This window comes from Dendropsophus ebraccatus, chromosome 5 (genome assembly GCF_027789765.1).
Source record: "Dendropsophus ebraccatus isolate aDenEbr1 chromosome 5, aDenEbr1.pat, whole genome shotgun sequence".
NCBI lineage: Eukaryota > Metazoa > Chordata > Amphibia > Anura > Hylidae > Dendropsophus > Dendropsophus ebraccatus.
The window spans coordinates 69,552,650-69,624,738 of NC_091458.1; the positions used below are offsets into that span (position 1 = coordinate 69,552,650).

The 72,089-nt window shown below is 42.0% G+C and overlaps 1 protein-coding gene, 1 long non-coding RNA gene and 1 other non-coding gene across 3 annotated transcripts; 2 read left to right on the top strand and 1 right to left on the bottom strand.

Moving 5' to 3' along the window:
- The first annotated feature begins 3,333 nt into the window (after window positions 1-3,333).
- On the top strand, window positions 3,334-44,768 carry LOC138793641 (uncharacterized). The gene is made up of 4 exons (XR_011363309.1): window positions 3,334-3,418; window positions 40,897-40,932; window positions 43,648-43,718; window positions 44,702-44,768. It is a non-coding gene; the product is annotated as an uncharacterized lncRNA (long non-coding RNA).
- TNFSF11 (TNF superfamily member 11) lies at window positions 10,282-36,476 on the bottom strand. The gene is made up of 5 exons (XM_069972310.1): window positions 36,274-36,476; window positions 19,598-19,750; window positions 15,911-15,956; window positions 15,743-15,829; window positions 10,282-11,626 (listed from the first exon to the last, which is right to left on the bottom strand). The coding sequence occupies exons 1-5, from the start codon at window positions 36,439-36,441 to the stop codon at window positions 11,199-11,201; spliced, it is 882 nt and encodes a 293-aa protein (XP_069828411.1). The 5' UTR covers window positions 36,442-36,476; the 3' UTR covers window positions 10,282-11,198.
- On the top strand, window positions 39,236-39,426 carry LOC138794255 (U2 spliceosomal RNA). The gene has a single exon (XR_011363410.1). It is a non-coding gene; the product is annotated as a U2 spliceosomal RNA (small nuclear RNA).
- Window positions 44,769-72,089: the final 27,321 nt, after the last annotated feature.

Below are 72,089 nucleotides of genomic sequence, written 5' to 3' on the forward strand. Positions count from 1 at the left end.
GAGGACCGTGACGACCGTAATAGGTAATGTATACATTCTTTAACTTCCGGGGTGGGGGGTCGGGGGTCGGAAAGTGGGGGAAGGGGGCCAGACCGGGTATTTAACCACATTACAAAGTTATATAACTTTGTAATGTGTGTTAAATAAGCCAAAAAATTTTTTCGCCGGAGTTGTCCTTTAAACAATATATTTTTATATATTTTTTGGCATCATGACTTCAAGAACATCAAGATATCAGTGACGCTTAATATTTTAATTATCTCAACTCTAATTAGTTTTATTATATAAAATGCAATCAGTAAGTGATACGGTATTCATATAAGAACATATGTTATGGATTTTCAATGTATATACCACACACAGGTAGAGTTCCTATGGAACAAGGTACTTGCACTGACCTCAAATAAGAGCCATAGAACGAGGGACTTTGAAGTGATCAGTCTTCTGTTGACAACTGGGAAAGTGTTATAAAGTCCCAAAGCTGGGGCTTATCCTGATGCTATCTGGCAATATTACAGGTAAAACATGGACCAACTTACATCCACCAATTGGATCAACTTTTCAGCCTTGGCGCAGGAATAGGGACTCTTGTTGCTAATAAAAGCACCACTTTATTGCACACTCCGATAACATGTACATTAGAAAAGAGTGATGCGTTTCAACGCCGATCTGCCTTCTTTATCAAGCTCATATCATTGGTATAAAGCACTGCCCCCTTTCTCCTGCGCGGATTTACTAAGAGGTGCACTAAGAGGTGTATCTTGATTTATGCCTGTAAGAAGTTTTAAATCCTCTCTCCGCCTTGCCACACCCCCTTCCCCCCACCCGCCCATCAGATGACCTGAGGATGTGGCAGGCATATGCCAGGGAGAGGGGCCGAATCTGCATAGTGATAGTAAAAGTCCCCCAAAATGTTCAGTATCCTTATTTGTGAATATCTAAATAAAAACAAAATAATCTTTAAAAATACATTTAATAATTCAAGCATGATACATTAAACAATCATATCGGTAAGTTTACTTATGCGTTGCGAAAATAGGAATTGAGTAAAAATTAGAGATGCGGGTTAATCATTTTTTATTGCTCCTGATAATTAGGGCAAGTGAATCACAAAAATGCCTTAGGCATATTTATACCGTCTATAAAATCCAGAAATACCCAGCTGAGTCATTTTATGGGAGACGGTCTAAAACCCTATAAAATATGGAATCATACCTATATAAATAAGGGGGGAAAAAACAAGTTCATAGGCAATTTTGTGAAAATTATGAAGCAGTTAAACACGAGAATCACTAACTGCCGTAACCATGAAAACCTTCCACTTTTATACGTTTATTCAGTATACAGACAAAAAGTAAATGATTCAAAGAAAAGGCCTGTTAACTATAGACAGGAAAATTTAAAGGGAACTTGTGATTATTTTCACGGTTCCCGAACCACAGGCTGCATGCAACTCTATCATAATGATGGAGGCCTCCCTATCATAATACACCGTGCATTCTGAACCGCTGCGCAATCGACCAACCGTGATTGACAGGTCTCTCTGTATAAGCAAAGAGATCTATAAAACTGCCCTGTATCTTTGGGCATGCCCCATTCCTGGGCAAAGATACAACTGTGATTTTTCTGAAATGGCACAGCAGTTTAGAATTAATTTGATATCATTGTAATAGGGAAACATAATGCATTTCCACAGCCTTAATAAAGTGTACCTGTCACAATCGGACCTTCCCGATCAGAGGCGAGATCCTCTGCTAATCCAGAAGGTCGGGTCTCCATGGATACAGAGACGCAATCAGTCACTGATTGGCTGAGCTGTGATAGTCAAGAAAGATAGAAGACCAGAGGGGTAAGAATATTTTTTCATTTAGGGAACACCCTGTCACCTTCAGATTACCCAGGAACCCTCCGTCCTGCCGAGTGCAGGGCAAGTAGTCAAATACTCAAGTTTACCATAGTTTGTAATGGGGCCTGTTAATTGAGCCAAGCATTTCAGTGCTCGCTCATCTCTACTGCTCACAGGTTTCATTTAACATCACAGTCGGGGCCTGGATAAACTTGCTAAAAGCTAAAAGGGGAAACAAATGTTGGATGAAGTTCAATGATGACAAATGTAAAGCTATATTTTTTAGAGCAAAACATATAAATGTTTTTGAATGGATCACTATTGGGTGAGATTACATGGGGAAGGATTTGGATGTAATTATGGATAACTCATTATAACAATCAATGGCTTGCTTCTGCATCAAAAACTAACAAAATATTGTCTAGTATAAAAGATCTGGCTTTTTAATATATTTTTATTAAGCATTGGTGTGGCTGCCTTTGAATATGCAGTAACCTTGGGGCATCCATACCTAATAAAAAGATATCAGAAGGATAAAGTGAAATACCAGAGATAATAAGAGACATGTGAACGTCAGTAATGTGAAAACATTGTCAAAACACAATTACCCTTGACAAATCATTTCTTTATTGGGATTTATGGGGGTACTTCAGAGAAAAAAAGAATTTTCAAACCGAGAAAGTTATGCAGATTTATATAAGTGTATATTTGTATTTGTTACGTATCAGGAACTATCCAGCAAAATTGCAAATCCCCATAGGAAATGTTTTTCTCAGGAGTACCCCTTCAAGAAAAAGGTTAGACAACATAACCTTTGTGAGACCCTGTGAATAGCTGACATTAAATTGTTTAATGCTATGTTTTTAAATACTGTATATTGTAATCATGTTGCCAATGATGTATTTATGTGCACTAAAACTATTATGATATTCCTTTGTAGTAATTGGTGATTCACAGATTTATTTTTTTTTAAAATTTTTTGAAAATTGGATCCACTCTATTTTGAATACAGGATAAAGCAAACTAGTTTAAACAGTTAACATTTTATTCCGAGTGGACAGTAGATGTAGGCAATTGGTTTAGATTGGTGACAAATCATCCTTAAGTATATTATTTTAGCTCATGGTTTGCATGCTCACTGTGACCCATGGGAACGTGTGGGAGTCTAGTTTGTGGTTCCTCGAGTGCATTCCCTTGTGCTGAAGCCAGAAACACCCAAACCTCCAGACAAAGCAAGAAACTGTGGTTGAGAGGTCTACGTCAGCCATAAATACAACTCAGTCCAGATACATAACAAAGCCATGTATCCCTGTATGACCGACCTGGGTCACTCTCTTCAATTTCAAGAAAAATAAAGTTAATTTATAATTATAAATTTTGTAAACTAGACAAGTCTTTGATTGATATAACTTGACTGTCAAACAACAAATGAATTTAAATACTATACAATTTTAATTTATCTCTTTTACATGATAGGGTGACATGATGCGCTAAGCATCTAGGGCACATGCCTCAAGATACAGATACAGATGCAAGCATGGAGCAAGCCATTACCTATCAGGGGGCTCAAAGGTGAGAATTTTTACTGTGTGGGGTACATGTTACATGTACTGTACATGTTAGATCCCATAGAGGGCATTATTATCTTTTAGGTGGGACACATTACTTTAAGGGGGGACTAGGAATCATGTGAAATTTATGTTCTCCTCTTTTCAATATATGGGATGAAAATGTTCTTTTTTGCCTGTCACTTTAAATGGACTAGAAAGTTATGTGAGCCTTTGCTTAACTATATATTTATTATTTACCTATACATACTATATACAATATGTTATATGTATCTTATGTTGTTATGTTACCTTTCTCCTGGACGGCAGGATGTGATACTTGGCAAGGCCGATTATTGTAGCTGGCTGAGAGAATGATAGTCTTTTTGGCTGTCAGCTACAGGGGAACGACTAACTGACAGGTAAAAAGGTTAGAGGTTTGGCACCAAGAGTTAATAGTGGGGATGGTCCACAGAGTTGCTGTTCATCTAGAAGAGAAGTTAGGCCTGGGCCTGTCAACTGGGTAAAATGCGTCCACTGCAGGAGATGTGGATTGAAGGCCGGAAGAATCAGTGATGTATTGGGGATTGGGATGGTTTTAGAAATGTATGGTAGGCTGAGAAATGCGACATAGGATCTGAGGAGTGCCCTGGAGAAGATCACCTCATATCCATACCAAGTTTCCTTTTGAATCCCTTCTTTGGACCCAAGCAGTCTACTCTGTCAGTGACAGCAACACACAGAGTAATTATTAAGTCCAAGTAATTTATTGTATGTGACATTGCAGCTGTGTAATGGCCTTTATAAAGAATTAAGTATATGTGATAAAGGCTGTTACACATACTGTACAAAGCATCGCATTTGTCAGCACAAAAAACGACTTGGACTAAAACCTCTCTCTATGTGGTGCTGATACTGACATAGACCAGGCCCCCCTAGGCAATGTGCTCCAGGATTCTCCACGAGGGATGTAGCTTCCTCTTCTGCATGCTCAAATATCTTTATTTTGAATTGGGAAATAGATTTGCAATAACACATTTACACAAAGGAACATTACTACTATGAAGGGTAGTAAGGAGCCACTAATATTGAGTAGGGTGCTTTGGGGGAAACCAATTATAATCGGGGCTGGCCTTAGGAGTGCAACGCCTGGGTGACCACACAGGGCAAACTGCCCCATCAAACAAAAGGGGGTACCAGCTGGGTGCAGCACTAACTCCTTTAACTATAAGCATGTCATGCTTATAATTAAATAGGGTGTCCTGATTGACAGCGTGGATGTCATCAGCTCCTCACGTTGTCAATCATTCTTGTGACCGCAGACAGCGTTATGCCTGTGGTCACAAGAGGCTGCTCTGTACCCTTGCTCCAGCGCAATGTGGTGACATGGCGATCTCACTGCACCTCAGAGCAGAGGTACAGAGCAGGAAAGAAGATAGGACATCATCCCCAGCTCCATTAGGTGCCATCTTAGATAAGGGCAACCATCTGCTCTGTACAGCAATGGTAAAAGTGAATGACCAGTGAATCACAGGTAAGTATGGGCAAATAAATATTACTCAATGTAGCTAAGAGATTTTGCTCCAACATAGGACATTGAAAAGCCAGATAAGCATACATACATACATAAAATGTTCCTTAGGAAGCCTGGTAGTCAACAGATGGGGTAGGACCTTTTTTCGTCTTCTTTGATTGACACTATTCGTTGGGGACTCGTCATCTTCTCAGCATTGTTGTTTTGTGATTAGGGACGGTATATGGCTTGGCTTTTATCTGCTGTTTTGTTTGTACTTGGCATGATATTTTTGTATACATATCTACCTCTTGATATTGTATGTGTATTCCTCAATAAAGTACTTGTTGATTTGCAGCCACTTTTGTGCATGTACTTTTCTTTATTTTTAACTGTAGACATTTCTTCAACAAATCTCGAGTGTGTGCTATATCCTGCACAGCCTTAATAATGGAGAATAACTTTAGAGAGTCAGTGGGGCTGATTTCTTGTTTTCACCATATTTAATAGCATGTCCACAAAAATCTCAGTCAGTCGTCCTTTTGTGCTTTAAAACCAAAAAGTGGACATGTCCTTTAAAACGTGCCATAACCAACATATTTATTAAGCAAAATGTAATTGTTTTAATGTATTTTTTATTCTAAAAAACAGCCACTTCTAGTGTGGTAGGATGGTCATGTTTAGGTTGTGTCATGTGAAAACAACCCACCAGATATACGAAGGGCAATCAGACACAATAATAAATTTGACGATTTGTGTAACTAAAGCCCTTGGGTTTGGTGTTCTTGAAAACCAGACAATTTTAGTTAATCAGGACCAATATATCCATAGCTGACACAGGAGGCGCTGAATGGAGTGAAACGTTATGCAAATGCTTAATAATTGTGAATGCATGCTTTGTTTTTTATAGGTTTATGGGGTTTTTTTGTAATTTATAAACATCAATTTGTATTTGATTGTTTAACAGAAAACAACTTACTATGCTCTGTGTGACCATGGTGTGCAACCACATAAAAAAGACATTTCTAAGAAAGAGGCCCCATCAGAAAAAAAGATTCTTTGAATTCTTGAGAGAAACAGGTGCACTTTTTCCTTTGACTAGTCTTTTGCTGTTCAGGATCAGCTAACAGAGTGCTAACTTAACAATGATGCAAAGGGCTTGGTGTCTTAAATGCATTCCATGAGTTGGCTTTACCGTTATCTCTAGGAACCAAAAAGTTTGTAATGACTTTGCGAAAATACCCAGGCAGAGTTTTAGACAAGAATAAACTCACATTACTGAAAGTTTGCCAAAAACAGTAAGAAAATATTAACTTGCATTGTGTTGTGTAATAATACTGGTGCTTACATGAATGCAAAAAAGAAAGAGCTATTGTGTAATGATTTCTGCTAAAATGTCACTTGAATTCTCCACTACAATACAGTAAACCTGTGACTTTACTGATACAGCAAGTATGCTGTATGTTTCATGTGGCTAAAAATAATATTGCTACGTAAATCCATTTGGAGTTTCTTGGTTACAACACTGAAAATACAATCAAGCCTTCTGTAATTACGTTTTCTTTATTTAGAAAGAATACTTCAGGTTTGGAGATACGTTATAAGTTATTACATCATATATAATAAGCAGACTCACATTAACAAAATATATTAATTTTAATACAAAAATGTTTTAGCTGCAAGTACCAAAAACATATGTACAGTGAGCACAAGTTAAATATATGTACAAATGAAAAACAGCAACACTATACAATACAAAACTTAAATATCTGATATAAAATACAAAAAGACTGTTTACACATATCTAATAAGTATTTGGTAACACTGTATTCATTTGTTAAAAAATATTTTTATATGATAATAAAACTGATGTGCATATAAGCTAAATACTGATATGTACAAACTATTATAAATGCACTTAAAACCCTATTATTATTGCCAAAAATAATGTTGAAGATGCAGGCCTAATAGCTGTTGTATGTGGGAATAGACTAAGGCTATGTTCACACAATGTTTTTTCAGCTCCGTTTAAAATTACGTATGTTATTTTGAGAGTAAAATAACGGACGTCATTTAGCTGTCTGGTGCAATGACTGGTGTTTGCACATTATTTTAGTTTGGGGTTACGAATTGCCCTTTGGGTGTGGCTTAATTAACCATTGTCCATTGAATTTAATAGTAAAAAAGGAGAAAAAACGGTGGGAAAAGAAAAAAACTGTGTATGAGCTACTAATAAAAAATGTCCGCTGTTTGCAAAAGACATCTGAAAATAATGATCACGTTAATTATTTTGACGCCCGCGGCAAAAAACGTCCATTATTCAATACACTGTGTGCATTGGACGTCCATCTTCCAAATGACTTCAATGCATTGCAGTTATTTTAAAATATGAAAATCGTCTGCCTTTTTAATATTTTTGACGTTGTGTGAACATAACCAAATTGTGGGAATAGAGAATATGGAAAGGAAATCATTATTCGTTTACCAATAAATAGCTATGACAAATACAGATAGTACCTCAGAATTAGTGAGAGTGTCTAGATACATAGAGTACATATATATATATATATATATATATATATATATATGAGAGTACTCAGTACTCACTAACTACCATATGGATCTTCCCACTAAAATGTCATACTGTACTGTATACAGGGTTGCTACAGCATAAAAAAAAGAAAGTATGGTTTGCATATAGGGTTGACGTCAGCCCCTGTGACAACGGTAACCGATAAGGTCACAGCTAGGAGTTAAGGCCCATTTTTTTCACCCTAACAAGATGGCAGCCATAGCTACATATAAGTTTGCTGTTCTTGGTAGATCTGTGCCAGCAGATCATAACATGAATCAAATGAAGGGCCAGTAAAGTCATTAAAAGTCCTATGACATAGAGCCATAATTGGCCAAAACAGGCTGCCCTTGCCCCATAAAATAGGCCCAGCGATCAGCTGATTACCCTTTTAAAGCTGTTTAAATCAATTGTTAATTGACCCCACATAACTGCTTATATCAAAGGAGAAATGTTACCAACAATGATAAGAATAAAGGGCCACTAAACTATCCAGCCATACCTGCACAATAATCAAGCTATATAATAGGATCCTTAAACACTGATCCGCATGACTGGCGCTCCTCAGGCACTGGCTTGCCCAATGTATTCTACCCTTCTTCGTTCATGCTCTCTGCTGGGCCAGCACATTAGTGTGCTATAAGAACAGCCCATTGATTCCATTGTTTTAAAATGAAAAAAGGCATAATCTTTAAATTCTAGAATTTTATAGACAGACTTTGACTCCTTAATTGTAATACTAGAAGAACTAAGGATTCTTAAGGCTGATCTACTATGTATAGATTCAGGCACATTTGTTAAACAAATGTTGCAGGATATCTATCCTAAACACATTTTCATTGTGAATTCAAATAGAGAAAAAACTCTTCCTGTCACAACTCCCACACACACTTGAAAAAAGTTTATCAAGTAAAGCTGAATAGAACAGCTGAAGTTGTCGAGTGCAAATGTCACTGTATGCGACATAGCGGACAAAGTGTATTGTGACTATTATTAAATACTGTTTTAATGATTCTAGAGGAGCAGTTTCAAGAATTTATGGTTCACTTTATGATAAATGTAGTATAGGATGCAAGGGTGTACGTACCATAGAGGCAGTTTATGCAGCTGCTGTGGGGCCCCTGGAGAAAAGGAGGCTTTATACATGGTGGTAAGAGGCTGCCCAAAAATGTGGTCTCCCACATTCCTGCACAGCTTTAGGCTGCGTTCACACTACGTATATTTCAGTCAGTATTGCAACCAGAACCAGGAGTGGATTAAAAACACAGAAAGGCTCTGTCCACACAATGTTGAAATTGAGTGGATGGCCGCCATATAACAGTAAATAACTGCCATTATTTCAATATAACAGCCGTTGTTCTAAAATAACAGCAAATATTTGCCATTAAATGGCGGCCATCCACTCAATTTCAACATTGTGTGAACAGAGCCTTTCTGTGTTTTTAATCCACTCCTGGTTTTGGTTGCAATACTGACTGAAATATACTGACTGAAATATACATATACTGACTGAAATATACGTAGTGTGAAAGCAGCCTTAAACTGTCACTGTCACTTAAAAAAATAAAGCTTTTTAAATATCATAGAGACATGTCAAAAGGTTTAATTGGTCAGGGTCTGGGTGTTCAGACCCTCAGAGATTCATAGAACAAGCCAGGAGAGGGCTCACTACAAGAGAAAGGCTGCAAAGACTATAGAATCTGTCTCCTGCAGCTCAACGGGGACAGCATCAAGCTTTTCCCGTCTCTGATCATTAGGGGTGTAAAAACCCAGTACCAAACTGACATGTCCAATGTTTTTCTAACTTGAAAGTGAAACTCTAGGGGTGCCTTCACACGTATGGTATTGCAGCAGATATCTAAGGGTGCATGGGGCATTAGGACGGCTGTGAATGGGGCATCAGGACTGCTGTGAATGGGGCATGGGGCATCAGGACTGCTGTGAATGGGGCATGGGGTATCAGGACTGCTGTGAATGGGGCATGGGGTATCAGGACTGCTGTGAATGGGGCATCAGGACTGCTGTGAATGGGGCATGGGGCATCAGAACTGCTGTGAATGGGGCATGGGGTATCAGGACTGCTGTGAATGGGGCGTGGGGCATCAGGACTGCTGTGAATGGGGTATGGGGCATCAGGACTGCTGTGAATGGGGCGTGGGGCATCAGGACTGCTGTGAATGGGGCGTGGGGCATCAGGACTGCTGTGAATGGGGCGTGGGGCATCAGGACTGCTGTGTACTGTTCTCCCCTTCCCCCTTAACCCACCTCTGCCCAGTTAATAAATTACCTGCCCACGCTCCAGTTTGCTTCTCCGGCTACTTGATGTCCCACCACTGATTGGCTGAGCAGGACGTCAGAAGCCAGAGAAGCAGGTGAGAGCGCGAAAGGGTAACATATTAACCGGGCAGTGGTGGGTTAAAGGGGAAGGGGCTACATTCTCACAGTGAAATGAAAATCCCCTGCGAGAATGTAGCGCAATGGGGAATGACAGCACACAGTATCTCAGTGAATTTCGCTGCGGAACTCGCAGCCCGTGTGTAGGCACCCTAAACCATGAAAACAGCATGGGGCATCAGGACTGACAGAGTGCAGCTTTTTAGACCACTGAATATCTATATAACCCTAATAAACAGTATGCACATGAATGCTATGTGAAAGGGAACATATACATAAACGGTCCTGCCTTTTTTTTTGGGGGGGGGGGGGGGTATAAACAAAAGTAATGTTACTGTAGGCTTTTTACTATAATATAATAGTATGGAAATGGTATTTTTGGAGCATGCCATTTCAACAAGGACCCTTTGATTTAGTTCTTTTTCTGATTTGGGAGGCATTAAAAAATTGCATACATTTTTGTTTCTTTATTTTAGCACCAGCATAAAATAAGTTATTATTGGTCATAGAAAACTATGATGAGGCACAGTGTGGGAAACATGATGTATACATATCTACTCAAAACATTATTAAGGCCTCCTCCAGGCCATTATTATTATTAAGGCCTACTGCACATCGCTGTATTAGTTTTGTGGTCAGCAAAACCACAGGTCCGTGGGGCATGGATGGCCTGCGGGGTGTCATTTGCGGACTGTCTGCAATCATGGACTGTGCACAGTGCAGGAGAGAAGTATATAAGCCTAGATGGCAAATCTGGGCTGTGTAACGTCGTCTGTTTCTTTTGTAGAATACATGGTCATGTTCATTGGCCTAAAGAATACAATTGGTCTGATACTGTCAGCAATTGCAAACAGTAAGAGTACCATTTATTATAGTTTTGTGCATTGGGCCCAAGTAATATATGCATTGGTAATGTGTTTTCATACCTGGTACCCACTATATAGATTCTGTATTAATGTAATAAAATAAGTTATATTAGTAGACAGTACACAGTGAATTCAGCAACAACAAAATATTTTGAATAAACATTGTATATACCTAGTTAAGAAAAATTAAATAGCTAATAAAGATAAACCTCATGCCAGCATGAAAACAATCATCTATCAATTCAATGTTCATAGATTGGCCCTCAAATGATGATACAAAGTACTGCTTGAGACACTGTACTCTGCTAGTTAAGATATAAATAAGGCACTGTGGGACAGAGAACCACACTTACATTATAAACATGGATTACAGTACCTGGATACCAAAATGTGAAACAATAGGCAAGCACACTGGGATTAGCACTTGTGGATTTTGTGGCTGCCAATATAGAAAAAAAACTTACAAATGAATATCAAGAACCTTAAAGGCTCCAAAATAGCTAGCTTCCTGAGCGGGGTCCAATAGTGCTGCATTTGAAGCCTTGATAAATACTTCCTCGCCGGCAAGTAATCTGAAAATGCCTCCTTGGTAGACCGAGTAAAAGTTGTACAATGTACTATTAGACCATACTGCAGTACTTCCACCCTTAAGTAACGTTTCGGCAGGTCTTTTACTCTTATTCGATTTATAGACATAAAGCATGAGCAGCAAATTCTCTTGAGTGATCTTCTGTGATACTTTGTGATGTCTAAAGCAAATATTAGCATACACAAAATAATATCCATCTTGTAGGACTTTTAATGTTCCATTGCTGTAGCCCATGTTTTGTATGTTTGCCCAGCCTTCCTTATGATTCCACGACCTCAATTGCACCACAGCACTGTCACCTTATAAAAAAATAAATAAAAAACACATGTAATCTCCAACTACTTTAACATAAACCAGTGCTTGATAAAAGCGCTCCTACTGTACTTCAGGCAGACATAAATTTTAAAAAAAAATTGAACTTGATACATGTAACTCTACTGGTGGCAGCTAAAACCTTGTTGAGGCGCTGGCTCCAAAATACAGTACATGATAGACATGCTGAAATATTTACTACTGCTTGATAAGATTGATGCTTTGTCTGCCACTGACAAGACGCTTACTGTATTTGACAAGAGAGGACATACAATACTTTGTGCCTATGATAATATTTTTAGTGGTACTGTAAATAAAATTTAGAGGGTTCTTTAGGCAACCTAAGACAGACAAGCGACTGAACATTTTGCCAAATTAGAGGCATATGTTTTCTTTAGTTCATGTTAAAGGACAACTCCCATGAAAAACTTTTTCTCAGTAATTGAAGCACATTACAAAGTTATATAACACTGTAATATACTTCAATCACCTGTCTGTCCTCCTTCCCTGTCTTTTCCCCCCTCAACCCCCCACCAGGAAGTGTAAGAAACTCCTTCATACCTAATTACTGTTGTCACCAGGCTGCTCTATCAGCTCCTTCTAGTGACGATGAGTCATCAGCAGGAGGGCTGCTCTAGCTCCTGTTACACCAGCCTCCCCCTCCCCTGCCTGGTCAGGTGACTAGGCTTGCTCAGCTCCCATTGGCTGAGCAACTGTAAGCCATCTGTCATTCTGCAACTCAATAATGACTCATGACTGACTCCCGGCACATAACCAGCTACAGGACCCCCTCCCCCATACTCCCTCCTGCTGCCGAGTGGACTCAGTGAGTGAGTGATGTCACTTGCTTATCTTTCTCCTCACTCCCGGCATGTCAGCTACACAGACATCTTATCTCTCCCCTGCTGCCCTGACCTAATTAGGGACGGCCATCCTGCAGAATGTACACTACAGTGAGGTGATGTGTGTGCAGCTTCAGTGTGTGTATATAGCAGCCTGACTGAAGAGAGACAGAGAGGGGGTCATGTTTAGTGTATGATGGGAGTTGTAGTGAATGGAGGGGCAGGCACTTGCAGTGTCACAGCAGGGGGCTGGCTTGTCACAGCAGCCAAAGTGCATCATGGGAAGCTGAAACCAGGAAGCAGGGAAGAAATGAAGAACAAGACTAGAAATCAGAAGGTACACAGACGGTGGGAAATTTAAACAGTGACAGCTCAGGAGGGATGATAAGTATAAAAGCTAGGTTTCTGATTGGTTTTTGGTTTTTTTCCTTAGCGCGGGAGTTGTCCTTTAATGTAAGCCATTACATTACTTAGTGAGCCATGGAATGTCTCAGTGTCATCATTTTTATTATTTCTATAGTCTCTTAATTCCTGAAATAGTCCCTTGTAATCTGTGTGATTTCTGTAATTAATCTATATCTTGAATAGAGATGAGCGAACTGGGTTCGAGTCCATCCGAACCCGATCGTTCGGCATTTGATTAGCTGGGGCTGCTGAACTTGGATAAAGCTCTAAGGTTGTCTGGAAAACATGGATACAGCCACATAGCCTTAGGGTTTTATCCAACTTCAGCAGCCCCCGCTAATCAAATGCCGAATGATCGGGTTCGGATGGACTCGAACCCGAACCCGATTCGCTCATCTCTAATCTTGATCTATTCACTTGTTACATATCTATTAATGGTATCCCTATAATCACATGTTTAAATAAAAAAAGCAGAACCCTTTGTGATTGGTAAGATTAGGTTTTAAAGGGGCTATCCAGAGAAATAGTTTAAAGCGAATGTACCATCAGGAGGGACACAAGACTTTCAATGATTTCACAATTGAACTACACTTCAAAGTATTCCTTTTTTTTTTATATATATTTTTTTTAAATAGTTATTAAAAAAACTATAGCAGGGAGCCTTCTGGGTGACATATTGGAAGAGAGATTATCCAAATTAGGCCTGATCCATGTGAGCATGAGTATACATCACAATCAGAGATAAGCGAATCTACAGTAGGAACAAAGCAAAGCACTTTGTTCCTATCTGCATTCTCCTCATCAGACTGCAGGCTTTGAAGTTTGCTGCGCTCCATGCTGCTTCTTCCCATGTGTTGGGAAAAGCTGGATCCAGTCCCGGGAAACTCGGAGAAGCTTTCCAGAACTGAATCCAGCTTTTCTTCAGCACCTGGGGAAGAGCGGCAGGGAGTGGAGCAAACTTCAAAGCCCACAGCCTGATGAGCAGAATGCAGATGGGAATGAAGAAATTTGCCTTGTTCCTGCTGTAGATTACTATAGATACAAATGTATTATGGATTAAATATAATCAGTGTGTCCTACGGATACGTCCATATTTTAATCACTCTCCAATGAAAAAGGGATTAAAGTAGTTCATGCTGCAATTTAAAAAAAACAAACACTTATTTTATATATTTTACTTATGTAAATGGCCCAATAAATTAGCATTTGTTTCACAGGTTGCAAAAAAACTGATCTAATATGGACACAAAAAAAACTTTGTAAAAGGGTAAGGTTACAGTTGTGAAAGACCCAGGTTGTCATCTTCTTTTTAAGGCTGGGTTCACACTACGTATATTTCAGTCAGTATTGTGGTCCTCATATTGCAACCAAAACCAGGAGTGGATTAAAAACACAGAAAGGATCTGTTCACACAATGTTGAAATTGAGTGGATGGCCGCCATTTAATGGCAAATATTTGCTGTTATTTTAAAACAACGGCTGTTGTATTGAAATAATGGCAGTTATTTACTATTATATGGCGGCCATCCACTCAATTTCAACATTGTGTGAACAGAGCCTTTCTGTGTTTTTAATCCACTCCTGGTTTTGGTTGCAATATGAGGACCACAATACTGACTGAAATATACGTAGTGTGAACCCAGATAAAATGTATTTTTCCTTTTCTGGAACTTCCTTTAAGGCTTAATGTAGAAAGAAGAAGCCAGAAGTTTGGGTTTATTTTCAAATCCCGGACCACAGTTCTGTGAATGGTTTGAATTAGTAGTTGTTTCAAAAAAGAAAAGATAAAAAGAAGGCCATGAACTTACCTACATGGTGGACAAACATGCAGATTAACGCAGAAATAAGCCTCAATGATGTCATTCATAAAAGTACTGATAAAAATGTAAGCATTAAGAAACATCTAAAAGGCTGATGACCATGCTGAAAAATGCTTTAGCTCAGAGATTAGACAAGTGGTTGAGTGGTCAATATTTATTTAGGACGGGCAGACTGGAAGCCAACAAAAAAATTATATATTTAAAGAGGAATATAAAAAGCTCCCAACAATTTTCTGGCAAGACGCACTATGGTTTGGTTAAAATCATGTAATAATTTTAGCAAAGTTATGGTCAGTATGTTACTATGTGCTCTCACAGACCTTATGTCTGGGTGGTCAAACAAGATTGCTCAAGTGACAAAATGTCAGATTTTTAGAGATAGTTAACAGAAGGTGAGTAGAAATAGATGTACACTAGATGGTGTCTACTAATATCTTTTATTATAGTTTTGTGTTGTGCTGTTTACTTGTGTTATTATACAAAGTTATTTTTACAGTTTGGGTCTGCCAGGGCCATCAGCTAACCACCATGGGTCTTGCTCCCAGAAAACAGCTGGTTTGCATTCTCCCTGCAATAGCTATCATTGAGGGGGCACCAAACAATGGAACCCCATATGTGGGGTCCATATGCTCTAATAGGATATACAGACCACCCTACCCTACTCATTCACATAATATTTTTGGTGTGTGGGATTTATGTGTCTGTAAAAGCTGTGTCTTGGTACACCTTATTTTAAGCAGATGGAAAGTGACAAAAGGGTCCCTGTGAACAAGGCACCAATGCTTATAAACTAAGAAACACAAAAGTTTCTGCTCTTGCTTGTCTCTAACATACAGACATTGTAGGTTAGAAATTATTTTCCAAAAATCATATGCAGTATAATCCCCCTATAATCTGCAGATAACCATATAAACTGGCGGTGAAGTCAGTTGCTGTGCAGTATTTGTTATATTTTGAAATGACACTCAAAATATTTTCCGTGTAAGGGCAGCTATATTTCCTATATAACCAGCCACTGTGCTGTACTGCAACTTACCTGAAGTACTATTAGCTAGTGTGAGATGTGCAGCTGGCCATGTCTGGTGGTTATAGCTCCTCGACAAGACTGGATCCTGCATAATATCTAAAAACAAAATGGAAATTAAGTAATGTTAAACTCTTACCGCAGGGGTACAACTATATATGTAACTGAGCAACAACTTACCATTTCCTATGTGACGCTGCTTTTGTGAAACTAGCCCTTGTGCTGCCTGGAAAGTTAAAAACACAACAGGTTTGAAAAAGTGAAGTTCTGGTAATATTGCATTAGGAGTGCAAAACGAATAAGTCCAGTAGGAGCTTATTCCCATGTCCCGTATTTTGTGGGCCCTACGGACAGGGAAGCCCTGTAATGGACTGTTTCCCTGCCCAGCATGATGTATCAATGCATGGGGTAGAGAAACATTTAATTACAGGGCTTCCCCATCCATAAGGCCCATAAAATACGGGACATGGCAATAAGTCCTAACTACTGTGAAAGGATAATTCCTAATTCCCAGCATAGTATTAATACAACTGAGCTACAGTTTCCAACATACATAACTGCCTACCTCACTAGGTACCTGTAAATGACTTCAATATATGCAATTTATATAAATTTTAACTATTTTTAAAGTGTCACTGTCGTGAATTTTTTTTTTTTGCAGAAATCAATAGTCCAGGCGATTTTAAGAAACTTTGTAATTGGGTTTATTATCCGAAAAATGCATTTTTATCATGAAAAAGCAGTTTGAAGCTCTCCCCCCTGTCTTCATTGTTCTCCTATGGAGAGAGCTAAAGAAAAGACCAAAACAGGACAACAAAAAGTTAATCTACAAATCCCTCACCCCTTATCTCTTCTGACCATCACCAGTGACCTGTCTGAGCTCAGATTACAGCTGTCACCCAGCTCCGTGCCTGTAATCCTCTGTTATCTGCTTTCTGCTGCCGGCTAACTCCCTCCTTCCTCCTCCCCCCTCCCCTCTCCCTAGAGCAGACAGGGGACGACTCCTGCAACAAGTCACAATTTTCAGATTTTTCAGAGTGGATGAAAAAGAGGAAGGAGGTGGGGACCTGGGAAAAGGCTTTTTACATGCAGATAATGGCAGATTTGGCTAATAAACCCAATTACAAAGTTTCTTAAAATCGCCTGGACTATTGATTTCTGCAAAAAAAAAAAACGACAGTGACTCTTTAAAGCGGCCCTATGAGCAAGTTCTTCCCAGAGAACCTGCTGATATGCCGCAGTAGCTGTGTCCCTCAGTAGTATGTGGCAATTAGTTTCACCCCTCTCCTCCTCAGCATTGTTCGTAAAATTGCTAAATGCTGTTATGCAACCTACTTGCTTTAGAGCATTTAGGGCGTTGCTCAGGACCGGAGAGCATCACCGCCCCACACCCAGCCCCTCCTACTATGCATATTCATAACTGCATTGTGGGTTCTATACATGGTGGCTGCGCAGGGAAGCAGTCCCGTCGGAGACGGGCTGCATCCTATGCATGCGTAAATCCGCCGGGCCGCCGCCGATCCTCCTGGAGGTTCCTCAAGACGTAAGTATAAGTCTATCTTATACGTACGCCCCGAGGGACCTCCGGGAGGTTCGGCGGCAGCTTCAGGGGATTCAGTTGCTGTGTATAAAGCCCACTATGCAGTTATGAATATGCATAGTGGGGGTCGGGAGGGGGCGGGCTGGGCGCAGCGATGCTCTCCGGCCCTGAGCAACACCCTAAATGCTCTCAAGCAAGTAATTTGCATAAGAGCATTTAGCGATTTTACGAACAATGCTGAGGAGGAGAGGGCAACATACTACTGAGGGACACAGCTACTGCGGCATATCAGCAGGTTCTCTGGGAAGAACCTGCTGATAGTGCCGCTTTAAGATTACTTTATACATTTACATTAGTGATCTGCAATTTAGATATTTTGAAACTATGCAGCCTTTTATGTTTGGTAGGACTTTAACAAGGAGTTCATAAGGAGTTTCATAACAACTAACGGCACACAGCATTCATAAAACTGATGTTGGGCTTTCTGAAAAATAGACTCATGACCACAAGATAGCTTATCAATCACTGCACCACAGCTGTTCAGTGCCAGTGCTACACAGTGAATGGGGCCAAAAGCTGTTGTCTCCATGCACTGTGTAGTGGTGGTAACATGTAACTGCAGCTCAGTTCCTGTTCAAGTTAATAGGAACTGAGCTCCAGTTACAAGTCGCCACTGCTACACAGAAAACTGAGACAAACACTATTCTGTAGATAGCTCATCAGTCCATTTTGGCTGAAAACCCCTCTAAATTTTTTTTTGTGGCCTCGTACAGAGGCAGGGAATAGAGGAATAAAACAAACAACAATACTCATCCCTCAGCCTCACATCAGTCCAGTGACACAACCATTCCACAATCCCCCCAAAAATCCTGAAATGATGTCTTCATTTATATAGAACAGGATGCTACAGCCAATCTCTGGCCTCAGCGGCCATTGTGCAAGTGCCGAGTATATTCATGAGGATCTTTAATTTCCTCTGGAAGGAGCAGATTGGCCCAAATTTAGCCTAGGTTTACACTGTCTTTTTGTATCCATTTCACTGTATCCATTTTTGAATGTTTAATTTTAACGTACAGAAAAACGTGGTCAACCACGTTTTTGTGTATGCTAAAAAAAAACAAAAAAACAGATCCTTTTCAATCCGTTTTTTTTATAATGTAAGTCAAAGGAAAAGTCATCCTGACAGATGGCATAAAACTGCATCTGTTTTTACCATTCGTTTTCGCATCCATTTTTTTCCCCATAAAACAGATGCGTTAAACGGACAGCAAAAACGCAGTCTTAATCTAGCCTTACCAAAACTGTCGAAGGCCATGTTCACACGTTGTAAGAGACCGGCAGTTCCGTGACCTGTCCGGGTCAAAGAACGGCCGGTCTCTGAAAAGATCATTGCGGATAATCTTTCACGCCACAATGTTCTGATGCGGGCGCATCTGAGTATGCCCGTATCATAACTCCTCACAGCAGACTATGAAGCGTGCACTGACAGGGCTTTCTGTGGCCGCTATTCACTGAATAGTGGCCGCAGAAAACTGACGTCAGTTCTTTGTGGCGCCGAGAGGGATTCCGGCCGGAGCGTATACTATGTGTATACGCTTCGGCCAGGATCCCATAGAAGATAAGACAGCCTGTCTTTTCGTACAAAGTACGGCCGTTGTTGCCAGCGCAGATATGCATATATCCGTGCAAAGTGCATGCATACCTTGCGCGCTACTGTGTGATCCGGCATCTTGCTCTCGGAATCTCTTGCCCTGCTCTCTGGCTGCTGCCAGCAGTATCTTCAGAGAGCAGGACAAGAGAGCCAGAGAGCCCTATGTTATAGTCCGCACATTTCCCGATTACGCAGGACGATGTGCGGCCAATATCAATAAATTTTAAAGCTGTCTAAAAGATGCGCTCAGCCTAGGATCAGGCTCTTTCCTGGTCCTCAGCTGATTGCTGTTACTTTTACACAGTCCACTTATCAGTTAAAGGAACATTTCTAGCAACGCTCCTGCCCAATAATCGGCCAGTGACACAATATTTAGTGAATTTGTAAGTACACATATGCTTATGTGTACTTATGTGAGCATAAATTACCCTGACTAAGTTTGTTTAGGCCAGAAATCTGCCGCTATTTGCAATATTAAATTAACCCAATTATCTTCTGTGCAAAATGCTGATTTTATAAATACTGTTTGAATCTGCTATTTAGGGAACATTTCTATTAAATAAACTTTAGCAACAAAATCATTTAATATGATGGACAGAAAATGAATATGGGAAACAAGCAATTGTAAACTCTTGCACAAAGGAAGTGAAGTCTTAAAGAGTAATGTAACAGATACCTTTTCTACTGCCCCATTAAATGCCAGCTGCATCCTTTCACATTCATTTCCTTCCTCTTTAGCAATGGTATCCATAGAGAGTGGAGCTTCTCCCATCTTCAGAATTGTCCTCCAACACTGAAGCTCTTTCTTGGTCATCAAATTTGGCTCCACCTTTTAAAGCAATGCATGGAATATTAAAACATAGAAATACTTAATACACAGCTTGACTCTGCAGTTATTCTGCAGTTTCCTCTGACATTATAGACAGGATCATAGTTCATCTTACAAATAATCGTACTGACTGTAGTATGTGGAATATATTGTTAACTAAATAAAATTATTATTTTAAATTAAAATATGAAAATACCCTGGATGTATATATGGTGGGTTGAGGTTGAGTTCTCACATTCCAGAATCCCTCTGTGAAACCTCTAGTATAATTACAAGGGCTTGCCTATGCCACAGTGGTCTCACATGACCCTTATATGAATTCTTGTAAAACTATAATACTTTTTTAACAGTACTGTTCAATTTACAGTAAAATGCCAAAATCAGTGACTTATTTACAAAGAAACTGTTTATCAGACGGCCTAATAAAAGGCAGCATAACCTTCTGTGTAAACTCCTCTTATCCTGCTAACCTGCTAATGGTTTCCCTTTAAAAGGTGTTTTCCAGGCAAAATATATTAATGACCTATTCTCAGGACATCAATATTAGATCAGTGGGGTGCTGACACCTGGCAACCCCTGCAGATCAGCTGATCAGAGCTTAGGCGCTGTCATAACCAGTAACAGAGCAAGAAACAGACAGCTCTGTACATTACTGAGTGGGTTTAAATTGATAAAAACTTTTAAAATTTATTTTTAACATTTTTTTAGCCCCCCCTAGGGAACTTGTATAAATGCTCATATAGATCAGTGCAGTACATGTACTGCACTAAACGATTCAATTAACATACTGTTAAGGCCCTATTACACAGGGTGATTCTATGCCCAATGAGGCTGATTCAGCAGAAATGGCCCAATGTAATAAAGACAATGATCAGCCGAGGAGCCAATCATCGGCTGATCGTTGTTTTTCAACATGTTGAAAAATCATAGTCCACCAACTGTGCATCACTCCGTGTAATAGGATGTGCGTGGTTGGCGGCAAAAAAAGTATATAGTAAATAATAAACATATATGGGTACCTGCACACGCCTTCTTGTGTCCCCTTATCTCTTACCAGCTGACCAGAGACACCGCTGTCTCTGAAGTGAAAGTCTGCTTAACCAATCACAGGCGGCTGTGCTGTCCAATTCAGGTCAGTGATAGGTTGAGCCGTTTGTAACTTCAGAGACAGGCGATGAAGTTTCAGTGACAGCTCCGGTTAGCTAGGAAGAGGCAATAGGACAGTGGGGAGCGTGGGCAGCAGTAGCTTAATTTGGTGAAGACAGAGGGGGCGGCCACTCCCGGGCCCACACAGGCAGGGGGCCCACTGAGGAGTTAATGCTGTCCGCAAAAGGTATTGCTTTTGCAGACAGACTTAAAAAAATGTCTATTAGCTGTAGGTGGCCCCTGTCCAGCAACCAGTGCTCCTGGGGGGCTCACATGGCTACTGAATGTTGTGTCTGACCATTTAGCTGTATGCGCTTGTATGCGAGGAGAACATACAGTTGAATGCAGCAGGGTAATTGACAAGGCGAGGAGAGCATTGTCACTGTTGTGGCCACAAAAGGGCCAATTTCTCCCTTAAAGCTGTGGGGCATGAGTGATGTCACTTGTGCGCTTAGAGAGCAGGGAGAGAGTTCACACGAGAAGACTACAGTACTGCAACCACACAGCAGGTAAGTGTGGCTTTTTTTCCTTAGTTATAGAGGAGGAGACCTATGTGGGTGGATGGGACTATCTATGGGGGTTGGGGTATGGGATGTGCTGGCTAACTGAAAAGTGGGTACCTAATCTGGAGGTACAGTCTACCCACAGTGATGGTGATTACAGCTGGGGAAGGGGGTGGCTGGATGGGGAACACATACCGGGGGGATTACCTACATGAGATGGTGCTGGAGGGCATGCCCACATGGAGGATTCTACCTTTTGGAGGGGGTTGCCTGCACAGAGAGGTCTAAATACTAGATAGATGCACAAAGGGGAGTCTAACTCTATATGAGGGGACAGAGGGCCCTAACTACTGCTACATGGAAACATAGGGAAATAATAACTATATTGGGGCACAGACGGCCTAACTACTACACGGATGCACAGAGAAGCTGAATTTTAACATGAAGGTACAGAGGGGTCTGACTACTATATGGGGGTGCACAGGGAGGGTCTATCTTCTATATGGAGGAACAAGGGGGGGGATAATCTACTATGTTAGGGTATAGATGGTGGGCTTTTTACTATACGAGAGCATAGATGGACCCTGCAAACTATATGAGGGCTAAAATTGGGTCTAAAAACTACATGGAGGCATAAATTGGCTGCTCTCATATACCCTGTACACCAGGATTATCCAAGCTGCTCTCATATACCCTGTACACCATGATTATAGGGGCTGATTTCTCCTACATTTTTAATGTATTATCATGTATTGTTTCTATGGATTAATAAAGTAAATATTCCATTTAGTTATGTTGTAGTAGTCTGGCTTTTTCGCATATAGAATATTTAGTATAGTTGCCTTGAACTGCATGGGACTATTTATTGTTATTGCCCAGCATTTGTACTATACAGTTACTCTATTGGTACTGCGGGTATACCCTTCGGGTGTTGCTAATTTGGTCATTGACCATCAGCTATGGTGTAGTCCTCATGGTACCTAATAGATATTAGACAGATAGATATGAGATATAAGAATGGATGGATTTCTAGATAGAAAACAAAAACAGCGCCACAGCTTCATCTATGTTGTTTGTGGTATCACAAACTTTTCTCTTTTAGTGGATCTGAGCTGCACTACCACATCCAAGCTTTGGAGGAGAGTGGCACTGTTTCTGGAAAAAGGCAGCTATGTTTTTACAATGATTGATAACCCCTTTAATTTTTCCACTGGTCTCAGTCCCTGTTCACTATGAACAATGTAGTAGAAAATACCCTTTATTATTCGGAAAGCATTGTCACCTACTGAGGATCCCTATGGGTAGCATAATCGGTTGGGGGCCCACTGAGACTCACTCGCCCCCCCTAGGCTGAACCCCTAGCTACGCCCCTGGTGGGCAGGTATATATGTTTATTATTTTCTATATAAAGAAAGGGCTGCACAGGCATCATTATCTATGCCCATGCAGCCCTTGCTGCACTATAGTAGAGCTGTGTAACAGGCTCTGTTAGTGAACACCTATCTAACAGATCAGTGCTCGCTCAGGGTATGTGCACACTGAGAAAAACACGCAGAGGACACGCTGCTTGTCCCTGCGCGCTCCCACTTCATTCTCCGCCTGTGCCATAGACTTCATTCTATGGTCAGGCAGATTCCGCTGTCTGCCCAAAGAATCAATGGAAGTCCTCCGCAAGTCCTCCACATGTTTTCCTCAGTGTACACATACCCTTATTCAGCAAATTGGGCCAGGTAATATGGCCTTTAGCATCTTTCTCACAGTTACAGCCTTAGCAAGGCTTTTCCTCCTGGTATTTCTAATTGATTGAAGCCCACTTCTGCTACTTCTATTGCATGTTAGACAAAGCTTTAGTAAAAGAGAGGCCAAGTGTTTTTTATTTAAGCTATATATAATTACAGGCTGAAGGAAACATTATTTTAAAGGTCTTTAAAAGGCAAACTTTCTTTACCACTTCCTCTTCTTCAACTCAAATGAAAACCAGCTAAAAGATGCAAAGCTCACAACCCACCATGGGAACTGGGTTTTGCCTGTGAGAGCTTCCACGCAGCATAATATCCTGTCAGATCGGATCACAGCTTCTCTTTCATTGCTACATGTAAACATAACCGCTATCACTGTGGCAATGCAGCCGCCTGGTAGAAGCACTCTTGCTATACTAATGCCACATTATTAAGAATATTTACAATTTTTTATACATTGCATACCATTTATAAGACTGGAGACCTGCCTTATATAATGGAGACAGAACTCAGATATCTAAATTATCTAAATGAATTATTATAATCTTTTCTAAAGGTGTTATACATATAGGCCCCATTGTTCACGCTGCATGAAACCCACAGTTTTTAGCTTCCCTGACAGCAACCAATCACTGCTCAGGTTTATTATATTAATGAGCTCTGGTAAAATCAAACCTGAGCTGTGACTCGTTAATGTAGGAAAAACAATATGAGTTTTAGACAACTTGATAAATCTGTTATATATATAAAGCTATTGGGCACCACTAATAATCATTGAGTGCTAAAGCAATGCATATAAGTAGTACATCATCCTATCAAAAGAAAAATAGCATATGCACAAAAAATGGTTGCACATCACAAAAATCTTTATTATAACACTGACACAGATACAAAAATACCACATAAATATATGAATGTACAGGAGTAGTAAAATGAGGGAGACAACACCCCAAATACTGCTCTACATTAAAAACACTAAAATGTTACCATAAGTCCTGCTGGTGTTCCAGCCGGGATTAATCTACCACTCTGACTCTGGACTGTATGTACAATAACAAAAACCCAACATCTTTACCTAGACAGAGACCCAGTAAAACAAAATATAACCACAAATAATGGAGCATAGGAAAAAAAATAAATAAATTGGAAAAGATCACCATATACAGTCCAACAGAATGAGAGTCAGATGGGATAAGAAATCACCCTAATCTCATTCTGTTGGCCTGTATATGGTGATCTTTTCCAATTTTCTTTTTTTTCCTATGCTCCATTATTTGTGGTTATATTTTGTTTTACTGGGTCTCTGTCTAGGTAGAGATGTTGGATTTTTGTTATTGTACATACGGTCCAGAGTCAGAGTGGTAGATTAGCCCTGGCTGGAACACCAGCAGGACTTATGGTGACATTTTAGTGTTTTTAATGTAGAGCAGTATTTAGGGTGTTGTCTCCCTCATTTTACTACTCCTGTACATTCATATATTTATGTGGTATTTTGTATCTATGTTAGTGTTATAATAAAGATTTTTGTGATGTGCTACCATTTTTTGTGCATATGCTTTTTTTCTTTTGAGAGAACTTGATAAATCTGGGCCATAGATTCTGTATTTCCTATACCTGACGTGTACAATGATGCAGTGATTATTAAAAGGGCCTTTTCACATCTGCATTGTGGCTTCCGTTTATACCAGAAGCCACAGCATTGTGACAGATCTATTGATTTATAACCAGGCTCCACTTAGGTGTCTGTAATATTAATGAGAATTTGCATCATAGGCTTCTAATATAGGCTCAAACACAGATATGGAACAAGGGGTTCACTCACTAAGACAATGCCTTTGACAAATAAATACAGTCTAGCGATCAGTTGCCGGTTCAGAAACCACCAGAGTAAAACTCTTAGGCCTTATTCACACGTTCAGTAATATTTTCTAGTCCTGAAACAACCCGCTAAAAATTACGAATTGGACATCCGTAGTACATCCGTATTGCATCCGTATTTCCGTAAATCCATTTTTACTAGTGACTGCGTTATACAAGTTAATAAAGTTGAGTAGGTTTAAAAAAAAAATAGCACCAGTTTGCCCAACCCCTAAAATAAGTCACATGATCGCTTGTCAGCCTGTGGTTGCTTAGAAACAGAACCTTGTGACCTATGAGTCATCCATATTTTTTAACGGGAATACGGAAATACGGATTGCAAACATGTTGCAACCCATTAACAATCCGTAAACAATTGATTTCAATGAGAGGATCAGTAAAAATAATCTGGGTCCGCACTAGGACATGTCCTTTTTTTTCGGCATTGATTTTCATCCGTTTCATCTACCATGTGGGCTTGCACTTCTTGGTAGATGGTACCCATATGTTTTTCGAAATATCTGACCTCAGAATAAAAAAAATGCACCTAAAATCTGTGTGTGTGAATGTGTCCTAAAATTTTACACAGGGTTAAGTGGCAGTGTCACAATAAACGTTTGAAATGTCAAAAGTTTTGATCAGTCCGGGTCTGAGCGTGCGGGGAGTGGACGGCGCAGGAGCTGATTATATTGATCATCAAGGACTGAACACTCAGACCCTGGCCGATAAAGACTTTTGACGTCAAAAGTTTTTTTTATGGTGACAGGTACACTTTAGTCCGGCAAAAATTTTTATTTAAGTATTGTATTGCCCCCCAAAAGTTATACAAATTACCAATATACACTTATTACGGGAAATGTTAATAAAGTGCTTTTTTTCCTGCACTTACTACTGCATCAAGGCTTCACTTTCTGGATAACATGGTGATGTCACGACCCGACTCCCAGAGCTGTGCGGGCTGTGGCTGCTGGAGAGGATGATGGCAGGAGTATGCTCAGTGTCCCTCCAGTGCCCGGTGTCCCTCAGTGTCCCCCGGCCATCATCCTCTTCAGCAGCCACAGCCCGCACAGCTCTGGGAGTTGGGTCGTGACATCACCATTTTATCCAGGAAGTTAAGCCTTGATGCAGTAGTAAGTGCAGGGAAAAAAGTAATTTATAAGCATTTCCCGTAATAAGTGTAAATTGGTGATTAGTAGAGATGAGCGAACCTCGAGCATGCTCGAGTCCATCCGAACCCGATTGTTCGGCATTTGATTAGCGGGGGCTGCTGAAGTTGCATAAAGCGCTAAGGTAGTCTGGAAAAGATGGATACAGCCATGTTTTCCACATAGCCTTAGGGCTTTATGCTCAGGGGTTCGCTCATCTCTAGTGATTAGTATAACTTTTGGAGGGCAATACCATACTTTAATAAAAATTTGCGCCGGACTTCTCCTTTAATCACATTTTTAAAATGCACATAGTTAAGGAGATTATACAAAAGTATGTTATGAAAAGCACAGGGGACCAGAGTAAATGCTTTTTTAATAGTAGTCCTTGATTAGAAAACAAAAAGTTGCTTAATAAAAAAAAAAAAAAAATTGAAGAGGAAGATAATAACCTGCAATGTGGATAATATACTTTGACATAAATCATGTAAAGGCCATTGCGTAATTCTAAAAAGAAGACTTGGGGGGCATTTATTATGGACTCTAATGTGTACAAGTATTCTAATGGGGATTGGTGTGTATTTTGTTCCAATAGCTTGTGACTGATTCCTTAAAATGTAGCACAGCCATAGTGAATGTATCTAAGTATAAAATCACACACAAAAAAAAAAAATCACAAAAACGCGAAAATTGCGCCATTATATTCACCAGGTACTGACCAGACATAAGCCTGCATCTGTTTGTGTGACTATTTAAAAAAGTCACAAATGATAAATTGGGCACTAATCCCATATTATGGGAACTTTTGGGTGAATACTCAAAACAGGCAGATTAAGAAAAAAGATTGCATCTGCAAAATATTTGCCCGTCGAATACTGGTTCATAGATAGAACTTAGACCAAAAATGGGTGAAAAATCCAATTATTTACCTAAAAGTAGGCGCAAAACCCTAGATAAATTTCCCCCTAGGAATTCTAGAAAAACACCAATCACGTGACTACCTCAAGAACACATAATAACCATAATAAAATATCTTTCAGATCTAAAACATCAACTACTGGACACCTCTGCAACTTTACATACATTGAGACCTACAGTATGAGCAGATGATTTGTGGGACAAGAACACTAGAAGAGATTTCCACAAGATAAATGTAACTGCAGGGCTGCAATAATAATCTATAAAGCCTGAGATTAACATTCTGACTCGTATCCACACATCCTGTGACTGATTTTTGTGGTTATAACATAAGCATGTAGAGTAGAGCTTGCAAAACCTTATAAACTTTCACTCATCTTTCATTTCTTTGTGGTTGTCCAACACATTCTTCTTACTAGAACTCAATCATTTGAAAGTTGAACTAAGCCTAAATATGTCAGAGAAACAAACTCTACTGTCTATTGTTTTCTAGTTAGCGCACACTTTAACTGAGAAAAAGAAAATATTGACTTAGATGTAGTTCGTGTTCTATTGTTGTAGACACATACAGTGCGCTGTTTACTTACATAGCATCAAAAGTCAACTGGTACAGTCATATGGTTAGAGTCCGAAGATCCTAGGTGCTGCTTCATGAAATGGTCCAACTTGAATTCATGACCAGGATACTGATTTATAATACCAACCAGAAATATTGCAATATCTACAGTATTGTAATATGTACAGCTGGAAACTCTGGAGGATTGAGTGTGACCATATTGCACAATGTCAACCAGGGCTTGACTAGAACTGGAATTCAGTAAAAAATCGGGGTGTATACAGTATCATGTTCAGAATATAAGCTACTGTAAACTGCACACTGCCATCTGTAGACAAAATAGCATACTGTGGGAATGAAACTTTAAAAAAAAAGGCACATCCAGTTTATGCTAGGCTCCATTAATTCTTATTAATAGGCCATACCAGATGCAATGTTACAAAGACATATGATACATGGCATTACTTTTGAAAAGGATTAAAGTCTTTGAGCCTGGTCCGCACAAGTGCAGGTCCTTTTTTGTAGTCTGGGCCTCTCGTCCACACGTCCACACGTTTGCTCCTCGTTCCCCGCTTGCTGCCGCCGCTATTCAACGCGGCTGCAGCAAGCGGGTGAGTGCGGGAGGGGCGGCGGGGAGCTGCGGGGGGGCTGCCCATTGGATACAGCAGCGTCTGCTGCCGATGCTCCTATTCAACGGAGCGACGGCAGCAGATCGTTGCTGTATCAGTCACTTGTTTTCAACATGTTCAAAAACAAGTGACTGCAACGATCAGCCGACATGAACGATGTGGGCTGATCGTTGCACTCTATTTCACGGGACGATTATCGTCCGTAGCAGCCGATAATCGTTCCGTGGAATAGGGCCTTAAGTCCTCGTCACTTCAGTACAAATCTGGCATCCTAACATGGGAATCCGCGAGTGGCTCAAATGAGCCTGGGCATATCATGTCTGTTACTTATTTGATGTACATTTGATATACATTAGATGTACATTGCTACGTTCCCAACCTGATATGTGGTGCATTTTAGTACAATAGTATAAGGCACTAGCAGCTTGGGAGGATCAAGACATGATCTATACACCATTGTTTTGTTGATATTTTGTGATATTTCAACCTTTTTTGGCCTATTTATTAGGGGCATTGGTTGGAATAACAATGGTATGACCTTTGTTGGCCACTGTGTGTCTCCTGATGATCCCAAGCAGGGGGAGACCCTGATGACCCTGATGTGTGTCACCAACTGGCTAATTTATTTTCTTGTTTGATAACTAATTGTGAGTGGTCGATTTTCCTGCCTGAGAACAGGGCACACTGTATGTGTATCTGTATGCGATTGTACTAAGTGTATAGGAGTGTTAACCTCACACTAACTATCATTGTATCTGAGATTTTTATGGACCATTTTCTTATGTTTTAATGCATATCTAATAAACTATTTTGATTTTTCATGCCACAGTGATAGTGTGTCTTGATAATTGTCAATAATTTCCAACAGTCTATTCCATTTGCACAAAAGCATGTAAAATTGATTGTCAGTGTTGCTTCCTAAGTGGAGAGTTTGATCTACAGTACTTCTAGTTATATTATGTTGTTTAAGTGTCTTTTTGAGCAGTGTAGTCTTTTCATAGAGCCACAATTTAGCTTCACTCAACTTAGGCAAGCAGTCAATGATGCATTTTTAAAACGTGCAGGAGCCAATATTATTGAAACCATACAAACACTTGATATATTCCTGGAACATGATACAGAGATTTCTTGGCTTGGAAAACAATTTACACATTCTATTTATAGCAAAACATTTAACTTACCAACGCTGTGCCATTACAGAAGACACAGGTAACGTCAGATACAGGTGCAACAGTTTTTACTGATTATTGGTTATATCTTAAACTCTCCAAAGGAAAAGAAAAATGCCATCTTATGCATCACACACTGATAGAATTACAGCTGCTTACAAGATCTGAGCTAAATAGAGAGGTAACATGGCAACCATAAGGTTTATGGGACCATACTGTACTTCTATAGGCCTCTAATGTTATAAGTTAGCATACAGAACCACAGGGTCCCTATGTGCGGCTGTACAGGCTCCACGAACATGGACCATAAGCAGTGGCGGTCTTTGGCACCAAGCACCCCAAGCGATCGCTTGGGGCCCCCAACATCCAGGGGGGCCCCCACTCCCCGCCCTTGTGCTCAAGGCCGCTGGACGGTGCCACTGCCCCGCTCGCTGCTGCCATCTGAACTGTAACTATGAACACTCGTACATTGGCTCCCTTCCTGTCAGTCACTCTTGTGGCCGCAGGAAGGGTTTTCCCTGCGGTCACAAGTGGCAGCTTTGTCCTTGTGGTGCTGGCGCTCCAATGACATCACTGGAGCATCGGCGCCAGGACAAGGGGAGTGCGGCCTCTTGTGATCGCAGGGAAAACCCTTCCTGAAGCCACAAGAGTGAAGAGAAGAGGAGACCCAGGTGAGTATAAGTGTTTGTTTTATTGTGTTATACTATATGAGAGGGGGAGCACACAGGGGTCTGTTTAACTGGGGGAGCACACAGGGGGGCTATAGACTACTGGGGCTTCACAGAGGGGTCTTTATACTACTGGGGGCAGCACACAGGGGGTCTATATACTGCTTTGGGCAGCAGAATGGGGTCTATATACAACTTGGAGAGCACACAGGAGGTCTATATCCAAGTGGGGGAGCACACAGGGGGGGCTATATACTACTGGGGGAGCACACAGGGGTCTATATACTAATGGTGGGGAACACAGGGGTCTATATGCTACTGGGGGAACATACAGGGGTCTATATACTACTTGTGAGGCACACAGGTGGTCTATATATAACTGGGGGAGCACCCAGGGGTCTGTATACTACTGGGGCAGCACACAAGGGGTCTATATAATACTGGTAGGGCACACAGGGGGTCTATATACTACTGGGGGAACCACACAGGGGGTTTATATACTACTGGAGGAGCACACAGGGGTCTATATCCAAGTGGGGGAGCACACAGGAGGTCTATATCCAAGTGGGGGAGCACACAGGGGGGCTAAATACCCCTGAGGGAGCACACAGGGGGCCTATATACTAGTGGGGGAGCACACAGGGGGTATATACAACTGGAGGTAGCACACGGGGGGTCTATATTTAACTGGGGCAGCACACAGGAGGTCTATATACTTCTGGGGGAGCACACGGGGGGCTATATATAACTGGGGGAACACACAGGGGTCTATATACTATTGGGGGAAGCAAACAAGGGGTATATACTACTGGGGGCAGCACACAAGGAGTATATATTACTTGCGGTAGCGCACAAGGGGTATATACTACTGGGGGCAACACACAGCGGTCTATTGTTTTGGAACGGGTGTCGAGGGGGGGGCCCCAGACATAACTTCGCTTGGGGCCCCAGAAATGCCAAGACCGCTCCTGACCATAAGCCCTTACTTGAAAAAAAAAAATTGGAACCAGAGGAACTGATTCTTCCACATTAAAGTCAGAGAATTATTGGGAAGAGGAACTAATAGGAAAGAATGTCACCCCTCACCTCGGCTCAATACAGATGCCCCAATCACAGAGTAAAGTGTCAGGGGAGTTCTTCCTGCTCTGATCTCCGTAGTGTGCAGGAGTGCAGGAGAAGATCAGAGTCGGGAGTGCTGAAAAGCCCCACGGTACAGTACTATATAAAACACACCCCTGTTGCTGTACCTAATAGTCTCCCCTGTCGCCGTAACTGATAGTCTCCCCTGTCCCATTGCTGTACCTGGTAGTGTCCTCTGTCCTCCATTACTGTACCTATAGTCACCCGTGTTGCTGTATCTAATCACCGCCCCTGTTAGTGTACCTGTTCACCCCCTCAGTTTATATACCTGATCATCACCCATTAGTGTATCTGATCGTCGCTCCTGTTACTGCATCTGATCATCGCCGGTTGGTGTACCTGTTATTCAACGCTATTATTGTACGTGAAAGTTTAAATATTAGCTGCTAAACTTCTAAGCCCTATAAAATCCTATAAAGTTAATCACTTGCATAAGTTAAAAATTAATTCACAAAGTTATTTGCATAGAAAACGAGACAGGTCAGATTAGAAAAATTGGCCAAAAGTTACTGCAGAGTTAATGGGTTAAAGTAATTCTGTCAGCTACAATTCACCTTCCAAACTCTTGACATTGCAGATAGTTGTTAGAACAAGGGGATGCATGATACCTTTCACATACCAGTCTGTGCTTTCAGAAAATAAAAAATTATTTTATTCTCCGGTACAAGGTTTCAAAGCAGCTTCCCCGTGCTACTGAAGTGCTGGAACGTGTCCTTGCTCCCCTTCCAATCCTTATCTCTGCTTGACTGACAGGTTTAAAGGACAACTCCCGCGGGACCCCCCCAAAAAAAAAACACACACACACACACAGACACCATACTCACCATCTCTCCGGTGACGATCGCCACTCGATTCGCCCGCCGTCCGCCTCTCCGTCGCCGCCGTCCGCCATCCAGCGATGTCTCCGACTTCCGGGTCCAGGGGATGGAAAAGGCTGCCAGTGCGCTTGCGCACCGGCAGCCTTTTCATTGGCTGGAGCGCATCACATGGCTTCCAGCAAGCTCAGCCAATCAGGGCTGAGCAAGCTGGAAGCCATGTGATGCGCTCCAGCCAATGAAAAGGCTGCTGGTGCGCATGTGCACCAGCAGCCTTTTCATCCCCATTCACTTTGCATGAAGACGCCGAGGAGGAAGAAGACCCGGACCGCCCCTCGGCTCTGACGTCGTCGTCACCAGATGCCGCCCCGGAGAAGAGGACCGTGACGATCGTAATAGGTAATGTATACATTCTTTAACTTCCGGGGTGGGGGGTCGGGGGTCCGAAAGTGGGGGAAGGGGGCCAGGCCGGGTATTTAACCACATTACAAAGTTATATAACTTTGTAATGTGTGTTAAATGAGCAAAAAAAAATTTTTGTGGGAGTTGTCCTTTAATGGTGCGTTTACACAGACAGATTTATCTGACAGATCTTTGAAGCCCAAACCAGGAACAGACTATAAACAGGGATCAGGTCATAAAGGAAAGACTGGGATCTATCCTCTTTCCAAATCCATTCCTGGGTTTGGCTTCCAAAATCTGTCAGATAAATCTGTCTGTGTAAACGCAGCATTAGCACTAAGCTCTGTTTCCAAATCTCATTCCTATGTACAATTGTTTGCAGGTTTGAGATTTGGAAGCAGGACTCAGCCTCCAGCTGGCAGGTACTCAAGTAGGGAGAGGGAGAAGATAGGAAACAAGAAGGTGTTAAAGCCCTCAGCACTTCAGGAGTTTGGTAACACCTCTTTCACGCTTCGCACAGGAAATAAAAGCACTTTTCTGTGTTTTATAAGCACAAACAGATATATTCTTCCATTAAGCATTCCATTAGGCGCGGCAGATGGGACCCACGCCACTCCGTGGATGCATGCCTCCTAAAGCCTCCTCAGAGTGCGTTCACACCTACCGCATCCGCAGCTTATTTTTCCGCGGAAATCCGCAGGTCTGGTAGTGCAGATCTCAGCCTGCGAGAAATCCGCATATGTGTGCGTTTTGCGGTTTTTCTGCATCAAGTTTATCGCAACTGAAATGTCAGTTTAAAATGTCTCTCATTCTAAACGGACATTTCAGTTGCGATAAACTTGCTGCAGAAAAACCGCAAAATGCACACATACGCGGATTTCTCGCAGGTTGAAATCTGCACCACCAGACCTGTGAATTTCCGTGGAAAAATAAGCTGCGGATGCGGTAGGTGTGAACGCACCCTCAGCCTGAATATACTGAAAATAAGAAAAATAAAAAACGTATGAAGACGACTAAAAGAGAGTCCATCTCTTATCTTATGAATACATATCGTGGTTAAGCATAAAACGTTGGCTCCAATTCATATTGAGTATGAGTAGATATATTCTTCCGTCTTATACCTGACACTGCTTGAGACTCCAGGAGGGGGAGAGGACGCATTCCAGATTGCAGCCACAGTATTCAGGAGCTTGGAAAAGCCTATTAAACTTGATTTGTACCAGAGAATGAAAGCACTGTTCCAAATTCTGGAAACACACACAGATATATGAAAGGCACCATGTGTCTCCTTGCCCTAACAAACAGTGTCAGTAGTTTGGTAGTGCAGCTGACACTACTCCTTGTCTGTTTTAGTAAATTATTGTATAACAATTCTGGAACATCTTTTCTTATAGCTCTAAGCTGTGCCATTCCTCTGTTAATCTTACCAGAAATGTATGACTCAATAACTAACTGGGTGCTACCAGTTGGGCGGGTTGTGTCCATACACTGTCTGGCACTGTCCGCTCAGATTGGATAGTGTCAGACAGTGTATGGACATGCCCCGATCGGTAATACCCAGTTGGCTAGTGAGTCACACATTCCTAGTAATTACAGGAGAACAGCACAACACCTAAAAATAGGGGATCCAGAATTGTTATTTTATGAGCATTGTATGTATTTGCTTAAAGAGACAAGTCAGGAGTGGGGACACGTCCTCTTTAAAGTGTCACTGTCCCTATAAGTTTTGATCGGTCCGGGTCTGTGTTCTGTGTTTTTTTTACAACAATAAGCCACCATTAAAATGTAATAAAGACAAATATCATACCTAATAAATCACAAAACCATAGTGATAAATGAGATCCTGATAATATGGATCCTACAAGGTCTACAGAGAAAAGAGGCCTAGCATATGCAATACCCCTGCGGTCTATAGAGGCTGCAACATAATAGAGGCCATTAAAGGGGTTATCCAGTGCTACAAAAACATGGCCACTTTCCCCCTACTGTTGTCTCCACTTTGGGTGGGGTTTTGAAACTCAGTTCCATTGAAGTAAATGGAGCTTCATTGCAAACCCTACCTGAACTGGAGACAACAGTAGGGGGAAAGTGGCCATGTTTTTGTAGTGCTGGATAACTCCTTTAAGTGAAGAATGACTGCTATTTGCTCTCCTGGTACAAACAGACTGAATCAACCTAAGAGTTTGCTATATGGAGTAGATAGTAAAAAGTATATGATTACATATCAAAAGGAAGTCAGAACAGATCTTGTCTTCAAAGAAAGTCTTTCTGCTAAAAGGAAAGTGGAGAGCGCTCTAAAGTTCTGAGAAGGAATAAGTAGGTATTCTATGAAAACAAGCACATCAAACAGATAAAGTATATCTTAGGACCGTATCACATGGACTGATTTTTCATGTAGGCGAGTGCCATTCTGCTAGATCGGCACTCACTTACAGAGAATATTACACGGCTCGATGATCATGCAGCAGGTATATAGAAAATAATAATGTTTTACTTACCTCTCCAGGGTCCCTTCCGCCTGTTCCCTGCAGCTGTGGCTGGCACGTCTGAAGCCGTCTGTGCAGTGACAGGCCACTCAGCCAATCACTAGTCAAGACAGGACAGTGCTGTGGCCAGCGACTGGCTGAGAGGCCTGCCGCTGAACAGACGGCTTCAGACATGCCAGCAGCGGTTGCAGTGAGAAGCCAGAAAGACAGCAGGGAGCGTGGAGAGGTAAGTAGTAGTAGTATTAGTGTTTATTATTTTCTATAAACTTAAATCAGCCGCCCACCACGTCCACCTATTACATAAAGCGATGCACGGCCGGCGGCGGATGATTTTTAAACAATGACAATGATGGGCTCCTCGGCTGATGTCTTTTTCTTTACACAGGGGGATATCTGCCCGAATCAGCCTGAACGGGCAGATAATCGTCCCATGTAACAGGACCCTAATACTGAATACCACAGTCAGCACTGATAGCAACCTGAAAAGGTGATGCTGCAAGCTATGTAGTTATGACTGGCAGGAGAACCATAGAGCACGTGGGGTACTATGGATTTTACAAATGACATCCAGTACTGGGTTGCTAGAGACTCCTCCAGTGATCAGCTCAGATGATGAGGATGATGGTGATGAACACTATAGAGGCAGATAACCAGCAAAGTCCTGGTATATCCAGCGTCCCAGAGATCTGGGATACAGCAGTATTGCCCTGTGGTGGCTCTCCAACTACAATGCCCATAATGCTCAGGCAGCCTTCAGCTATCCAGTCATGATGGGAGTTGTAGTTGCGGCAGCTGGAGAGCTAGACATTGGGGGACACTGATAAAGAGCAATGTGAAGCATGTTATGCCCATAGCCCACTTTCCCAATGGCATCCATAGGTTCGGAGCGCTCCAATGTTTGCCACCCACAAACAAGTGTGCAGTGTACTTAGGATATTGTATTATCTACATCAATGAGGAGGGTCTGCACTGATCCAATGGGAAGGGGCATAACATGTATGTGGATATCTGGAAAGATGTACATAGATTGGCATATAGAACATATACTGCACAGCTGCAGACATTGCCCATCCCCCCTGTACACATGTAGCTACAGATCACATTATATTGGGGATATAGTATGTGTATATGATCACTCAGGACTGAAGTGCTGCACATTCCTTCTGGGGTTTCCCAATTCATCTGCGGCATTTCAGCCCAGTGTGAACATACCCTGAAACTTGCCTGTAAAGCTCGATCTCCATTGTAGAACTTACTGCTATAACAGCTTCGTATGGTAAGGTTGTACAGTCCCAGCATGCCCTGTATTCTCTATAACTGCATATACATGTATAAATATATATATATTACCTGTGCCTTAACGTAGAGGAATAAGCCCAACGTGCAGCCAACCTGGAGCAGACCCAGCAAAAGAAGAGCAATGAAGACGGACCTAGGGAAGGGATGGGGGGCTCTGTCACGGATCTCCGGGGGACCCCCAAGGTCCGCCGTCCCCCGCAGGTACCCGCCGGGGTTCATCCCCGCAGCGTTCACCGGAGGAGCGGCACGGCACACTGCACAGCAGCACAGCTGTCACCAGAGGGGCAGCGCTGTGCCCGGCTCCAGCTGTGATAAGAGTACCTGCGGTAGGGGGAGGGGCCGGCAGGGAGGGGGCGGGGCTCTCGCTGTAGACTCCTACTGTGAGGGGGTGAGGAGGCGGCACGTGCGCCCTGGTCACTACAGATAGGGGCCGCGCTTCTAGTAAGTGACGTAGAGAAGCTCAGTACCAGTTGTGTCCCTACAGCCAGATATAAAGGAGCCGCGCACCTACACGTGTGCCGCCCCCACCCAGGGCTTCAGGAAAGCCACAGGTGTCAGGGAAACCCCATGCTGACAGTAAATGGCGTCTTGTAGCATTTTTCTTCATTGGTTGAACAAGTATGCCAGTAAAATGCATGTGTACATATATAGGTATATTCATTGTATATACATGTATACATAGGCGATGTTCCCTACATTCTTCAGTAAAAGTCACAGGATGAAAGCATCACATGAAGTAAGGAGAAAAATGCAGGGGAAAAGCAGCCTTAAAGGGGTACTCCAGAGAGAAAAAAAAAATTTTGATTGAAGTGTTAGAAAGTTATACAGATTTGTAAATTATTCTTCTTAAAATAGTAGAACTGGGATTACCTAACGGGCACCAATGCGAATAAATAGGTCCGTCAGTTTTCCATCATGGTATCTGTCATTTACTGGACAAAATATTGCTGCATGCTGTGCTATTTTGTCTGTCATTTTTGATGCCAGAGGCATCCTAATGGTTGTCCTATGCCGATGGGAGCCTAGCCTGTATACTGCCCTAAGGGTAGGCCAGGTAGCCAGGTAGCCAGATGAAGTTGAAAACCATAAATTGAATGTCCATAGGGTCTATTCAATAATGAATGCAACTTGCCTAGCCATACAGTCATTGACAGAAAACAGCTTACCAAGGTATTGCTGCAAGCTGTGCTCTTTCTATAGCAATGGGACCATCCTTTTAGCACAGGACATCAAGGAACACCAAAGTGAATTTCGGTGTTATGCGCCACCCCCTTTAACCCGGCACAAGGCACAGTACATTCTAGAGTCTTGGTTTATGGCATCAACCATAACATGATTTCCTATAATGATATGAGAAGAAGCATCAGACTAAGGTTTACCTGTAAACTGGTGTCATTAAGCTTACTAACACTAGAGGAGGCTAAATAGCTGCTGTAGGCTGACAGGTTCCCTGATTCCCCTAGGACCCGGTAACCATAAATGCCACCTGCCACTGCCTACACCTACCACATAAGTGCCAGGAACTGTCTACTAAGTACCAGCTCGCCATCAGCATCCTTATAAATACTATACACTGCTGTGGGTGATGAGTAGTATTTGTCTATGATTTACTTTTTCCTTTCTGAAAACAATATACAGATTATATGAATATTACAGCAAAATTCCTGTCATTGTGACTTATACCTCTGCTTCCTGTTTTAAGCTTATTTATGATAGTAAAAAATTATAATCTTAAAAACAGAGCTATTTATGTAAGGAGTCTGATACCCTAAAAGAGTTAAACTGGTGGGTACAAATACACCCACTATATAGAACCCAAAGTGCCAAACAGAGGTGAAGGAAGCTATTCCTGTCGTGTGGAATGACAGAGATGTCCCATGATGTTTAGGGCTGCTTACTGAAATGATTATGTCATAACCTCTATTACTCCACTGCTTCTTTGGGTCAAAAACAACACAATAGTAAATTGTGGCAAACACTTTCTCTAGGCTCTAGGGTATAATGTAAAAGGGGTATTCCACTCAGGTAAAATACATGGTGAATCAACCTCCCTCCTGAAGAATAACAATTTGTTCCATACTTATTATTACCTTTTCAGTCTTTTTTCCCCAGTTCTGAGCTGCTAATTTCTGCTGAAGACACAGAAAACTGTGTGTGAGCTATTCTCTCTATCTCCCCCTCCTCCCCCTCCCTTCCAAGACAGCTCATGCAAACAGTTTTCCTGGCAAGCTAATTCTGCACTCTGTAATGCCGGCATTAGAAAGTGCAGAGACAGCTGGCCAGGGGCGCTAATTACATGTGTTTACATCTGCCTTTTCAGAAGGGAGGGGGAGATGGAGAGAAAAGCTCACACAGGGTTTTCTGTGCCTTCAGCACAAAGCAGCAGGCTCAGAACTGGGGGAAGGAGACTGAAAAGTTAGTAACAAGTATGAAATAAATTGTTAGTGTCCAGGAGGGAGGATGTATTTTACCTGAGTGGAAAGAGACTATAATGAGATAGCTACAGTATATATTATTTTCTATTTAGGTTGATTGATTAACCATGATTTTTAATAGGGCTAAGGTCGTATGCTTATGCAGGGTATTAGCTGCAGCTTTGATGTGGATTTCTGGATTAAAGGGGTTATCCAGTGCTACAAAAACATGGCCACTTTCTTTCAGAGACAACATGACTCTTGTCTCCAGTTCAGGTGTGGTTTGCTATTAAGCTCCATTCACTTCAATGGAACTAAGCAGCAAAACCGCGCCCAAGCTGGAGACAAGAGTGGGGCTGTCTCTGGAAGAAAGTGGCCATGTTTTGGTAGCGCTGGATAACCCCTTTAATGCCAGTTTCACTTATTGTATATAGCATTGCCTATAGCATAGTGGACATTAGGCCACCCCACAGCAGATAAAAGCCATTACATGATCACATGGCATACACCACCACTCAGTATGTGAGTAGAACTTCTCCTTTGACATCGTAGGGACATGTCAGAAGTCTTAATATGTCAGAGTGTTGTTAAATAGAGGGATCGCTTCTCTGCCTTTTGGCTAAGATCAAGTGTAGGATCTGTTCTTATCAGTTTAATATCTGATACGTTCACTATCTGGAGACCATATATTAAATGGATTTTTAGAACAGGGAGATGGAAAAAGAGCTTGCTTTGTCCTCTCCAGGCATTGCCCTGGTATTGCAGTGGTTCCAGGTTCAGTGCACAAAAAAAATGAAGAGGGGATTCTACACAATGATAGACATGGCCCTGTCCCAATTTTTTGAGCTGTGTTACTGCCATCAAGATCTAAGAGCAGCTTCATACACACAACGGATTGCAGCAGAAATCTCACTGCGAGTTTTGCAGCGAGATCCATTACGATCCCAGGTCCTGTCAGTTCCTATGTGAATACATACTTGCAGCGGATCTTTCAGATCTTTGCTGGTATGTAAATCACCCACCCCCTTAAGCCACATGCTGCTGGCGTATACATTACCCGTCCTTGCTCTTGCTTGCTGCACAGGCTCCCGACTTCCTGCTCTCCCGCTCAGCCAATCAGTGTGCTGCCCCGCCGCCACCAATGATTGGCTGAGTGGGAGAGCAGGAAGCTGGGATCCTGTGCAGCAAGCAAGAGCAAGGACGAGTAATGTATACGCCAGCAGCGTGTGGGTTAAGGGGGCGGGTGATTTACATGCAGCGCTCTGAAAGATCCGCAGCAAGTATGTATTCACATAGGAAGTGACAGGACCTTGGATCATAACGGATCTCGCTGCAAAACTTGCAACGAGATTTCCACTGTAATCTGTTGTGTGTGAAGCTGCCCTAAATAAGTTTATTTTTTTCATTCCATAGTTAAGATGTCACTTTCAACATCTGAAATATGTTCTATGTTCTGTTGGGTTTTAATATGGGTCAGATGTGTTTTTATTTACATTTTACAATGCGTCCCAACTTTTCTGGCATTGGAGTTGTGGTATCTGGTCACATTTAGGTCAGTATTTTGGTTGGTATTTTTAGACAAAAGGAGTGGAACCAACACAGGGAAACACTGTAATTGAAAGATTTTCACCTTTTTTTGGCTCCATTCCTGTTTTGTGTGAAGAGTCAAATGACAATAACCTTTATAATGTTAGAGCTGCTTACTAAAATTCTCATATCTAAAATATAGGTATGTTTAATAACTCGACTATATACTGTGTATTATTTTGCAGAAAGAGTAGTAGATGCTGTGAACATCCAAAAGATGTGATGTTGATGGTAAATCTAAAGTAAATTAAAACATACGTGGGATTAACATATCCTAGGATAAAAAATAAAACTGAAAAATAAGGTAAAGCAAACTAGTTGGACCATGTGGTCTTTTCTATTACTTTTATTTTATTCTTGAGGTTTATTAGACATTGCTAAAGACTTAAGACATTTGATTCACAGTATTATAATATATGTTATAGTAATTGTAGTATATGTAATTATAGTATGTTTGTCACTAAGAGGATGTTACAAAATAGATAATGGTGTAGGACTGTCCATAGAGCACATGTGAACAACGTCTCAATCTGGCAAGGTTTTTTTTTTTTTCCTTTTCGTATTTTAAGTATATTCCAGATACTTGTGTAGCTATTGTAGCAGCTTGAGTTTACCGACTTCTTCATGTTTATCAAGTTTCAGCCAAGTTAACCTATGAACTTCTTTTATGCAGTGGAGCTATGGAACCACAACATTGTTAAAGACCAAGGTGAGACAGATGTTCTATTACTCGGATATGGTGTCCTACTAAGACTTTACTGAAAATGGGTCAAGTAAACCAAAGTTGGTCTATTTGTAATGATATATGTTTCAAGTGTCTCAACCTCTTAGCCTGACATGAAAGCCAGATAAAACTAATATGTTGTTTTCCACTGGATGGCTTTCAAATCCTAATTAGGACAGTTGAATGCAATGCAATACACATACTTCAATCTACAGAAAGACTGTCAGGGTAGAGAAGATTTCTTGCCTAATATACATTTCTGCAATAATCATTAAAATAGATCTCTTAAAGTAAAATGTAGAATTTGAGGCCATCTGTTTAGTGTTGTAATGCAAACAATGAAACATGTACAAGGGAGCCTTCACACCTAGCGACTCGCAGCATAAATTACGCTGCGAGTCTGTCAGGTCCTTGCAGATCACTTTCACTACATACACACAGCGGTCTGAACAATGTAATTCTGCCGACCCCTTAACCCCTCCAGCTCCCGCCCGGCTCCCGCTCCCACTCCGCTGTATACATTACCTCTCCTCGCTGCACGGGTCCCGGCGTACTGCTCTCCCGCCCAGCCAATCAGTGGCTGTGGCAGGGCAACACACTGATTGGGCGGGCGGGAGAGCAGTACGCCGGGACCCATGCAGCGTGGAGAGGTAATGTATACAGAGCGGGACAGGAGCCGGGGCGGCAGCAGAAGGGGTTAAGGGGCCGGCAGAATTACATACACGCAGCGGTCTGACCGCTGCGTGTATGTAGTGAAAATGATCTGCCAGGACCTACCCAACTCGCAGCGTAATTTACGCTGCGAGTTGCTAGGTGTGAGGGCACCCTAAGAGTGAAACTGTAATCCTTTTTTGACTACTCCTAATTGGTCTCTTTTTGTTGACCAATCAGCACTTTTATGAATCGCTACAGGAAGCTACAGGTATTCCGAAGTTATTATCTTTATATCATCTTTCATGGAATTTCATTTTCCATCCACACCCCCATCCCCCATTCCTGCTTGGAACACTCACCCTAATAAGGTAAACACCAATGGGGTAATAGTCCTATGCAAAGTGCTCAAGGACAATTAAGGGAGAAATCCGGTGAAAAATGTACTGCATGCAGTCTCCACTTCCTGGATAAAATGCTGACGTCATGACCCCACTCTCATAGCTGTGCCGCTGTGGCTGCTGGAGATGGCAGGGGGATGCTCAGTGTCAGCTCTATCTCCCTCTTGGTCTCCCTGCTGCAGCTCTCCCCCAGTGTGCTGCTCCCCACCATGACCTCCCCGCTCTCCCTTAGTGTGGCGCTCTCCACTGGGACCACTCCTGCTCTCCCCCAGTGTGGCGTTCCCCACCAGGACTCCCCCTGCTCTCCCCCAGGGTGCCACTCCCCACCAGGAAACCCCCCCTCTCCGCCAGTGTGCCTGCTCATCACACTCTCCCCATGTGCCCGCTGCCTACCCCGCCTGGCGGGACATTCTCAGATGTGCCCTGGGCAGCAGCATTTTCAAACTAGCCAGCACCCAGCGCTTTCTTTCCCCAGCCGCTGCCGCCGCTGCTGTCGTTCTCTCTGCCGCCGGGGACTCCACTACTCACATCCCAGCGGGGAGATGTCCCTGCAGCCACTGCAGGGGGGATGTGAGTAGTGGAGTTCCGGGCGGGAAGTGACGCACACAGGATCTCAGACTTTGAAAATAAATGCACTTGTCCTTAAAGAGGTGACAATGATCTCATGATAGCCGTCATACATACTCACACTCAGGTGTCAACATTTATCCAGCACACGTGGTTTATATATACTGTACTCTTAATTATCACCCTCTATTTAAAAATTAATTCCTAAAATTTAAAGGTGGACACCATTAGCATTAAATATGATGGGGCATTGCTACCTCATCACAATGTTGAGCTTTGCAAGGCACTTCTGTACATTACAGTCTACAGACTGTCGGTACCGCCACCCACAGAAGGGGGAAAAATAATCCAAGGTGTTCGGCTGTGTGTGTATAGGTGCCGGTGCAGACAGAGGATGAGTCCTGTTAGTATAAATATATAACAGCTTTACTGTAAAAAAAATCTCCTAGATCGCATTTAGCGCTTAATGAACAATTACTAGGCTGATTGCCTACCCCCTTGCTTTAATCAGCCATTGGCAGGATATCTCCAATTACATTGGAAGAGGTGTGTCCGACATCCAATTATTTTGTGATGTCAGGATTAAGCAATCAGGCGATGGCTGACCATGACTGGCCCTATTAAGCAGGGTGATATCTGCCTCATTTGACAGCTGCCCTATGTAGTAGGTCCATTACTGTAATCCAAGTATCATCATACAAATGATTATCATCTGAATCTGTGGGATAAGCATTATTGCCTATCAATAAAAATTGTTCAGCCAGCAGTTACTTCTCCCGTTCTCCCCACACACATGAATGTTTGGCTTTATGGGAAGGGTGGAGGTAAGTTGCCACCAGACAGCTCTGCTGTTGGCTTATCTCTTCAAGAACAAAAGGGTCAGGCAGTACAAATCTCCACTAACATCATCTGTTGCTAGAGAGTTGTGAAATCCACATACACCTTTTACTTTCAAATTTTAGTATATAGTGTATGGAATCCTTAGTGTGCATGGCCAGCTTTTTTGTCCTTGCATGAATGTTAGTCCTTGTCTTTTATGGATGTGCATTTTTGTCACTATATATTTACTTATATTTTCCAGAGAATTTACTACTAAATAAACAGTGTATTAAGCACTTGACCATTTCCTCAGAACTCGACGTTTCCGTTGTGGTAAGTTCTTCTAATTTCACAATGACTTCATATTCCTACTTAAAAGGCCTTTCATGCTGGAACTTCCTATAAGTGAATACAGGTCACCACAACACTGTCCTGTAAAATCTGTCTTGTTAGAGGGTTTTCCAACCCCAAACATTTTTCCAGTGGACACAAAATTATGAAAAAACATTTCTAATAAACAATCACCATGGTCTCAGAACATCCATAAATAAAACATATATCCATTATGGACTTTGATGTTATTACGGTGTTTTAACCCTTAGTAAACATATAAAAAAGCATCTCTATGTTTCAAGATATGTAGGAAGTAAAAAAAAAAAAAAAATAATCACTGATCCTGATGTGGATGCTGATGCGGATTCAATTTCAATTTCTCAATTCACAAAGGTCCAATTTGCAGTGGCTAATCCAACCAATAATCCACCAGCAACCAGCAATTCAGAAAACAGGTGAATGTTAGAAAAAAATCACTCATGTGTTATTTGCACACTTGCTCCACAGCAATGATATTTTATCACAGGTGACTGCTGCAGCCATCACATTTAGATAAAACACATAATTACTGTACAGAGAAAGATAGAGGACAAAGGAAGTGTTGCCTTTGAATCACCAGGGCAGATTGCCAGGTGGTTCGGAGGTCGGACCCCCCGCGATCTCTTACTTGTCCCCTATCCTGTGGATAGGGGACAAGTTATTTTTCTTGGAATACCCCTTTAATGTTTATTTTTTACCCCAGTACTTGTAGATTTGCTACGGATCCATGGGAAATCTGCAGCAAAATCTACAACTATTGGGTTTTGTTGCAAATTTTGACTTCCCCACTAAACTCTGTAAAATATTTGAATAATCTACATAAATTCTGCAACATAAATTGACATAGTGCAGATTTAAAAAATCTTAACTGCAGGTCAATTTATAAATGAAAACATTTCTGTAGCATATGCATTTGCTAACATTTCACCCATTTTCTGTTGTAGTATTCCAACAAGAATCTTCAGTTCACAAATCCATATAGAAAATGTGCAGCAGTCTACAAAATTATCGGCATTTATTAAAATGATGAAACAAAATATTTTTAATTACCTGACAATAGACAAACTTCCATTATGTTAACTGTAGGGGACACAATGGTGAGTTTTTATTTCAGTTTTTTTTTACTAGTATTATCAAGTAAAGCTAAATCCTTTTCCATATCACAGACACCTCTAGGAATATCAACCCTATTATACATTTATGTGCCATCAGCAACCAGACAAACCTTACCTTCCAATGTAACTTACTGTACAAACATATTAAAAAGAACAGGATCCAGAGCAGACCACTGAGGTCCACTGAACTATCCAGGAATTAACTCCAATTTTCTCTAACTACTCTATCAGCTCTTTATGGGGAACTGTATAAAAGGCTTTGCTGAAGTCCAGATCCATATCCACAGCACCACCTTCATCCAGCACTTTTGTGACATAATCAAAGAAATCAATGAGATCAGTCTGACATGATCGGCCCGCAGTAAAGCCATGCTGGTTTGGATCCATCAAATTGTTGACTCTTAGGTGATTAATTATGATCTTTCTGTCATTTATATTACTACAGATGTTAAGCCAAAGGCCTTTTTGCACGGACTGATTATCGTCAGTGAGCGTTCCTGGAGACGCTCATATGTCTGATAATCGGCCGTTGTAAAAGTGCCCCAACTTGTTGGGTGATCACATAATTTGCGCAGCGGTAAAATTTGTTGTTATAGGCCGCACATCTTTGTGTAAGTAGGAGATGATAGCAATGAATGTTAATGGCCACATGAACAATACAGCTAAACTCTACTGGAGCTCAGCCCTTACAACTGGAGGCAATGTTATTATTATAATAATAATAATACATCTATTTTTTTATATAGTGCCAATTTATTCTACATTGCTTTACATAGCTTGTCATTACTCGGATCAGTCCCTGTCCCCATTAGGGTTCACAATCTAAATTTTCAAGTGTGGGAGGAAACTGGTGTGCCCAGAGGAAACCTACACAAACATGGGGAGAGCATACAACTCAAATATAAACAAACATATATCCAACCATATTGTGATTTTGAAAGCCTTCTTCTAAAACAGTGAGCAGAAGTAACTACTCAAATGGTCAGCGACCACCTTATCTCCATCAATAAACATATTCTCCCATTACTTTAGTATTTAATGCTGCAGTTTTTTTTTATTTTTTCTGTCATTTATATGTCTGAAGGTTTTATTCCCCTCCCTAAGAGATTTGGCAGTTGCTTTATATTTTGAGGCCTTAGCGGCATTTCTGCTTTGCCTCCTTCTGTCTAATTTCATATACCTCTCTGTGTGTCTCTTTATAGCTGTTATAGACTGATTTCTTGCACTTTAAGGCCATGTTCTCATGGCGTAAGAGACCAGCCGTTCCGTGATCCGGCCGGGTCACGGAGTGGCCGGTCTCTGAAAAGATCATCCTGATCATCATGATCTTTCCCGCCGCAGAGTTCTGATGCAGGCACATCAGCGTGTGCCCGCATCAGAACTCCCCACAGCATACTATGAAGCGTGAGGCTGCAGCCGCTCGCTCCATAGTGTGCACTGATAGGGCTTTCTGCGGCCGCTATTCAGTGAATAGCGGCCGCAGAAAACTGACATGTCAGTTCTTTGCGGCACCACTAGGGTCCTGGCTGGAGCGTATACTATGTGTAAACGCTGCGGCCGGGATCCCATAGACACCCGGCCAACGTATTTTCTTGTACAAGAAAAAATATGTTGTGTGAACATAGCCTAAATTAATAAAATAGAACTGGTCCAAAGACGGGTTACAAAAATGGTGGAGGGTGTCAGACATAAAACATATCAGGGAAGACTTAAAGTGACTGTACCACCAGGCCCAGGCTGAAGCACTGGAGGCGGGCCGACCCACCCTTAGTGGGAAGAAACCCCAGCCCCTCCCTGACGTGACTCCATTAGAAACAATGGAGCCCTATCATAGAGGGGCTAGGGTTTCCTCCCACTAAGGGTGGATCGGCCCGCCTCCAGTGCTTCAGCCTGGGCCTGGTGGTACAGTCACTACAGTCCTCTAATAGTCTGGAGGAAAGAAGGGAAAGGGGGACATGATTAAAACCTTTAAGTATGTTATAGGTCTAAATAAGGTTCAGGAGGGGAGTGTTTTTAGAAAAAACTGAACTCAAGAACAAGAGGACACAGTAAGACGTTAGTTGGAGTAAAAATTAGAAGCAACATGAGAAAATACTGTAGTAGATGCTTGGAACAAACTTTCAGCAGATGTGGTTTGTAAATCTACAATAACAGAATGTAAACCTGCCTTGGATAAACATATATGTATCCTAAGATAATAATAATAAGGAATACTGAATACTAAAAGGGTAGGCTAGTTGAACCAAGTGGTCTATTTCTATGTAATGCTATATGCTGCAGCAGGGTATTTTTTACCTTATGCTAGAGTACCTATTATGTTCTCTCCTCTGGTTGGTGACTTCACAAGCTTACATATAACATATTTAAAAGGAAATTGGACATCAGAGCACACACAGTATAGCATAATGGCCATAACTGATTATGACCGTCCAAATAATGAACATGCCCATTATTTATAATCTGTTATAGCAAAATACATCTGTTGTTTTAGCATCTGTTTACACATTGTTTATTTTTACTCAAAACTATTGTCGTATTTAGCTTTTATTTTATTGTGGGTGAACCTAACCTTACAGGCACAGCTATAGCAAAGTACAGGAGGAAAGAGGAACTATGAGGCGGTTAGATGAATCTCACCTGCTGACAGCCCCCAATAGCACCTGGAACGCTGGGGAGGAAGGTATGATTCTTAAACTTCCTCCTCCGCACCGGTCCATTGTTAGTTGGAGTAATCTTCACTCCGATGCACTGTTAGGAGCGTCATTTGACCCTCCCCTTCTATTGATAATCAATGGGGGGCAGGCCGGATGACAAGGCAGTGCTCGAGAGCAGAGTTTACCCCAACTAACAGCACTGGACTAGTGCAGAGGAGGAAGGTAAGACACATATCTTCCTTCTCAGTGTCCCGGACGCTATAGGGAGCTATAGGCAGGTTAGATTTGTCTAACCTGCCGATAGTTCCCCTTTAAGTGGAGAATGGTGCATTTTTCTTCGAAGAAGATCCATCATCTTAAAATGCTATCTTTGTAACAAAAAACAAATTGTTTTACATAACACAGTGACACTATGCGGCTGAAGGACAGGCTCTGGGTACTCACTTTTCTAGCAAAACATACAGATGGCCGAATTTAGATTGTAAACCCTAATGAAAAAAGGAAGCAAATTGACAAAACTATATAAAGTGTTGTGGGGTCAGTTGGCACTATATAAATAAAGGAATTATTATTATTAAGGGGCAGCACTTTGCACTTTTACAGTCTGGTGCAAGCTTTAGAGTTGGAACCACTTTCCGGCAAGCTGTTTTTCCACATTGGTGCAATAAACACTTAGGGACAGATGCACCATCTGCACAATTTTTTTAAAGCAGATGGTACCTTTTATAAGTTGCGCAAAATTTTACAGTTGTTGCGCCAAGTGCGAATGCCTTGATCAATCTTGCACAATTTTTTGAGCAGTTTTAAAACAGCTTGTCTAAAAAGAAAACTATGCTAGGGTTTGGTATGTAGAAACCCCCCGCGTCCCCATGCTCTATCTCTTACCTAAAATACACATGGACTGCAGCAGCCCACCCAGGAGGCCCATTGTTTCGGGCTCCGGGTCGCTGCTGCAGTCCTTGTCTATATATATTGATTCTTTGAGAAAATTGGACAGGTGCCTGTTGGATACTGGTCATTTCCTTAATGTGATTGAACAGGTTAATGGTAAAGATGTTACCTATCTCTGCACATTTGATGTGCAAAGTTTATATACGAACATCCCTCAGGATGAAGGTATGGCATGCATTAGAGAACAACTGAATAAGAACAGTAAGTTTAGTAACAACATGATTAATTTCCTAATGGGACTGTTAGAGCTTGTCCTAAGTAGAAACTACTTTCGCTTTGATAATGATTTCTTCTTACAGACGCATGGTGTTTCCATGGGGTCGTCAGTAGCCCCAAGTCTGGCTAATATTTTTATGCATGCCTTCCTAAATGCAAAGCCTACCTAAATCACAATTCATGAGAGCTAGACGAATAGCCAGTACAGAAAACGAGAAAACAGAAAAAATGCAGATAAGATTAAGACTAAGTTCGAAGAGAGAGGCTATAATAAAAGAGAGGTAGAAAGGACAGAAAAGGAGGTTAGTATGATGAAAAGAGATGATGTAAGGAAAAAACGTGTGAAAACAGATAAAGAGAAATTAGTATTTTGTACTACCTATGATAGACATGCGAATATAATTAGAAAAAATTTATTGAAACATTGGAACCTATTGGAAAAAGTGACCCTAAGTACAGTAATGTTTTCAGAGAGAATCCGATCTTTTGTTACAGGAAGAATAAGTCATTGGGCGACAAATTGATCAAAGGATATGTAGCAAAGAAGAAAATTTCCAAACAGACATTCATTGCAAGCAAGCGGAAAGGGACATTCAGCTGTTTGTCTTGTCAACATTGTAGTGCCATTATAAAAGGAGACTGTATTAACCACCCTAGGAAAGGAACTAAGTACCCGGTTAAAGGTTTTTTTTACCTGTAATGACAGAAACGTAGTGTATCTTTTAAAATGTCCCTGTGGATTAGGGTATGTCGGACAGACTAGTCGCCCGATAAAAATTTGCCTGAACGAACATAAAGCAGCCATATGCAAATTTTACACCAAACAGGAGAGTAGAACAAAAGAAGAGGAGAAATCATTTGGTGAGACTACGGTAGCGAGACATTTTGCTGAAAATCGCCATAATGTATGTGATTTACGATGGCAAATAGTGGAGCAGGTTGAGATGTGTGCGGACAGAGAGGAGAACAGTAAAAGGTTACTCCACAGTGAGATGTATTGGATTTCCAAATTAGAAACATTGAGTCCTAATGGACTCAATGAAGTGTGTAGTTTTAGTGCATTTTTGTGAGTTTAAGCACGGTATGTTTATACCTTATATCTCACCCAATATCATGCGTATTATAATGAACGTATAGCATAGTGGTTATTGATATGTATACTGCTAACACAGTGACACATAAATAGTTAAATGCTGATTCTTTATAATCCCGCCCAGTCCCTTACGTCCTCGCGCATGAGGAAGGAGGAGTCTGTATCCTCCGAAACGTACGGAGGACGTATTTGGCCATCCGGATGTGAGAGACATATCAGCTGTGAGCAAGTTATACTTTGTATGCTGCATCTAACTAATAAAAAAGGAACGTGAAGTCAAGTCGACTCTGAGTATATTGCTCTCCACATTGTTGGAGTGCCGTGGGTTTCATTACCCGAAGATTGCAGATACCTGGTGAGAACCATTTTCCTTCACATTTACTTTGTATACATTGGATTGTTTTACCGGACTGGTGGAGTTCGGGAGTGTGGAGGGTGCTTAATAGTAAAGAAGTGCGTAATCTATCTTGTTGAAGGGTTTGAGTGGAGTAGTGCTGCACAAATTTTTGTGTGAAAGCTGAAAAATCACACATGATAAATCTAAGTATTAGGAAACCACACCCCTCAGCGTAAAATGTGAAAGAAGGCACAGCAAGAACACACTGCTCAAAAGTAGCGCAAATGCCTTCATAAATTCAGCACAATTTTGTTCACCGCGTGCAAAAACTCAGTTTTAGCCTAAATAATAGCACAAACCCAATTATGCATGTGTCCCTTAATTTTTTACTCTAAAGTGCTGCTGGACCTCTTTGCAGTTGTAGTTTTACAAATGCTTTATAGGCTCTGTCAGGATTCCTACAGTATTTTTAATTTCTTGCTAAGCCCCTATTTGTGAGATATAGGGGTTTCAGTATTTAAATAATCATATATACCTTTGACTGCATAGTCACATAGGCAGAAAATCCATTGCAAAATGGAGTGTGAATGCTATGCTAAGGAGGAATGATTAAGAGACTGAGGGGACATGAATCATGCTCAGGGGGTTGTGGAAAGTAAACAAGTGATATTTAAAACTAATGTGCAACTGTTGAGGTCTCTGTAAAGCTAAGGGGCCTATTCCACGGGAGCGATAATTGCCCGAATCGGCCCATTCGGCCGGATTCGGCCGATTATTGCTCGGTGGAATAGAGAGATCGATCAGCCGACTATCGTGTCATCGGCTGATCGTTCATTTAGGTTTAAACCTAAAATCATTGTTCGCCACCCACGCATCACTACGGTGGAATAGCAGTGCGCGGGGCGACGATTCAAGCAGAGCAGCATACATTACCTGCAGGGCTTCTTCTTAGCTCCGTCTTCCTCCCCGGGTCCTGCGTGCAGCATCAGCTCCGGAGCGGCCTGACTGAGCTGTCAGACTGCTCAGCCAATCACTGGCCGGGAACGCCGCTGCCACTGATTGGCTGAGCAGTCTGACAGCTCAGTCAGGCCGCTCCGGAGCTGATGCTGCACGCGGGACCCGGGGGGGGAAGACGGAGCGGAGGAGAAGCCCTGCAGGTAATGTATGCTGCAAGGGCTGCAAGGACATCAGTAACAATGTCCCTGCAGCCCTCGCTTAACGATCATTGGGGCCGTGGAATAGGCCCAGTAAATGAGCGCCGATCTAGCAGATCGCCGCTCGTTTACATCGTTGCTCGGCCCGTGGAATAGGGCCCTAACACTGACCTGCCTATAGCTAACGTTTATTTATTTACAGGTCTGTAATAGTTGTGTTCTGGACCAGTTTAGTGGCATATGGAGCATCCAGCAAACAGCTGAATTGTAGTTACTTAATGTACTGTACCATCATCTTGTGAAAAAAAGAACACTTGCCTTTTATTTTTAATCAACTTGGTCTGCAACTGTGTAGACAAAACTGAACAGTAAAATGTAACAGGCAACAGATGTAGTCCCACTGTACCACCATACCATTTTCTCTTTGGACAAACTTCCTCCACTCCAATACAAGTACTCAGGCGCAGGTCCAAGGAAATATTATGAATTAAAGACATGTCTTAAAAGGTAGTTTATTAGACACAACGCATTTCAAAGTTGAACTGACTTCTTTATCAAGTGTCTTATAAAAGCGAGCAACAAGAGTGACATATATATATATATATATATATATATATATATATATATATATATGTATATATATATCAAAAGACTATCTTCCGTCATGACATCACATACACATAGATACCTTAACCCATTAGGATCTGTACAAAGTTAGAAAATACAAAGTACATATATTTGACAAATACTCTAAAAAAACATACTGGGAGATCTAGAAAGGAAACATAAACCAGATCATATCACTTGGTGTTCTCTATGGTCTCATTATATCCATATGGTGATATGATATGGTTTATGTTTCCTTTATAGATCTCCCAGTATGTTTTTTAGAGGATTTGTCTGCTATATGTACTTTGTATTTTTTTTACATTGTACAGACCCTAATGGGTTAAAGTGTCACTGCCGTTAAAATTTTTATTGCAGAAATAAAAAGTACAGGCAATTTTAAGAAACGTTGTAATTGGTTTTATTAGCCGAAAAATGAATTTTTATCATGAAAAAGCAGTTTGAAGCTCTCCCCCCTGTCTTTATGGTTTTCCTATGGAGAGAGAAAGTGAAGGCAGCAAAACAGGACAACAAAGAGTTAATTTACATTCACATCACAGGCTCTCTTCTCTGCAGTCACCACTGACCTTTCTGACCTCTGAATAGGGGCTCCTTTGTTCTTGGCTCTCAGCTGCCCACTAATCTCGCTCCTTCCCCCTCCCCCCTCCCCTCTTCATAGAACAGACAGATTCGGCTGATGAAAAGACAGTCGAGATTTCCTGATTCTGAGCAGTGGATGACAGAAAGGAGAGGAGGGGGGACCTGGGGAAAGGCTTTTTACATGCAGATAATGGCATATTTGTGTAATAAACCCAATGACAAATTTTCTTAAAATCGCCTGGACTATTGAAAAATTTTTATGACAGTGACTCTTTAAGGTTTCTATGTGCATGTGATGTCATGATGGAAGTTAGTCTTTTGTTCTATGTATATATGTCACTATTGTTGCTCACTTTTATATGACACTTGAAAAAGAAGTCAGTCCATCTTCGAAAAGCATTGTGTCTAATAAATTACCTTTTAAGACACGGGAATGCTGCGGTTCACTTTGGTTAACGACCTTGCACATCCCAGTTGAGAGTTTCAAACATCGATTTACACTATGGGGCGCTGTTTATCTTTTTAGTATTTTCTGTTTGGAACAACCCCAGGCTGTACAAGGATTATAATGGAACACTAACATATATATTGCATATTCATATGGCACATCAACTAATATAGGTATATACAAGGCATACCCAATAGTTTCCATATAATTTTTCAGGAATAATCTATGCTGTACTTCATAGGCAACACATCGCCTATTATTTAACTTTGTTTAGTATATTTAACATAATTTAATTTAACATTAAAGTGACAATGTCACCCTCTATTTGCATTTTGACTGCTCTCCACAGGTGTAAAGGGTAAATGTTACAGCTTTCATTACTTATTTTATATTATACCTCATGGTGCTCGTTCTGGTAAAAAGTAGTCTTTATCACCTGTGGATTGGTATATGTGGGCGGGGCCTCACGGCCTATGTGCCACATCGCTCCGCCCCTAGCACCACTTAGCCCCCCCATCCGTGAAGTCATCGCTGCATAGGCCCCACCCACTCAGCGGCCATTGGTGTGGGACAATCTAGGGGGGTGAGGCCTAGAGCTTTAGGCTGACCCTTCCAATGGCTGCTGAGGGGGCGGGGCCTATGCAGTGATGATGTCACGGATGGGGGTGGGGATAAGTAGCGCTAGGGGCGGAGCGATGTGACACATAGGCCATGAGGCCCCGCCCACATCAACCAATCCACAGGTGATAAAAACGACTTTTTACAAGAACAAGCACCATGAGGTATAATATAAAATAAATAATGAAAGCTGTAACATTTACCCTTTACACCTGTGGAGAGCAGTCAAAATGCAAAAAGGGGGTGAGAGTGTCACTTTAAGCTTAAACTGGTGGCATACAACTTGCAAATGGACATCTGTGTGACTCGTGTGCTTCCCAGTATTCCTATATGTAAAAGCTCACGTCATTTGTGGTGACATTTTTCTAAGATGTGATTTACTTTCTTAGGGTAAATTCACACGGGCGTCTCGCATAAGCAATCCGCAGCTAAACCGCAGCTAATCCGCAGCTAATCCGCAATACACATATTAATAATAAGAAGAAGAATAATAAATGTATTGCGGATTAGCTGCGGATTAGCTGCGGTTTTTCTATGCGAGACGCCCGTGTGAATTTACCCTTAGGGTACAAACCCACTTGACGTATTTGCTGCGTGAATCAGTCTTAAAAATAAGCAGGCAAAACGCAGGTTGGCTTTATACGATTGTTCTGCGTTAAAATACGCAATTGCGTATTTTTGAAGCGTGAAGCTTGTTGTTAGCAAAGCATCAGTTGTTAAAATACGCAATTGCGTATTTTTGAAGCGTGAAGCTACATGCGTTTTTCGCACAGGTTGTTAACAACTGATGCTTTGCTAACAACAAGCTTCACGCTTCAAAAATACGCAATTGCGTATTTTAACGCAGAACAATCGTATAAAGCCAACCTGCGTTTTGCCTGCTTATTTTTAAGACTGATTCACGCAGCAAATACGTCAAGTGGGTTTGTACCCTTATGATTTAATTGTAATGCAGTTTGTTTAATAGTGACAAACTTTTCTAGTTCTTTGTAATATCTTAGATGGAACTTCCCACATTTTTAGAAAAACGTATATTAGCACTTCTTTAAACAGCATACACAATGAACTTGGTAAATTCCATTATTTGTATTTGGTGTTTTATTCATTTTATTTCAGAAAACTTTATAGAAATATTTTTGTAATCATTTTGCTAAATGAAACCTAGTGACTGTTTAAAAGTGGAAATTTTGCACTTCAAATGGTCAGTGAGGAAATTAGGCTTTCAAGAAGCAGAAAGACGTGGGGATTTCCTCAGTTTCAGGTAAATAAACACTACCTTCTATCATAGGGTTATTTTTTCAAATGCTTTTCCTCTGGTTTTTGGATGACAGCCATTACCTCACTGGCTTCAGAATCTCATCTGTGCGTAAGCATGTGGTTTGGAATTGTTAATTGTTGGTGGAAGTGGTAAAGCAGAACCTACATTCTTTAAAGCCATGTACTTTAAGTCAAGAATTAAAGCAAATGTTCCATCAGGTACATCACTTTTTTACATTACCTGGTCGTGCATAGAGCCAGACCTGTCCACGAGAAGTGAATGTTGGGAAACCGGGCGGCCTTTTGAAAAAAGGACCGTGCCACAGGGATCCTGGCCCTGGCCAGGTACTGTAAAAAAAAAATGTATGTACCTGGTGGTAAATCCACTTTAAAACTGATGTTTTCATTAATAGTGAGGTGAGAGAAAGTGCACTTAACCCTAGCCTTTGTTAAAGGGAATCTGTCAGCTCCTGGGCCCTACCTAAGCCTGACAGTGTGCTGTAGCTGGCAGCCCCCAGTGAGCATGGTGCCTTTTTGGTAATTTTCCGTGCAGCAGATTATGTACAATCTTATGTCTCCTACTGTACTAAAGATACATGCATCCTCCTCCCTCTTCATGAATAATCAATGCTGCTCGGCCTCCTGCTCGCTCAGCTGTCAGATTGCAGATCAGAAACACTCAGGTATAATTGAATCTCTTCTCCCTAATGTGTTGTAGCTGTGGTCTAGGGGTAGACCAGCCAGCAGTTCATCCTCTGGTTCAAATCCTCTGATGGAAATTAAATAGATGTCTTTTTTTTTTTATTATTGTATCATTTTTAAGGCTGTGTTCACACACAGTATTTTTGCTCAGTATTTTGGTCAGTATTTTGCAACCAAAACCAGAAGTGATGATCACAGTTAGGATCCTATTAAAACTTAACCTTTAATAAATGCTCAATTAAAAATATACTAACACCATAAAGTGCATAAGAAAACCTCCACCATAATATGATAGGACCCGAAGCCCACACGTATATATATATATATATATATATATATATATATATATATATATATAATAATAGCCTATCTAGACGTCGGTCAACACAATATGATTAGTACATAAACAGTATATAAATACATAGATAAAAACATCATGTAAACCAACTACATAAAGTGCATAAGTCCGTACATAGGTCTATTAACAGAGGAGCAGATCCTTAGTGTATGGATAGGTGGCGGGATTAACAATCCCTATGGCTCCCTATAGGTGCACCACACTATCCCTGCTCGCTCAGGGTGTAGCGGGGTGATCGCCCTAGAAAGGGCGGCCCCTGCCCCGTACTACCCCTAACGCCACTCACCCTATAGTATCCCTTCCTAGATACACTCCCGACACCAGTGTTTCGTATAGATACTCATCAGGGGGGTCTCAGTATTCGGACAGGGTGGATAACATATAAAAAAAAATAATAGTAATGTGGCTAAAGCAGTGCAACCCAAATAGGTTAGGGTCACTGCACTCACGTGGCCCAGTGGCCTCAGGTAACGGGCGGCGATAAGTATGCGGCTCCTGTCCACCTTACGTCAGTATGGAGATTCAAATACCTTGCGGTCCAACATGCTTCCGCCGCGTCACTCCCTACTTCCGGTCAGGTGGAACGCAGAATGCGCTCCACCGCCGTCACTTCCGGGGGACCGTCAGCTCAATAATCATGTGACCACTGTAACTAAGCAACCATAACACAGTCGCTCCAAAGATATAATATCCGGAGATTTAAATGGACAAGTAAACCAACGCATGTTACAGACACTGCCAAATATATAAACTGAACTATATACAGTAACTTACTATTTACAACTTAACAACGTACCAAATATAACCGGGTGATATTTACATGCAGATATTTACAGAAACAGATGGAGAGGCAGCGGAGAAACAGGTACAGAGGGGGGCGAGACAGAAAGGGAACAGCAATCCCACAATGATTTGGGACATAAAGTGGAAAAGATACATCCCTACCATGTCTCTTATTATAGAAAACAGGCATAGGTAAGCTGCTCATTTAGGCCCCTTGGAAAGACCGTGCGCATCCGGAATATCCACTCCGTTTCGCGCTGAAGTATAAGTCTGTCCCAGTTGCCGCCACGCACAGGGGGTTTCACTAGTTCCAATCCTTGAAACTTAATACAGGCAGTGTATCCTGCATGAACCAAATTTATATGTCTCGCAATGGGTTTATCAGTTTGATTTACGATATCGCGTATATGCTCTCCAATGCGTCGACGGAACTCCCGGATCGTTTTACCTATGTATTCCAGACCACAATCACATGTGGCCTTATACACAATCCCTCTGGTTCTGCAGTTGATGTAGTCCCGCATCTGATACTCTTTGCCTGTCACATTGCTTTTCACCGATTTGCTGACCTTTATATAAGCACAGGCTACACATCTACTGCATTTAAAGGTACCTGCTACTTTCCTTTCTAGCCAAGTACCTTGGGATTGTGGAGGAATAAAGTGACTTTTAACCAGTCTATCACGTAGACTCCGCCCCCTTCTAAAAGTGATTTGGGGCTTTTCACTGATCGTTTCCCTGATGTCCGGATCCAGGAGGGTCCCATATATAGTCAGATTATACCTTCTGATCTACTCTGTTATTAAATGTTTTGGTCATTTGGGAGATGGCAGGTTTTCTGCGCAGTGGAATGAACACTGAATCATGGGTTGAGGAGGTTTCAGATGTGTTCTCTGATAAAACTCTGGTACAAAAGAAATATACCCCCTCATTTAAGGGAGCGTTTAGAGAACTAACTCGTATGTATAAAGAACACTCCACCTCATGGTGGGAGGTACAGAGTCTGGAGAACTATATCAAGAACAAAATTGTTCCTAGGGGGCTAAGAATCAATCTAGTCCCAGCCACACGTAGTAGGGGGCCTGGATTAATGCAGAAGTGGGAACAAGAGGCGACGGATAGTTCGCTACGATTTATGAAACTTCTGTTAGATGAGGAGAAGAAAAACCTAGAGCAGATAAAAGTAAGATTAAGTGATCAGGTGGAAGTCACTGAGGGCTTTTCAGGTGAATCTGAGTTCGCTGCACAAGAATTACAATTAAAAAATACGATTGAGCGATACCAGTTTCACCTGAAAGAAAGAAAACATAAACAGTATATAAGGGACTCTCAGGACTTCAAGGATAATCGAGCATATACGTTTTTGCCAAAGGGCCCTCCTAAGATATCGGAGGCTGAGGCCTCCTCAACTGATACTGAACTATGTGACAGTGACAGGGAAACCAGGAGGGGTGGTTACAGAGGTGGTAGAGGTAGGGGGAGACCGTGAGGGGGGGTGAGAGGCAGAGGAGGACGTACTGGACAATACAATAGTGAAGAAGGACGTTTTTTAGACAGGGCCCCGACAGAGGCAGGCTATCCACTTCGCAACCGCAACAGATGCTAGAATCACAAGACAGGCTACAGGTTGTTAATCTATCCTCCAGAACCCTTACTGAATTTGAGATGTGTGTGTTAAGTAAAGGGCTTTCTTTTGTTCCTACAACAAGGTTTAATCATTTCAATTGGGTGCGTGATATTAATCTGTTTGCACGCAAAATTAGATGGCATAAGTACTATCAGATTCAGGCAAGAAAAAGGAGTGAGGAGATTGGTATACCACAAGACACCCTGGCAGGGGTAGAGATGCTTACTTCCCTGTTGTCAGAAGGTGAGAGAGCACGTGGTTTGGGACCATTCACCGAACTTAAGTTAAAAAGTACAAAGATGCCACCCCCCTTTGGGGACATATCATGCATTGATGTGTTTGTTTAAATGGTTACTAGAGACTTAGAAGTGCTGGAGGGTATGAAATATCAAAGCAACTGTAGCCATGCTGAGATGCAGGCTTTGATGAGCCTTGAGAGGGACGAGTCCATCGTCATTAAGCCATCGGATAAAGGTGGCAATGTGGTGGTGATGGACTCGTCCCAATACAAGGAGATGTGTATGAGGCTTTTAGAGGACCGGGAGTGCTATACAGTTCTAAGTAAGGATCCAACTGCAGCTTTCCTGAAAGAACTTAAGGAGCTGGTAGATAGAGCATTTGAGAGGGGTCTAGTGGGGGAAGAGGAGAGGTCCTTTCTGATCCCGAAATATCCAGTGAAAGCGACATTTTATGCTCTTCCTAAGCTGCATAAGCTCTATCCATTGAAAGGTCGACCAATTGTGTCGGGCATTAACAGTGTATCTCAGAATGCCGGCATATATGTTGATAAGGTGTTGCGGTCCTTTGTAACTGGTCTAGCCTCGTATACTCGTGATTCTATGGACTTACTGTTGAAAATAGAAGATATTACATTGGAGGAGCATGCATGGTTGGCATCTATTGACGTTGAGGCGCTCTATTCGTCCATACCACATGGACTAGGTCTAAGAGCTATTAAATTTTTTATGAGATCACGTGGGTGCCAGTTTCAGGCACACAATCAGTTTACCCTGGAATTCACTGAATATGTCCTTGCCCATAATTTCTTTCTCTTCAATCAGAAGCTGTACCACCAGCTCAGGGGGGTGGCGATGGGGAGCCCTTGTGCCCCCACGTTCGCTAACCTCTACCTGGGCTGGTGGGAGGAAGAGCTTGTTTTTGGTGAACTACAGTCCTATCTGGTTCAGCATGTGGGATTATGGGCAAGGTACATAGACAATGTGTTCCTGATTTGGAACGGTCGTCGAGAGGAGTTTGTACAATTTGTGGATATACTTAACAATAATGAAATCGGACTAAGGTTCACTTTTGAGATCGAGAAAGCACAGCTGCCATTTCTAGATCTTCTTATACAGAGGGGAGAGAATGGGAAAATTGAAACAACCATATTTAGGAAACCTACTGCCACCAATGCGTTGCTAACCTGGGATAGTCATCACCCTAAACCTCTTAAACTAGGGATACCACGGGGACAGTATTTAAGGGTCAAACGCAACTGTTCCAACCCAACTGAATACCAGAGACAAGCAACTGCCCTAAGGGAAAGATTTAAAGAAAGGGGGTACCCAGACCCAGTTTTGAGAAAGGCATATCAGGCAGCTGGTAACTCTAGGAGGGAAGATTTGTTGTTTCCTAAGAAAAGGCAAGAGGAAAAGGGCATTACCAGAGTCATAGGCACATTTGATGCCGTATCCAGTGAGGTTCGTAAGGTGCTAGAAAGGCACTGGGGTATCCTCCTCCTGGATCCGGACATCAGGGAAACGATCAGTGAAAAGCCCCAAATCACTTTTAGAAGGGGGCGGAGTCTACGTGATAGACTGGTTAAAAATCACTTTATTCCTCCACAATCCCAAGGTACTTGGCTAGAAAGGAAAGTAGCAGGTACCTTTAAATGCAGTGGATGTGTAGCCTGTGCTTATATAAAGGTCAGCAAATCGGTGAAAAGCAATGTGACAGGCAAAGAGTATCAGATGCGGGACTACATCAACTGCAGAACCAGAGGGATTGTGTATAAGGCCACATGTGATTGTGGTCTGGAATACATAGGTAAAACGATCCGGGAGTTCCGTCGACGCATTGGAGAGCATATACGCGATATTGTAAATCAGACTGATAAACCCATTGCGAGACATATAAATTTGGTTCATGCAGGATACACTGCCTGTATTAAGTTTCAAGGATTGGAACTAGTGAAACCCCCTGTGCGTGGCGGCAACTGGGACAGACTTATACTTCAGCGCGAAACGGAGTGGATATTCCGGATGCGCACGGTCTTTCCCAGGGGCCTAAATGAGCAGCTTACCTATGCCTGTTTTCTATAATAAGAGACATGGTAGGGATGTATCTTTTCCACTTTATGTCCCAAATCATTGTGGGATTGCTGTTCCCTTTCTGTCTCGCCCCCCTCTGTACCTGTTTCTCCGCTGCCTCTCCATCTGTTTCTGTAAATATCTGCATGTAAATATCACCCGGTTATATTTGGTACGTTGTTAAGTTGTAAATAGTAAGTTACTGTATATAGTTCAGTTTATATATTTGGCAGTGTCTGTAACATGCGTTGGTTTACTTGTCCATTTAAATCTCCGGATATTATATCTTTGGAGCGACTGTGTTATGGTTGCTTAGTTACAGTGGTCACATGATTATTGAGCTGACGGTCCCCCGGAAGTGACGGCGGTGGAGCGCATTCTGCGTTCCACCTGACCGGAAGTAGGGAGTGATGCGGCGGAAGCATGTTGGACCGCAAGGTATTTGAATCTCCATACTGACGTAAGGTGGACAGGAGCCGCATACTTATCGCCGCCCGTTACCTGAGGCCACTGGGCCACGTGAGTGCAGTGACCCTAACCTATTTGGGTTGCACTGCTTTAGCCACATTACTATTATTTTTTCTGATATGTTATCCACCCTGTCCGAATACTGAGACCCCCCTGATGAGTATCTATACGAAACACTGGTGTCGGGAGTGTATCTAGGAAGGGATACTATAGGGTGAGTGGCGTTAGGGGTAGTACGGGGCAGGGGCCGCCCTTTCTAGGGCGATCACCCCGCTACAGCCTGAGCGAGCAGGGATAGTGTGGTGCACCTATAGGGAGCCATAGGGATTGTTACTCCCGCCACCTATCCATACACTAAGGATCTGCTCCTCTGTTAATAGACTTATGTACGGACTTATGCACTTTATGTAGTTGGTTTACATGATGTTTTTATCTATGTATTTATATACTGTTTATGTACTAATCATATTGTGTTGACCGACGTCTAGATAGGCTATTATTATATATATATATGTGTGGGCTTCGGGTACTATCATATTATGGTGGAGGTTTTTTTATGCACTTTATGGTGTTAGTATATTTTTAATTGAGCATTTATTAAAGGTTAAGTTTTAATAGGATCCTAACTGTGATTATTGTTTTTTTTGAGGGTCCCATATATAGTCAGATTATACCTTCTGATCTACTCTGTGATTATATACAAAACCAGAAGTGGATTGAAAACACAGAAAGGCTATGTTCACACACTGTTGAAATTGAGTGGATGGCTGCCATTTAATAGCAAATAATTACTGTTATTTTAAAACAACGTCCAATATTTGCCATTTAATGATGGCCATCCGCTCAACTTCAACAATGTGAGAACATAGCCTTTTTGCGTTCTCAATCCACTCCTGGTTTTGGTTGCAAAATACTGACCAAAAATACTGTGTGTGAACATAGCCTTGAAAATGATACAATATTGAGAAAAAAAGACCTGGCAGGTCTCTAGGCAGGTGAGTTACCCCTAGACCACAGCTCCAACACATATGGGAGAAGAGATTCAATTATACCTGAGTGTTTCTTTCAGACATAAACTGCCTACAGAGGACTGATCTGCAATCTGACAGCTGAGTGAGTGGGAGGCTGGGCAGCATTGATTATTCATGAAGAGGGAGGAGGATGCATGCCTGAGTGTGGCACGAACAACTACTCTGTGACTCTTTAGTACAGTAGGAGACATAAGATTGTACATAATCCACTGCACAGAAAATTACCAAAAAGGCACCATGCTCACTGAGGACTGCCAGCTACAGCACACTGTCAGCCCCTCAGGTAGGGCCCAGGAGCTGACAGATTGCCTTTAAATAATGACATGTATAGGGGCTTTTTGAACATCAGCCCCTGTTGATAGACCCCAGGGAGATGTAAAAAGCTGGCCATTCTATAAAAATTGTGTATGTATAATAAAGGTCAGATGGGTGACATTTAAACATATAATGATAATTTTAAGCTTTGTATAATCGGAAAAGCTATCATAGACGAAAAATAAATGTTTTTGCTAACCTATTATTGTGCTCATCACTTATCAGGCCCAGACCAGCTCCTGCGATACCTGCTTTCCTAGCCCCAGCAAACCCCCCCCCCCATCTGCCTTTAGTGTCTAGCCTACCGGTCCAAGGGTGCAGTGCTCTCTTCTCCAGTCTTTGCTCCATGCCTGCTGCCGTCATCTTTCCACACTTCCTTGTTCAACCTATAGGGGCCAGATGAGCATACACTTTTTTACACACTTAAAGGGCCAGTGCACGCATTACTATTTCCTTCTCCACTTATCCACACTTGGAATGTTCTATTTAGGGAGGATCTGCCCAATATCCTGTGCTCAAGAATCATTGGTTCCTAGCAAAGGTGTGCTATTCTGTTTCTGCTATCCTGTGTACCTGTGCCTGTTTCTTGGACTCTGCCTGAGCCCTTCTATGCCATTTTGATTCTCCAGTTGCTTACCTGAATTTCTGACCTGAACCTGTGCTGCCTGCCCCGACCATCTGCTTATACTAGACTACGTTTATATCTCATGTACCGTTCTGACTCTCCAGTGTACAACTGGTCTGCTGGCAAAGCTTATTTGCCTGATTCCCTGGTGTCTCATACCAGTCCTTTCTGGCCCCTCCTGGGTTTGCACCTGCCACACTGGGATACTCATTTGAAGTGACCTGGTAGCTCCTGGCAGTAAAGTCAAAACAAGTTAACAGCACAGCAGGTCCATACCTATTACACCTGTTTGTGCATTTAGACAAATCAGGAATTAATACATTAATACACCCCGAAGTGAACAGATTGCATACAGATTACTCTTACATGCATGTGAATAGGACTTACACATTCAGCTGACACCTACAGGGATATGCATGATTGTATCTTCTGTGGAAACCAGACAGAGGCGTAGCAAGAGCTTGATTATGGGGGAAGGCGAGTGAAACTGAGTGGGCCCCCAACTCAGGTAACTAAATTTGATGAGAGGAAACCTCAGCAGATGACAGCGCTTTCTAAATGAGAAAGTTTCTATGGTGTTACATTACTACAGTTCCCATGTATACATTTAAGGGTGCTGCTGCATAAACCTATAGATGCAGAAATGGCCAGAAATTGTCAGTAGTAGACTAAATTCACATCATTAAAGGAGAAGTCCGGACAAAAATTTTTTAATATATGTTATTACTTATGGAAAGTTATACAATTTTCTAATGTACATTAATTTTGGGAAATGCTCATATACTGCTATTTCCCTTAATTTAGTGTATCAGGAAGTGTTAGAATTCTCTCAAAAGCAGTGACGTCACGACGAATGGTGTAATTCCTATGGAGTGTCCAGCAGGGGGTGCTCTATATATAGAAGTCAATGAGTACCATTGACTTCTATATATAGTGCGCCCCTGCTGGACACTCCATTGGAATTACAATGGATGTGTGTATGTAATGTAATGTTATGTACTGTACTTTGCGATTGAATACATTTATGGAATACTTTGGGGAGCAAGTGTCCTTGCTCCCCAAAGTATCCCATAAATGTATTCAATAAATACATTTGCAGGGCACCGAGCAGGGAGGGAGAGAAGCGCCATCTACCTTCCCCTTCCCTGCTCGGTGCTGGGCACATATACAAAGTACTACTCCCCCATTATCTGCAGATAATGGGGAAGTAGTACCTGTGCTATCTATCGCCGCCCGCACCGCCGCTCACAAAAGTGCCGCTCTTCATGCTTCCTCCTCCTCAGCTCCCCCTCCTCCTCCCGGCTTCAAACACTATGGCGCTGCTGACTCCCCGCTGCCCGCCCGCGCTGCTGACTCCCGCCCGCCTGTGCTGCTGACTCCCCGCCGCCCGTGCCGCTCCTCACACTATCCGGCGAGCCGCCGCTCTCTGCTCCTGCATGCCAGAGCAGAGAGCGGCGGCCGGCCGGAAAGTGTGAGGAGCGGCACGGGCGGGTGGGAGTCAGTGGCGCGGGCGGGCGGTGGGGAGTCAGCGGTGCCATAGTGTTTGAAGCCAGGAGGAGGAGAGCGGCACTTTTGTGAGCGGTGGCGCGGGCGGCACTTGTGAGCGGTGGCGCGGGCGGCGATAAGATAGCACAGGTACTACTCCCCCATTATCTGCAGATAATGAAGGAGTAGTACTTTGTATATGTGCCCAGCACCGAGCAGGGAGGGGGGAGGTAGATGGCACTTCTCTCCCTCCCTGCTCGGTGCCCTGCAAATGTATTTATTGAATAGATTTATGGGATACTTTGGGGAGCAAGGACACTTGCTCCCCAAAGTATTCCATATATGTATTCAATCGCAAAGTACAGTACATAACATTACATTACATACACACATCCATTGTAATTCCAATGGAGTGTCCAGCAGGGGCGCACTATATATAGAAGTCAATGCTGGACACTCCATAGGAATTACACCATTCGTCATGACGTCATTGCTTTTGAGAAAATTCTAACACTTCCTGATACACTAAATTAAGGGAAATAGCAGTATATGAGCATTTCCCATAATTAATGTACATTAGAAAATTGTATAACTTTCCATAAGTAATAACATATAAAAAATAAATTTTGTCCGGACTTCTCCTTTAAACTTAATATGTGTGCTTCCAGTAGGAAGCGACTTGCTGCACCCATCTCTCCACCCATCAGGTAAGTAGGGCATACATTGGCAAAAAGGTGCAAATTTTTTCACAAATTGGTTGGTTTGTGCCTTTTTTTTGTCATTGTATGCCAGATGTACTATTGGTAAATTCCCATTATATACACACCAAAAATGGGATGGATGTCCATTGTAGAGATGATCGAACAACGGAAAATCTTAGGTTCAATCGAACTCGAACCTTCTAGAACCTTCTTTATTTGATTCCTGATGCCTTCACGTTCCGTTGGGAAGGTGAAGCAACCCCGAGTACCGCCTGGAAAACAGGGATACAGCCTAGGTAATAGGCTGTATCCCTGTTTTTCAGGCAGTACTCGGGCTTGCTCCACCTTCCCCATGGAACGGAAAGGCATCGGGAAGCAAATGGAGAAGGTTTGAGTTTCCTAAGAAACCTAAGATTTTCCGATGTTTGATCATCTCTAGTCCATTGTAGTCTTTCTGGTAATTTTAGATGTGTTCCCAGATAGAAGGCAGTGGACTTAAAAATATTCTGCAACTTGAAATATATATGTTGTTTATAAAGTTACAATATTTATTGCTGAAATCTACAATTCTACAAAATTAGATTTACATCCTGGTAGTTACTATTGGCTCACCTTGGTGTCTACATATAAAGGTCATTGCACTTCCATGCTTATTTTGGTATGGAAATAAAGTGGTTCACTATTAGTGTGTGGGAGAGACCCATCCATGTGAAAAGGAAATAACTGAATGTTTGTGGTAGTGTGGGTTATTGCAGCCATGTATGAGAAATTTCCTTCACCAGCATATAGGTACAGAGAACTGGACAACAAACTGACGCAGAGAATTTTGAAAACATTGTTTTGAATAGGTTACTTACGTGGATGTTTATTGAATTAGTTAATAGGTATATGCTTTACTTGTTATACTAGCTATACTTTCAGTACAGTTTCTTTATTACATTATATATGGTATAGTGATCACTTAAAAAAGTAGCAAATAAACACAAACTATAAACTGTTTTAGTAAATAAACATGCTTCCCCTGAAATAGCAATTCTGGAGCAATTCTCTCTCAATCCTTTGCATTTTGCTGTTCTTTTCTTAGTGGTTCTAAAAAAAAATTATGCATAAATTAACTGAGTTGTATCAATTGGGGGCATGTTGCTTTACACCTTAAAGTGAATGTACCATTAGGCCCAGGCTCAAGCACTGGAGGAAGGCCAACCCACCCCCCATGGGATGTATACCCTGCCCCTCTATAATACGGCTCCATTTATTCTAATGGAGCTGCATCATAGAGAGGCGGGGGCTATGCCTTAAAGCGGACAAGATGAAAAGTAATACCTAGTTGTCAGTTTATGTATAAATATTCAAAAGGAGTAACAAAAAGACAACTATAGGCTATATTCACACAACGTCAAAAATAAAGAAAAGGTGCCCGATTTTGAAATGAAAAACCCATCCGTTTTTGCCGCGACTTAACTGACTGCAATGGCAACTGTCAGGACGGTATCTTTGCGGAGCGTTATGCGTCCCTCTGCTCGTGCTGTGCGGCCAAGAAGGCGCTGATATTCTCTTATTCTGTTCTGTGTTTTGTTTTGCTGTGTCTGAACAACGGTTTATTTGCTCTCTTTTGGAGACACACCCGACTTCACCTGCTGAGTTCTGTCTGGCCATGTCAGGGTTAATCTGTGTTCTGGTTCTGCTGTGACTGACAGGTCTTCCTGCCAGTGGATTTGTTTTGTTCTCAGCTGTCTGTGCTTGGAGATCAGGGGGATGGTCCAATTACGTTCTGGACCAGAGCCCTGGTCTCCTATATAACAAACCTCAGCCTGTGCACTTATTGCTGGTTATTGACTTAGTCTCTGCCTGCTTGTGGATTCTGTTTCTTTGCATCTCCTGACTACTGCTTTGTACCTCTGACCTCCCTTGCTTGCTGCCTGCCCCTGATCATATTGCTTGTTTTCTGATTTCGCCTTTGGATCCTGATTTTGTACTTTTGCTGCCCGACTGTTGTGACCCGGCTTGTGGACTATTCTTCATTGTGTTTGTCTGTCTGTTTTGCATTTGTGTTTCACCTAGCCAGTGCAGGGACTGCCGCCCAGTTGCTCGCTGCCATCTTAGGGCGGATAGTGGCAAGTAGGTAGAGGACAGTGGGCGGGGCTGAGCTTAGGGCTCACTGTCTTGTCTTGTCCTGCTGTCCGGTTCCTAACAGAATAACCAGCCCTACTTTTTTTTTTTTTTTTTTATTCTCTCTCCCCACCTTACTATGGACCCCGTGAAAGCTCTTGTGGAGCAAATGCAAAGTCTCAACCAGCTTGTTCTGGACCTTACGCAACGGGTGCAGCAAGTAGTCTTTCCTGGGCCAAAATGCTATGCTATCTGCTGCTGCTCCCCCAGAACCTCCAGTGCAGCTTCCTGATAGGTTCAAAGGTGAGAGAAAGGCCTTTCGAATCTTCAGAGAGGGATGTAAGTTGTTTTTCAGACTTTGTCCCCGGTCCTCTGGGGATGAGAGCCAGAGAGTGGGCATTATTATGTCACTCTTACAAGGACCTCCGCAGGCGTGGGCCTTTTCTTTGCCTCCAGATGCCACTGAGTTATCTTCTGTAGATCAGTTTTTCTCTGCATTGGAGTTACTCTATGATGACCTTGACAGGGCAGCAGCAGCTGAGAGGCAGTTGACTACTTTGAGACAGGGCAAGCGACCGGTGGAGGAGTATTTTGCTGAGTTCCGCCAGTGGTGCGTTCCATCCGGATGGAATGATCCTGCACTTAGATGCAAGTTTAAGCAGGGGTTGTCTGATGGCATTAAGGATGCCTGGACAGGACACCCAGATCCTTCCACCCTTAAGCAGGCCATGAATTTGGCTATTCGCATAGACCGCAGGCTCCGTGACAGACATAGGGAGAGAGTAGGCTCTGACTCTTCTAAAATATCTGTCTCCTATTCTGTCAAAACCCCTCTTGTTACCCCTACTATTCCTGAGGACGAGCCCATGCAGCTGGGACTATTGGATGCCAGGACCAGGCGAGAACACCGGAGACACAACTGTCTGTGTTATTACTGTGGTGACAGTGGCCATTACATCAGTTTCTGCCACAAGCGTCCCAAGCGGCAAGAAAACCTGCACCCAGATCATCGGCGTCCAGGTGACTCCCAGGAAGGTCACTTGGGCGCACAGGTACCCACCGGTGAAGTTAATATTTCTAGTTCTGTTGTACCTGATTTGCCTGTATCTGATGTGAATTTAACATGTTGTTCTGCTCGTCCTGTCAGTAAGCCTGTTCTCCATGCCATGGACTCGTCTTCTGATGAATGGGAGTCAGATGGCAATCTTCTAAGTGAAGTTGAGTCCTGTGAGGGTCCTGAGGCCCCTCATAAAAGGGGGGGTACTGTCAGGACGGTATCTTTGCGGAGCGTTATGCGTCCCTCTGCTCGTGCTGTGCGGCCAAGAAGGCGCTGATATTCTCTTATTCTGTTCTGTGTTTTGTTTTGCTGTGTCTGAACAACGGTTTATTTGCTCTCTTTTGGAGACACACCCGACTTCACCTGCTGAGTTCTGTCTGGCCATGTCAGGGTTAATCTGTGTTCTGGTTCTGCTGTGACTGACAGGTCTTCCTGCCAGTGGATTTGTTTTGTTCTCAGCTGTCTGTGCTTGGAGATCAGGGGGATGGTCCAATTACGTTCTGGACCAGAGCCCTGGTCTCCTATATAACAAACCTCAGCCTGTGCACTTATTGCTGGTTATTGACTTAGTCTCTGCCTGCTTGTGGATTCTGTTTCTTTGCATCTCCTGACTACTGCTTTGTACCTCTGACCTCCCTTGCTTGCTGCCTGCCCCTGATCATATTGCTTGTTTTCTGATTTCGCCTTTGGATCCTGATTTTGTACTTTTGCTGCCCGACTGTTATGACCCGGCTTGTGGACTATTCTTCATTGTGTTTGTCTGTCTGTTTTGCATTTGTGTTTAACCTAGCCAGTGCAGGGACTGCCGCCCAGTTGCTCGCCGCCATCTTAGGGCGGATAGTGGCAAGTAGGTAGAGGACAGTGGGCGGGGCTGAGCTTAGGGCTCACTGTCTTGTCTTGTCCTGCTGTCCGGTTCCTAACAGCAATGCTTTGAAGTCAATGGGAAGACCGAGGTCCAATGCACACAATGCATTGAATAACAGACGTTTTTACCATGGACATCAACATAATGAACATGATCATTATTTTCGGAGATCTTTTTGCAAATAGCGGATGTTTTGTATTAGTTTTGTATTTGTATCATTAGGAATGTATCATTAGGAATGATCCAGGCAGATTGCTTCCTATTCCCCACCTGTGTGTATAATGAACATGGGCTAGATCGTTAATACACCTGTGCAACGCTCAAACAGCAGTAAATGTTCCTGGATCATTCCTAATGATGAGGAGGGTGGGGGGGAAGGATGGAGAGATGGTGCCAGCCTAATGCATATACAAATGTAAGCCCCGGCCGTTAGACACAGCGTTGCCGGATTAAAAGTTGTTTTTATGACAATAACTGCATCCCCTGCCGAACGGACCCCAGGACAGATCTTGGATTAAAAGCAGCTATCTGAAGGTACAAGTGGTTTGGGGGGTCAGATTGTGGGTACAGAGTCGCTTTAAGTGTCCCTGTGGATTGAGAAATAACAGCGCTATAGCTCTTAAAAGGGAAGGAGGAAAAAACAAAATTGCAAAAATGAAAATTTAGGTCATTTTGGGCTGGGTCATAAAATGGTTTAAAAGCCATAGTTCTAATTTTTTTAAAATATAAAGACTCAAATGAAAGTTTTTGGGGGTTTTTGCAACACCACTTGTACTTTGTAATGACACACTTCACTTTTCCATAAAATATGCTACGAAATTGAAGTAAAAATATTTGGATGGTGAAATTAAAAAAAAAAAAAGGTATTTTTAAAATTTCAGGTGGGTTTCATGTACAGTACAATACAATTACAAAATACAGAAGTACAAAGTCAGTACAATTACAAAGACAGACAATTTATATCTAACATCTATATTCCTAAAGTAATAATTATGATAATATTTGTATTGTGCCAACAGATTACGCAGCGCTTCTTTATAGCACCAATAGATTCCACAGCTGTCTGTAAAAAAATAAAATAAACAAAAAGCAATGAAACCATGCATACGGTTGTGTTCGAACTGATGTATAGAATAAAGATATCATTTACTGTAAAGTACATTTTTTTGCCCTATGATCTATAGTTTGTATCGGTACCACTATTGCATATAAGCAACTTTTTGATCACTCTTTATTCTGTTCTTTCTGGGATGTGATGTGACCAAAAATCACTTTGGCAGTCTTTTGTGCTTATGGCGTTTACTGTGCGAGATTAGGTATGTGATCGTTTATTAGTTTGGCCGATTCTGCATGCGGCAATAAAAAATATTTTTGTTTTGTTTTTTTTGTTTTTTTAACTGGGATAGATTTATTTTATTATGGGACAGATTTATTTACACACTTATGTAGTCCCCTTAGGAGACTTCTATAAGCAATACCTTCATTGCTAATAGAAATCAAATCAGAACTTATGTACAGCATATGACAGCGGCACATCTAAATGGTTAAATTGCTGCCACAGAAAATTGCTCCATGACGGCTATCAACTCCTGAGCCCTTCCTATACCCCACTACCAGGACCTCAATGTAATTTTATTGCAGGCATGTATACCACAGTTTACACTGATTTCAAGGCCCTTTCCCACACAATAGGGGAAAAAAAGAAAAAACAGTGTGGAATATTTGTTTTGTAAAAAAAGAAATAAAAAGAAAAAGAGTACATACAACCTTGCTGATATGTGCACTTTCCCACCTGTCTGCTTGTTCATTGCCTCCTACTTATGTAAGTAGTGACATATCCCTCCCCAGGGCTAATTTACCTATTTCCTTTTGCTAAAAATACCAAAAAACTGCGCCATGGAATAAGAAAAGAAGATCATCACTGGAATCTGCATCTCTTCCCCTACAGGTATATATCATCATGTCTGTATGTATATACCTACTCCCTGTATGTACAAACCTGCTCATAGGTTCCCTAAAATGTTCTAAACTGCTAACACTGGTAGATAGCTGTTAGGTCAAGGAGACACATGTTACCTTTTAAAATTTATCTGTGCTTTTGATATATAGCACAAAGAGGCTTTCCCAAGTTCTTTAAAGGGAATCTGTCAGCTGTAGATCACATTTCAAACTGCTGACATGTTAGAGACGCATTGTACCTTTCATATATCTATCTGTGCCTCCAGGATGTAGAAAAATGCTTTTATTCTCTGGCATTGTGTGCCCTTATTTTGCCCTTATTTCCTTTAAATTCTGCTAGGACTAATAGAGAAATGGACACTACTCGTGATAGTCTGCTGACATGCTTTCCTTCATTACTTCCTATGACAAACAACAGCTGCAGACTCCACAAACATCTCCACAGCCACAGCTTGTCATTACCACATATCCATGTGCAGTTGAAAACCACTTGTTACTATGACTTGTTACCATCTTGCAAAAGTAATATACAAAAGGTTCTCTGTGTTCATTAAGGGTGCAAACACACACGACAGATGCGCAGCGTATTTATCTCAGTAAATACGCCGGAAACTTGCAGGTTGCCTTAACCCCTAGACGACCTAGGACGTACTGGTATGTACTGGAAGTCTGTGCCCAGACGACCCTGGACGTACCGGTACGTCTTGAGCTATGAAGCGCGCTCCGGCACCTCACTGTTAATGAAAGGCTGCAGCGTGACATTAACGCTTTAAACGCCGCGATAGATGACAGGGGGAGTCCCCTGTCACTTACCGATCGGGACCCCCGCAGTGTGACTGCGGGAGTCCCGATCGTAAAAACGGACCGCCGGTCTTTCACCTGCCTCCGT

Excerpts from the sequence above, each read along its gene's own strand:
- TNFSF11 (XM_069972310.1), bottom strand. The coding sequence starts at position 36,441 with ATGAACCCCGGCGGGTACCTGCGGGGGACGGCGGACCTTGGGGGTCCC. Across the intron at positions 15,957-19,597 it reads TTAATGGGGCAGTAGAAAAG|GCAGCACAAGGGCTAGTTTC; the intron begins GTATCTGTTACA and ends TTAACTTTCCAG. Across the intron at positions 11,627-15,742 it reads ACTAGCTAATAGTACTTCAG|GTGACAGTGCTGTGGTGCAA; the intron begins GTAAGTTGCAGT and ends TTTTTTTATAAG.